This window comes from Xiphophorus maculatus, chromosome 21 (assembly GCF_002775205.1).
Source record: "Xiphophorus maculatus strain JP 163 A chromosome 21, X_maculatus-5.0-male, whole genome shotgun sequence".
Taxonomy (NCBI): Eukaryota; Metazoa; Chordata; class Actinopteri; order Cyprinodontiformes; family Poeciliidae; genus Xiphophorus; species Xiphophorus maculatus.
In genome coordinates, this window is record NC_036463.1 from 22,509,126 (window position 1) to 22,581,214 (window position 72,089).

General features: G+C 40.3%; 1 protein-coding gene and 1 pseudogene across 1 annotated transcript; both read right to left on the reverse strand.

The window, feature by feature from the left end:
• Positions 1-9,043: 9,043 nt before the first annotated feature.
• LOC111606286 lies at positions 9,044-16,077 on the reverse strand (annotated as a pseudogene).
• An 18,843-nt stretch (positions 16,078-34,920) lies between these two features.
• Positions 34,921-39,080, reverse strand: LOC102232661 (serine/threonine-protein kinase pim-1-like). Its single transcript, XM_014473774.1, has 9 exons — positions 39,026-39,080; positions 38,350-38,613; positions 37,170-37,265; positions 36,939-37,033; positions 36,084-36,131; positions 35,768-35,986; positions 35,382-35,559; positions 35,113-35,283; positions 34,921-35,012 (listed from the first exon to the last, which is right to left on the reverse strand). Exons 1-9 carry the CDS (start codon positions 39,078-39,080, stop codon positions 34,921-34,923), a joined length of 1,218 nt encoding a protein of 405 aa, XP_014329260.1.
• Positions 39,081-72,089: the final 33,009 nt, after the last annotated feature.

Sequence of the window (72,089 nt, forward strand, 5' to 3'; positions counted from 1 at the left end):
AGGGATATGGGGAACCATATTATCACTATTCATTGGATGTGCCTAACAGGCCTCCACACAACATTGCACAGACTCTTCTGGCGGAGGGGCGTAAAGCCATCTCTGCCCCGCAGGATCAAAGATCTCCTGAGAGTCTTCACATCAGTCTTTGGGTTAAAACAACTCCGGGGCCTGATAAGAACTATGAAGCCAGGCTCAACAAGGTCACCCCAGCCAAGATAACAGTGACCTATCTGTACACTGACACACAACACACCTCGGTGGCAGCAGTGAGCCTCCCAGAGGATCTAAAATTTTTGAACAGAACATGGACACCTCCACATGTGTCCCTGTTTAAACATAAAAGTGAGCAGTGGGATAAATTGGGCAGGGTCGTTGAGGAAGGAGAAGCTGCTACTGATTGGGTGGCAACCTCCGCAAATGTGGCAACTAATGCGTCTACTGGGTTAACTAGAAAAGCACTTTTTTGGACAGCATGGGTTCAAAAGGGGCAGCGTTTGCACTCTAGACAACACTGACATCCGTTGCTTACAGAAGAAGAGGAAGTTCTCTTAAAGGACATTCCTGATAAATTATGGTCCAAGGGACCCACGGATGTTGGCCTCGTGAAGGGAGCCTTGCCAGTGCAAGTCCGACCTAAAACTGAATATAGGCCAAAGGTGAAACAGTACCCTTTAAAAAAAGATGCACAGGAGGGTATAAAACCAGTAATAGAAGACCTTATTGAGGCAGGAGTCGTAGTACGGTGTGACAATTCTCCGTGCAACACTCCTATTTTTCCTGTCAAAAAACAGCCCCCTTCTGTCGGATGGCGGATGGTTCAGGATTTACAAGCAGTAAACAATGCTGTAATCCAGAGGGCACCGTGTGTACCTGACCCACACACATTGTTGAATTCCCTTAGATCAGATGCAAAGGTATTCACTGTTGTAGACATCAGTAATGCCTTTTTCTCAGTACCTGTTGATAAGGAGAGTCAATTCTGGTTTGCCTTTATTTTCGAAGGGAACAGGTACACATATACCAGACTGCCCCAGGGCTACTGTGAGAGCCCTACAATCTACTCTCAAGTGATGAGTGCCAGTATGTCAACATTTCGACCCCCAGGAGGGAGCCAAATTTTGTTATATGTAGATGATGTTTTATTAGCCTTTCCAAACATGGAAACCTGTAAGCAAGACACCTTAGCGCTTTTAAAACATTTAGCTGAAGAAGGTCATAAGGTCAATAAAAATAAACTCCAGCTATGTAAAGAAAAAGTAAAATATTTGGGTCATGATTTGAGTGCAGGGGGACGAACCATATTGGAGGATAGAAAAAAAAAAAAAACAATTCTCCAAGCCCCCAAACCACAAACAAAAAACAGATGATGTCCTTTTTAGGACTAACTAACAATTGTCGAACTTGGGTGCCCAATTATGCAGAACTTGTGGCTCCTTTAAGCAAATTGATGTATGAAAAAGATTTTAAAATGTCCTCTCCGCTGAGTTGGACAGATGAAGCAGAAGAGGCCCTTTGCAGAATAAAACAGGCCCTTGTGTCAAGCACCGCACTGGCTCTACCAAACTATAAAAAACCTTTTGTTCAAATGGTAGACTGTAGAGGTCATTTTATGACTTCTGTACTGGTTCAACAACATGGTGATAAAATGAGACCAGTAGCATATTTCTCTTCTAAACTAGATAGTGTGGCGTGTGTTTGTGGATCTTGAATAAGTCCTGTTTACCACCCTCGGGCTTCAACTTGAAGTGTTTCTGTTATATAATTGTTTAGTTTTTGTTTTGTTTTGTTTTTTCCATTCTGTCTCATCCTGATGTAATGATTATTGTTTAAGGTATTTTAGGCTGCACCTACCAGCTATCGCAGATGTTCCTACATCTGTACATAAACACCTGGTTCAGCTCAGCTAAAGCTTTTTGTAGGATGGGAGAAGGAGTTTTTATGAATGTTTACAAATGACTACTAGAAGTGGCTTTTTTGAGGTTTTCTTTGTGTTTTTAGACAGTTTCCTAACTTATCTCAGAAACAATCAAGTATACAAACAGTCAAAACTTTTGTATGCTCTTTTCTAAGCTGAAACTAAAGTTTAAAGTGCTTTCCTCTGCCTTTTGAGTTGTGATCATGTACTTAGTCCATCTGTGCATTTATCTGTAGTTTTGTTGCACATTGTTTTTGTTTTTCTCATTTCTTGATGTTTCGCAGATATGAAGGGCTACAAACTCATTACAAGAATTTTTAAGGGTTATTTATGAGGCATATGTAGTGATAAGTGAAGTACTGCCGTGGAATGAAGGCACACCTACCTCACAATATGTAACGTAGTGTGAGAAACACTGATCATCACTATTTACTTGATACATTTCATTGTATTGTAAAGGACCTAATAATGTGTGTATTCGTGAAATGGCCATATTCAGACTTGTTATGTTGTCAGAGGGGTTGGGTTGTTTAAAATTTAATTACAGAAATACTCGACGAGGTTTTTTTTTTTTTTGTTGATACTGATTTGTTTTTCTCCTTAAGTTCTGATCTTTTGGTTCAAGAAAACGTGCTAAAGGTTAATTGACAGGATTAAAACCTTCCACTCACCTTTCTGTAATATGCTTGCATACAGCTCTCAATGAAGAGCCAGATTATTTTGCTGTGGTACATTTCTATTCAAAATCCTTTTTCTTTGGTCTTTAATGTTTTAATTTTCTGAGAAGCTAAAATTTGGGTCTTTAGTAGCTGTAAAGAATCATTAAAACTGCCAGAAATAAGCACTTTTACTGTTTTAAATCTTAGAAGTTTCACTTTTCCGTTAAATTTCTTAAATAACATTTTGATAATTTAGGTTTGATGCACTTTTGATGAAATGGCGAGTAAATATGTTGTTTTTGTTTTTATTTTGTGTTTTCATCAGGGAACGACTGTTGTATTGTGTAGTATGTATGGAACCAAGGCCTCTACTTCGTGTGACTCCAGCAACCATTACAAAACAATGTCTATTAGAAGTAATGACTAAGACTAATCCTAATAGCACCTGTGTGATTTATGATTCAATATTTCCCCTTACAGCTGCAGATGAAAAGAAACCATTTTTTTTTCTAAAGATAGCTCCGAGTAACTTCTCATGTGTAAATATAACAGGGTCTGGGAAAAGATTGGGAAATCTTTCAGACACCATGTGTACTGCTGTAATCAATGTAAACAATGACTTTAACCCTGTTTCTCGTGCAGATGTTGGTGGTGGTGCGGTGACAACAGACTTTTTGATAAATTACCTCGGAAGGTGACAGGGTTTTGTGCATTAGTTTCCTTATTGTTACCTGTGTCTGTCTATCCTATGTCCGCAAAAGATCTAATTCACACCTTATCTAGCATTTTGCCACAGCAGTGGCATCATTTAGAGAAACGCGATCTAACATGGAAAAATTATGATGATCCCACGTACATCGACGCCATCGGCGTCCCTCGCGGTGTACCTGATGAATATAAATTAGTCGACCAAATTTCAGCTGGTTTTGAATCTTCGATTTGTTGGTGGTGTACGATAAACAAAAACGTAGACAGAATCAATTACATCCATTACAAACGTGCAAAAACTGGGCAACTGGACACAGGCTGGTTTCGAGGCGGTGCACGAGCAGCTGGCCGCTACCTCACTGATGGCTTTCCAAAGCCGCATTGCTCTTGACAGGCTGCTAGCTGAAAAAGGGGGGTGTGTGCTATCTTTGGAGGAAGGTGCTGCACATTTCTGCCAAACACAGCAGCTAACGGGAGCCTGACGAAGGCCATTGCGGGTCTCCGTACCTTTAATGGCAAAATGACAGAACTCTCTGGTGTGAATACTTCCATGTGGGATGCATGGATGGATGTTTTTGGGAGAGTACCGAACCCTTGTGTCCTCTGTCTTAGTATCAATTGCAGTCTTTGCTGTAATTTTAACCTTGTGTGGATGTTGTTGTATTCCTTGCCTGCGTTCCTTGTTTAACCGTCTCATTACCACAGCAATCTCTCCCATGGACGACCAGAAGGCCCAGATGTATCCTTTGTTAGCAAAACATCCTGAGCCTGACGAAGAATACTCTGATGACGACTCTCTTAACCTGTATCCAGACCCTAACCTGTGGGCTGAATATGATCCCTGAGTGTACGCATGTTTGCGTTCCTAAAAATGAACTCCCGGCTGAAAATCGTTTGAAGTGGCTGCCTTTGGAGGGATATGAGAATTGGAACAAATATGTGATAAAAAGGGGGGGAATGTTAGGTGAAATGTATATATTATCATATATTTGTTGTTTCCTTTATAACAATAGTGTTTCATATTTGATGTTCCATGATTGTTTTCTTTTCTCTAAACATAAAGACTGTTTCTGTATGTTTTGATCTACTTTATCTCCGTCTTCACAAGAGGGCCTCCCTGAAGAGAAGCAGTGATAACCGTGCTCACGGGGTTCATTGCTCACCAGGACTACTTCTTCCTTTGAGCTGTTAGATCGCTGACGAATCGTCGCCTTGAAGATATACGACCTGTTCTGTTTTTACTCTGTGTTCTAATGCAAGATAACATGTGTTTAGTTAGTGATTGCCATTTAGCACTGCAACTAAAATGCTTTGACCACACCCTTTAGAGTTGCAGTGCTCTCTGTGATAGGGACTCTGAAGATAATAAAAAGAGAGGAGCGGACAAATGTGTTTCAGAGCGGTCGGAGATTTGTAACTGTAAACACATCTCTGTCCGTTCTCCTCGCGAGTACAAAAGAATCTAACTCTCTTGTCTTTTCTGTGTTGTTCAACTTGTCTTTAATAGGTGTCAAACCTGACACTCATCAAATAGCATATTATCTTTTCCTGAATATGATGTTTAGTCTATTCTAAACTAATGAGTGTTAAATGAGCTTCATTATCATTAATATCCTTTGGAATCATATTTCCCTCCACCACTACAATGTAGGACAGATGTGCAACAGTATGACAGGAGTATTACATAATGCTCTGTGCACATTGGAAAAGAGCTCTCATGAACTTTCACGTTCTGTTGTAGAAACTCAAGTAGAGCAATGAATAAGACTATAATCAGTCAGGTCACAGTGAGTACTAAAAGGTTTTTGACTTTCTAAATGACTTTTGAACATGTAGAAAATCAGCTAGTTTAATAGGTGGTGATAAAGGGCATTGAATGTTTTTGCTACGCATGCTTACTGTGATGTGGGAAGATCCATATTATGGAATTATGTGAAATATTTCAAATGCTAATGCAACATCTTCTTACAAACAGTGTGATGAGCTCCCGTTGGGAAACTATGATCTCTGTGGTCAGACTTGTAACCTGGAGAAGAACAGAGAAAACACTCTGATCTGACTCCCTCCTACACGCCCCATCGTTCTGTCTGTAGAAAGGAAGAAACTGTTCTCCATGGTTGTTCCTGGCTCCTGTCCCAACAGCCTCAGCTGGATGTTCTGCCTAATCACCATCGTCCAGAGCGCCACACACAGAACAAAAGACTTTATCAAAGCTGAATGTTGTTCCAAGACTTTCTGCAAGCAAATCATGAGTCCGGGAGGGGGAAGCTAGCATTAAGCTTCCAGAACAACTATACCTTTATATATTTTTATTGGTCTTTTTCACTTTCAAAATAAGAGCCTGAGGGGGATATGTCCAACCCTACTTTCTTACGAAAAACAAGCGCATTCTTTTGTCATGGTTACTTACAGCAGTTAATAAGTGGATACTACATTGTACATTTTAAAAGATTGCTCCTGCTGACTTGAGCCAAACAATTATGTCTCCTGTCTTTGTCTGTGGGGTAACACAGAAATATATTAGATGTCCTTTCTGTGTGCAGTGGGAGCATCTCCATGCAGCAGAGCCAACCACAGAGGAGACACCAAGGACAGCACACAGCAAAGGACAGAAACTGATCTCCATCATTCATCAAGTTTATTATGTTTCACAAAGTAGGCATTGAAAAGAACCGTTTTGATGTAGAAGTGATTAGAGCGAAGATGAATGACATACAGCATGTTTACAGCACCCTCTAAGCTTATTGGCTCCCTATTAAACTCAGTTTTTGTTGCAGAAGCATTCACACACACTGACAAAAATTTTTAAATTCAATGTCTAATTTCAACTTATTTATTCACAGCTGAAACAAAACAAATATAAATAAATAACAGCAGTGGTACAAAAAGGCTTTGACCTTAATAGAATTCTACAATTTTTGTTTTTTTGTCACTCTTAAAATGTTTCATCCAATATCAATATCAATCCATTCTCTATAGTTTACTTTTTAATATGCTATTTTAAAGTAGTTCACCAGTATATCTGTCCACACAGGTGACTCTCCTGCCACCATGTTTAATTCGTAACTGGAAGTTGTGGTTGTTTTAAAGCAATCTGATTAGCTAACAAGTTTTAACTTTGTTCTACACTACCCCCTATTGCTGTGTTTCCCAACCATAGTCCACAAGGCACACTGCCCTGCATGTTTAGATGTTTCCCTGCTTACATGCTCCTCATTCAACACCTGTCAGTTGAAATCACCAGTGACTCCAGTGAGCGGCCACCTGTACAGAGATACCACCACAGTTTGGCGCAACATGAGCCATCCCGTCCTTCCAAACAAACTCCAGGACCAGTCATGGATGGTGGCTCATGGGATCCTCCTGGTCAGAGCAGTTATACACTCCTGCGGCATGTCGGCGACGTCCACCTGCCCTCAACCTGGTTGTGGTGCGCCGGAGTTGGTGAGGCACCTGCTGTGGGAGTGCAGCGCTGCTGTGGACCTGTGGGCAAAGGCCGGCTCCTTAAAATTCCTATACTTGCCAGCAAGGGAGGTCCTCGACGCACAGCTAGTGCTGTACGGGGTGAGCCACCAGAAAATAGCGAAAAAGGACTTTGCGGAGATGTGGCTCACCCTAGCCACCATCAAAGACACCATATGGACCTCCAGAAACTTGCTGGTAAGCAGGCGCAGGCAGTTGCCCCCCATGGCTGTGATCCAAATGGCAGCATCGAGAAGAGAAACATCCAGAGCTGAGAGAAGAAGAATCGCCTGTGCTTCCTTGGACGAAGGAGCCGGCGCTCCACGGACAGAGGTCCCAGCAGCGGCAGCCTGGCTCTCCGGGTGAGGTAGGTGGGAAGGAGCTTCAGGGTGGAGTTCCCCTCTGAGCACCAGTGCTGCTTGGGAGAATGGGACTGCTCCGAACTTTGCAAGGAGTCACACCGGTCCTGCTAAACTTTTAAACATACAGAGATTTTGTTTTAATATCCTTGCTCTTATCTTCTTTTAGTTTAATTTAATTGACAAATTGTATTTATTAAAAGAAAAGTAAAAAAAAAAGAATTCTGTACAACTGTGCAATACTATGTTTTAAAATATCCCAAATAACAATAAAATATTTTGAAAGAAAAAAAAAGTCAGTTGAAATCACCTGGGCTGAAGCAAGGAAACACCTAATTCAATCTGGAGAGACTCAGACAGAGAAAGGGAAACAATTAGAAAAGTTTATTAACAACATGAGTTAAGTCTTTGGCGCTCGGGCCCCGGCTGAGGTCATCTATTATCGCAAACTTTGCGATGGGCTCGGATGAACATTCTGGACGCTGAACGGAACGTCATCCCCCAAAACGAGGTAGAGGCCGGAGAATAGGAGATGGACAGTGTTCAACCAAGGGAGTTACACTGGCTTAAATTGCGAGGTTAGAACCAGAACTGGAGGAGGTGACATGACAGAGATAGGCTTGTGTGAAAGTACCGGTTGCGCTAAGAACGTTATCCCCCAAAATAAGGCCGATGCCAGGCTGAGGCCGGAGGAAAGGAGGCGGGAAAGTGAAAGGAGAGAGGAGTTGCGCTGACTGGGATTGCGAGATTGGGACCGAGCCTAGAAGAGGTGATGTGACGGTGAAAGGGGAGGAGAGAAGACGGAAGGAAGGTGGGGCGCAGAGGGGCGAAGGATAATAAGCTGCTCGGGGCATGGGATGCAGAGAACGCAGGGCTTGGGGTGCAGAAAACGCAGGGCTTGGGAAGCACAGAGCACAGTGCTCGGGATGAACAGAGCGCGGGGCTTGGGATACAAAAACACAAGGCATAGAAAACTGGCGATGGAGCAGAAAATTCGGCGGGGAGGGGGATTGGGAGATGCGAGCTGAAGCCAGCGGAGCAATGGATGGTGAGCTGTACTGAGCGAAGGATAGGGATGCTGAAGGATTGGGATCAACAAGGGATATTGCGGGTCGAGGAAAAAGGCTACTGATTAAAGATCAGCTAGGAACGTGGCAGGGCTTGGGAAGATGGGATGCCAAAAACAGGATCAGCATGGGATGCTGCGGGGCGGAGATGTGGAGCAGCTAGATAAAAAGGCCAATGGAGAGGGGCATGGTGGTGAAATGCTCTGAAACGGGATATCTGGCGGCCAATAAATAGGGACCAACAAGGGATCCTGCGGGAAGAGGGGTTCGGGCCAGCTGGAGATGGGGCAGGGCAGGATAAGGAGAGGGCTAGCGGAAGGAGAAACAGGTGGTAAAGCGGTGAAAGAGAGAGAAGTCAGTTGGACGTTGTTAGATAAAATGAGATTGGAGAGAGGAGACTAGAAAGGAGAGGTACGAACTACATCTTGCTGAAACGGGATGCTGGAGTAGGAATTAGACTCACGATGAAGAGGTCGAAAAGCGGGTGTCAGGTGAGAATACTCCTGAAATAGATCTGAAAATAAGGACTTAAAAGCGGGGGAAAAATAAGGTCACGGCATGGGGTAGGAACGCTAGCTCGTATGACGTAAATCAACCACCACCAGTGAGTTGAGCAGTGCTTACCTAGGCACTGAGGGAGCGTTGTGCTGACAGCACCGAGGAGAGGTCTGGGCGAATGTAAGATGAATAGGCTGATGATGACCAACGACCAAGTTGCTGGAGAGACGTGGAGGGAACTCCCTGAACAGCTGCGGATGTAGCTGCCCCTATTCTAAAGGAGTGGCCGGAGAAATGACTGGGATGGCGATTGATGGCGGTGAGAAGTAGTCTGAGATGTTTAAGGAACCAGGTAGCGGACATAGGATTGCCTTAGGGAGTGAGGAAGAGGGATTCCGAGGAGAAGCTAACCTTGCGCCTAAGGAGAGCAAATTTGAACAAGGCTAAAAAGGGGCAGAAAGGACTGCTGATGCGTGCCACGATGATAGAACACGCGCCTTTAGCTTTGGAGTGCTTCAGAGCTAAGCTGTAATAGTCGGGGTGGAACTTGAGGTCAGAGACGGCTAGCTCTCTGGGGGGAACGTAACGATTATTGGGAGTAGTGAACTCCCCCAGACAAAGGACTCCATAAAAGGCTAGAAGGAACGAGCTGGAGAGAAAGGACTTGAGATATTCAGAGTAGGAGCTGGAGCGAAGTGTGACGAGCAAGTCCTTTAAAATAGAGAGAGTAATGGGTTTGTGGTCGTCAGGGAGTGCTGGACACTGATTAGCAAAACCTTTCAGTAAGAGCTTAATTACATGATTAGAAAAGAGGCTAATAGAAGGGGTAGGCTGATAGAGTTGATTAAAGAAATTAATCCCGGCTAGGAGACTGCGAATGTAAGAGTGCTTAGAACCGAAATGAACGAAACGGTGGGTCAGGAAGGCAACGACGGTGTTTATAAGGACCGGAAAGATGGGTATCCCAAGAGATAAGCAAAATTTATTGAAGTTGCGCCAGGCAAAGGAGTAGGATTTGAGCATGGAAGGAGCTAGACCGCTTTTGATATACACTTTAGCAGATCGGAGCAGCGATTGCAGTGAAGGAGAAATTATTTCAGGACTAGGTCCTCAAAGGAGGGAACAGGTGTCGGGAGGAGATCGGCTGATGGACAGAGGCAACGGAAGATCACAAATGAAGACGAGAAAGAGCATCGGTGATGGTATTAGAGTGGCCTGGAACGTGGCACACTGATAAGATGAAATTGTCAATAACAGATTGCCAGGTAATGCAGCGTAGGGAAGGCATAACGAAAGTAGAGGAGGAGCGACCTTTATTGATGGCTTCCACGACCGCTGCGTTATCACAGAGCGCCACTATGTGCTTGCGTTCCCACAAGCTCCCCCAAAGCCGACAGGCCGCTGCGATGGAGATGATTTTGTAATAGGCAGACGACTCGTGCTGAGGAGTTGAGAGGGGCCATTTCTCAGCGAACCACTTGCCCTGAAAGAATCCCCTGAAACCGGCGGATAGGGCTGCATCTGTATAGAATTGGATGGAGTCAGCGGAGAGAATAACGTCGTCATAGAAAAACGAAATACTGTTCCAGCTGTTGATCAGTCTGGACCAAAAGGAGAGGTCAGAGCGACACCCGTTATCCAGCGAGACTTGATCGAGCAACGAAGGAACTGAGTTAGCTAGGTCCAGGAGCCTGGAAATGAAAGAACGCCCTTGGGGAATTATCTGCATGGCGAAGTTGAGGTGCCCGAGCAAGGAGAGAAGCTCACGTTTAGAAAGGACGGAGGATGACAGGTGGGACTGGGAAATCTCACGGATGCGAACTAGTTTATCGGTCGGTAGTGAAGCCAGCATCTTCTCGGTGTCCAGGGAGATGCCGAGAAATTCTAACTGTTTTGACGGACCGGTAGTTTTCTCCTCGGAGATGTGGACACCAACGCGATCAAAAAGATCTTTGAGTTTCTGAAGGGAATAGGACGATTGAAGAGGGGGATCGATGAGAAGTAAGTCGTCGAGAAGGTGTAGCACAGGGGGGAGCTTAATAATGTTGAGAAGTATCCAACAAAGGGCCTCAGATAACATGTTAAAAAGACAGGGGCTACTCCTGCAACAGTGGGGCGAACAAAAAAATAGAATTTTGCGTCCCACTTAGCACCGAGAAGGTGCCACTGGGAGGGATGCACAGGCAAGATCATAAAGGCGTCGGTAATGTCAGCTTTGGCCAACCATGCGCCCTGCCCGGCAGATTTAATCAGCGAAATGGCGTGATCGACCATGGCATAGTAGAGAGAAAAGGGGTATTTAGGGATGAGACTATTGATGCTAGGGTGGGGACAGAAATGGGGCGCAGAGAGATCTAATATAAGGCGTTTTTTACCGGAGTATTTCCGGGTTGTGACACCAAGAGGATTAACACAAAAAAGTGGGAAAGGGGGGAATCGAAGTGGCCAATGACATAATGTTTAGCAACTTCCTTCAATAACAACTGTGACACTATACAAGGTTTGTGGAGAGCTGATTGGAGGTTAGGGATGACGAGGGGAGAAGCGAGAAATGGAGGGACGCCTATCAGGAAGCCCTGAGAGAGGCCGGTGATTAGAAAATTAACGAAGGTGCGATCAGGGTGGCATAGCAAAAGAGTAGCTAATTCGGAGACAAAAATAGGAGTAGAGAGGTGGCGAGAAACTGATTCCTGGAACCTCGACGGCTTCTGTTGGGAAATGGACGGCGAGGACAGACGGACTTTGGATGTACGTCTCTGTAGAGACTACATATATGAAGAAAAGCACAATTGGGGAATGAGCACACACTTTCGTTAAACTTATTGCAGACAGGCATGTTATTGGGTACCTGCATTTTTTTCCCATAACGATCAAGAGGGCCAAAATTCATGAGGGGCTGCAGGGGCGGAGCAGTGGAGAGATTATGTTTAAAGGGAAGAGAAGGACAAAAAGTGCTCTGATGGCCGGCAGCGCCGCACTGAAAACATAAAATGGATTGCGTGATCAAGATGAGGATTTCCATGTCGAAAACTGACCAACGAAGGCGCTGGCCGGAACGGGAAAGGACTGCTGCAGCTTTGGTAGCAAAAGCTTTGTGGTACTGGTTGAATAAAGACCGGCCGTATCGCATGTGGAGGTCGGCGATTAGGGCTAGGTAGGTGTTGTTAAGAAGGAAAGTTATTAAGTTAGCTTAAATTTTTGGAAAAAGCATGGCTCTCCTTCCTCCTGTTAGCCGGGTCGCGAGCGGATCTCGTCACAGCTGGCAAGGAAACGGCAAGGCACGATGACGTCACAAAAATACAGAGTTTAATTCAATAGAAAACACCGTATGAATTTAACAAGAAACTTCAGAGTACACAGAAGTACATTCTTTACCTGAGACAAAAGAATTAAAAGAATAAGAACAAAGGCACCTTTGGAGACAGCTGATGCTTAAAAGCAAAACAGGGCAGTTGTCTGAATTCTTATTACTGAGCATTCCCTTTTCTAGTGAAGGCGTTTCTCTTTGTTAATATATGCAAATAGGGCGTACCTCTGTTTTGACCAACCAAGAGCTACCTTGGCAAATACTTAGACCTTCCCCTGAGTTTTAATGACAAATATCAAGAGTCATTCTAGTTATTAAAGTTATAAGTTATTTTCACAAAACCTATCTTGCTCCTCTGCAGTCAGCCTCTCCAAAGATTTGAATCTTTACCTTATCGCAAACAATAATGAGATAGAAGTCTTTTTCAACCTGTAAAACATAACATTCAAACCATTCCCTTTTGGGTTCCAATATTGTCATAGTTAGTACATTTTCAAATACATTTCCCTTTACTAAATTGGTATTTGTAGCTTAGGTAATATACTTTAATCTAACACACTATTGCTATTAATATTAAGAGGTATATCAGAAATTAAACTAAGTGTTTTCCAAGATTCCTAAGTTGTGGTCAACTCCAGATGCAACTCTGAGCTCCTGAGAAACCCCCGACCTCTGACCTGCGAGCCGGGGAAGATATTCTTTATGGCCTCCTAATTTAAAACCTTTCAAGAGCTTTGTGTTTTATGGCTGGTCTAAATTACAGCCTTGCCAAAAGAATGTTTATCTGTGAACTCCTGCCTTGCATCTGCTTTTGTCCAAATGGAATGTTGGTCTACTTAAACGCACATGGCATTAGCTTAACTATATTAAACCATCAAAAATAGCCATGATTCCTTAACAGTGTCTAATTCAGCTCTGCGGTTGGGGTAAATGGAACAGATGACATCTCGGTAGACACTAAAAGCGGCTAGAAATTGACCGATTGAGAGATCCTTCGAGAGGCGGGGGTCTGAAGTTTTAAGGATGGCGGAGAAGTGTTCAGATGAGGCGACGCGCTGATCGACTTCTGGGGAGGGCAACAGAATGGACGCCAGATTAACGTATTGTCCTTGGAGAATCTTGGTACGGAGCTTGGACAAGATATGGGAGCACTGGGGCGTGTAGGGCGTGCCTGAAGACGAAAAATGGGGGAAATCAGGGTAGGAGGGGGAGTATATGAGCTAAAATAGAGAGAGGAAGAAAAGAAAAGGAATTGTAGACTGAGGAGCGGCGAGAGCGGAAGTGGAGGGAGTTGCAGGTGGGTAGGAGGCGTCCGGAGTGTTGCTGTGAAGAAGGGCTGAGAGGGAGGATATGGAGCGCTGAAGGGAGTCCATGGAGGCTACAAGTGCGGAAGCGAGGAAGTGCGTCTGATCGGCGGGAGGGGAGGACGAAGATCGGAGACGTGAAGAAGGGCCCGGTGCTTCTGGAGTTGGGTCCGGAGCGTGGATGGAAGGAACAGAAACTGAAAGAGGGTTTTCCGGGGACCTTGAAGCTGGCTGACAAGAGGGGGGCGCCCTCTGCGTCGCTTGGCGGGGGGAGCGGATGACTTGCAGGATCTTTTCCCGCTAACTGGAGGAGGCGGAGGGGAGGTAGGTGGAGGGGGGAAAGGAGAAGAGTCTCCGAGAGGCAGGAGAGCCGCGAGCGAAGTTACCTGAGGGGACCGGAGGCCAGGGGTAAGGGAAATGCCTCTTGAACAAAGGATCGAGTTGGGGGATGAAGAGTTTGAACGAGAGGCGATGCGAACGCTGCGGCGAGCTTGGGAAAAGGTGGAAGGGCTGGGGGCCTCAGAAGAGGTGACCGGAGAATTCGGTAGAGCGTCAGAAGTCAGACATGATTGCAAGCCATTGAGCTCTGCTGGAAAGCGAGAGATGCCATGGATGGAGATCCTTTTCAGCTGGAACTCGATCGGAGATGGTCGTGACTTGGATTTGGACCAGCGTTGGTTAATCAGCGGTGATGAGCTGGAAGCGCCGGTTGGATGATGCAGGTGGGGCTAAAGAGTCTTCCAGATTGAATTTACGCCTAGGCTTCATACACTGACTGGCCAAAAAAAGTTGCCACCTGGATTTAACTAAGCAAATGGGTACAAGCCTCCTATTGGATAAGTACTGCATAGGCGATTATCTTTCAGCTGGCAACAAGTTATTTAACCCCAGCTGATGCAATAAGTAACTCCTCATTTCTTAAACAACCATGGCAAAAGATTCACCCTGTTCCAGAGTGATGGGCGCATCAGGGTAAGAAGAGAGGCAGGTGAAGTGATGCACCCATCATGCCTAGTGCCTACTGTACAAGCCTGTGGGGGCTGTGCTATGATCTGGGGTTGCTGCAGTTGGTCAGGTCTAGGTTCAGCAACATTGTGTGCCCAAAGAATGACGTCAGCTGACTACCTGAATATACTGAATGACCAGGTTATTCCATCAATGGATTTTGTCTTCCCAAATGGAACGAGCATATTCCAAGATGACAATGCCAGGATTCATCGGGCTCACATTGTGAAAGAGTGGTTCAGGGAGCATGAGACATCTTTTTCACACATGGATTGGCCACCACAGAGTCCAGACCTTAACCCCATTGAGAATCTGTGGGATGTGCTGGAGAAGGCTTTGCGCAGTGGTCAGACTCTCCCATCATCAATACAAGATGTTGGTGAAAGATTAATGCAACACTGGATGGAAATATATCTTGTGACACTGCAGAAGCTTATTGAAACAATGCCACAGCGAATGTGGGCTGTAATCAAAGCTAAAGGCAGTCCAACAAAATATTAGAGAGTGTGACCATTTTTTGGTGGCGACCTTTTTTTTGGCCAGGCAGTGTATCATTCAGGGCAGTGTACCTTGAGGACCAGGGTTGGGAAATGCTGCCCTATAGGTCTGGCATGTGTGGGTTCATGTGGATGAACACATTTCTGAAACCGATCCCATGTGTATTAAATGTTTTTTATTAAACAATGTGGTGGAGATATTTAATTTTATAAAGAGATGTCTACAAGTAAGACAAGGAGACAGTAGTTTTTAACAATAGTTTTGCTACTATTGTTAAAACAGGGAGCATGTTAGCATGCAGTGCATACAAAAGTGTGTATACAAACCATGCATACACAACAGCAGTGTGTGTGTAGCATAGCTCGCTGGGCTGAAATGGAGTTAAAAGACAAAATAGTTATAGAATAATTAGGAATACAACACTTAAAGCAAGTTGTGAACAATTCAGCACAACATGAAAAAATCTAATTCAAACAAAAGTGCAGAAAGTTTTTAACAGATTTTTTTCATGTGAAAGATTTGAATGATTTAGCTCTGACATCTGATAATTTACTTAGTGTGGAGATTATAAAAAGGAATTTCAGAATTAACAGAATAAGTAGTGTTTTGATGAGCTGAAAGTGTACTTACAGCCTACATCTAGGCTATGACTTGCTGTAGGCTAACAGTATCAGAGGTAATTAAAATTCATACCTAAATCAACCTACAACAGTGTTTGGTTCCAGACACATCTGTACAGTTACTAGGGAACTACAGCTATCATGTAGTTTCAGTCAATAGTCCACAAATATCACATGCTAATAAATTGTGCTCATGCTAAACAGGAATATATGATTATCACCTGTTAGAGCTGAGGTCTGCTACCCACATATAACTTTGGTTTTCCTCCCTATTAAATGAAATAAATGCTTATTTTCAATCTTAGGCTGAGTAGAAAAAGGGGCGATTTGGATTTGAGCTATATATGTTTACAGGGTATTGGCAAAGATATTCAGGAGAAAAGTAGATTTTTCCCATGAAAGGGCAATCTAAGGTGTTTGTATACATTACAAAAAAAAAAAAAACAGGAAGATAATCCATAAACTTAATCCAGGTGTGAAACTCAAAGCAATTCTACAATTTCTGTCCAAAATGAATCAGGAGGTTAAGATAATAATGTAAGAAGAAATAAACTTTTCAGAATTAATCCCAGATAAAGAGCCATGACACTGAAATGACAAGGTTAACCCAGAAACAGAAAGAAAAAGATTGAGGAAAAAAACAAATGGACCATGACACTTTCTTACCTCCATTCTACCTCCTTCCTGTATCAAACCTGAAACAATTACAAGGAGCAAATGTAGAAAAATGAAGGGATGGTTCAGTGAGGAACAGATCTCGCTTCAGAACAGCTGACTGTGCAATAGGAGTAAAATGATAAAACAGACAGTAACCTGGCCAATGTGAATGAGTATAATACATCAATAAATGGAAGAATAATAAGGAAATGGGACACACAAAGGAAGAGCTTCCAGCCATGTCTCCTTCTTTGTGACACCATTGTGTATCTTAATAAGAACTTACACACAAGCAGAGTTTCCGACAGGGAGTGGAGAGAATGTAATGATGTAGAAAGACCTCTTGGCACACTGCTGGAAAGAAAATGATTCCTGCAATATTTTACGCCTTATACGTACCTGAGGTCATGATTTCTTCAACACTCACATTCCCATTGTCTCAAGTGGATCATGATGTGTCATCAAGGCTCTCTCAGACGGAAGCCTCCTCAAAGCATTTGCAAAAACAGTCTAATCAACTGGCATTTATAAAAACGGGAGCAAAAAAGGATATCTCTAAATCAGATCACATCTGAAAAGTGTGCCCTTCCCCTGACCCTGATACTCTCACATAACATAGTGTAACCTTCAGAAGTCCCCTAATTAGTCCTTTGTGTATGATTTAATTCAATCCATCTGCTTTGTGAAGGTCTCAGAGGTTTGTCAAGGAACACTGCATCATGACACAAAGGAACACAGCATATGAGTTAGAGACGAAACAATCAAGAAGCAGGTTTTAGTCAATCAGATCTTTAGTGAAGAGTGACAAACAGAAAGCCAGAAGTTCAGTTTGAAGTTTACAGCAAACCATCAAGGGGACGTTGCCAATGTGGAGGGAAGCAATCTGGTCAGACTAGACCAGGGGTGTCAAACTCCAGTCCTCAAGGGCCGGTGTCCTGCAACTTTTAGATGTGCCTCTGCTGCACCACACCTGAATAGAATAATTAGGTCATTAAGGCTCTGGAGAACTGATCTACACAAGGAGGAGGTAATTAAGCCATTTCATTCCAGCGGTTTGTACCTGTGGCACATCTAAAAACTGTAGGATACCGGCCCTTGAGGACTGGAGTTTGACACCTGTGGACTAGACCGAAACAGATTTTTTTTTTGTCTAGATGCAAAACATTATGTTTATTGGAAACAAAACTTTGAGCACAACTTTCCAACTGGAAAATACATCAGTAGCAACACCATGGAGTTTTGTTGATTTTTTCAGTAGGGACAATGAAGCTGGTAGGGGTTAATGGCTGAAGATGGGTGGAGCTAAAGACAGAATAATCCCACAGCAAAACCTTTCACAGCCTGCAAGAGACTCAAGACCGGGGCGAAGGATCACTTTCTAGCAGATCGACTCTACATATACTGGCAGAGGTAGAAAGGAATTGTTTGGGCCACTGCTTGCTCATGTGTCAGACAGAATATGTCAAGACTTGAAAAGTTACGTTTGCAGACTGTTTAGATTGTTCCTTATCACAACAAAGGTCTTAAAAGTTGTTCCTGTAATCTCCTTTTCCAGTTTGGGGCAGTCTAGACTTCTAACCATCCAGACAACAAGCAGTGAGCTTTCACTTCATCACAAAGAAATTTTACTAAGGAAGAAAGAAGAAAACTAGTCATAATGTGAACAATTCTCAGAAAGAACAGAAATTCTTACCATGACAGTTAAAAAAAAATGGCAGTCTAGGGTGTGCTGTGGTGTCGCAGGGGGTTAGCACGCCCCACGCTTGGAGGCCTTAGTGCTCAACGCGGAGGTCGCGGGTTCGACTCCCGGTCCCGACGACCTTTGCCGCATGTCTTCCTCACCCTCCTTCCTGTCTGCCTACTGTAGAAAAAAATAGGAGCCACTAGTGCTGCAAAAACTCTTTGGAGAAAAAAGGGAAAAAAATGGCAGTCTGATGATACCTCAGCTGGCATTTAACACTCCACTTATGATGATGAGTTACAACTGTGGTCACTGCAATCTGGGGGTGGAGCGCTCCCAAATGTTTTATTCATTAGACAAGCTTCTCTGTCTGCGTAGAGCAAAGGACAGGACCCTTTGATTAGGTTAGATTACATTTGCCTTGATATTTTTTATTTTATTTTGAAATGTTCAATTAAGTGTAGTTGAGGGTGACACACTAAAATTGTTATTTTATCTAACCTCCATGCAGTCCTAGATTGCGATGAACAGCATGTCAAAATTTGAAGCTAAAAAAGTCTAAAAAAGGATTTGAGAGCTCTGATGGATGGTGTCAGCTGGCCTGGGTAAATATAATACCAAAGGTATGCTGTACATGAAGAGAATAAAATTCACATTAAATGTGATGGAACATCAGGTTTTTTATCCAAATTCCACTAAAAATGACCTCTTTTAAATTTAAAACATGTCACTTTTGATAAAAGCTTGGCTGCTGACATTTATAGAAATCATAAATTTGGAAAATAACAACTGAAGCTTTAAAAGAAAGCCTCTAATGTTTTTACAGGTCAAACGACTGTATGAACATAATCTGGAGATGTGTTTGTGCAGATACATATGATAAAGGTACTCTGTAATTAGCAGGCAGGGAGACTGCTGTGGGCTGAACCAAGCTGTTGTGGTTTGCACTGGTGCCTCACAGCTGTGCTGCCTTTCCGAGACGATTTGAAATGTTCTCTTCATGTATCTGTGAGCTTTCTTTGGAAGAAAGATGAGAAAGATGAAACTGCAAGACAAAATCTGATACAGACACAAAGACTAGCAGAAGCTAAGACAGAAGTCATAGAATTTTTTTAAATATTGAAAGGTTTCTGTGGTTTTATGTGTTGAGCATTCAAAGATGGTGCTGTGCATATCTTGGTTAAGACATGAGATCATATGTGTCATGTTCCATGTTTTTCTGTGTGTTTATTTTGAGTTTCCTGTGTCTCTGAGTCTCTGTGTTGTCCTGTCTCCCTTTGATTACTTCCAGGTGTTTCTTGTTCCCTGATTACCCCCAGTGTATTTAGTGTCACCTGTGTGTCTGTTCTTTGTCGGGTCCTCGTCGCTTGCCGTCTAATGTGCATGCTGCCTGTTGTTTGGACTGTGAGTTTCTTCCATTAAAGTTCATTATTCATCTTACCTGGGTCCACTGCATCTGCCTCACCGCAACGATTCATGACAATATGACCTTCTATTGCCTTTGGTCAACCTAAACCAGTCTGCCCATTCTCCTTTGACCCATTTGCATGTTTGTGGTATGCAATTCAGACTCGGGTACTAGTTCAAGAAGCTTCATAAATAAATAATAAATACAAAGAAAAAGAAGCCCCATATTAAGAAATCAGCCATAAAGTTAAAGTTTCAGTAGAAATGACCAAAGCTCAGGGTGTGCTGTGGTGGTGCACGGGTTAATCACAAACCACATATGGAGGTCCTAGTCCTCGACGTGGCCGTCGCAGGTTCAATTCCCGGCTTGGTGACCTTTGCCACATGTCTTCTCTACTTTCCTGTCAATTCACTATCAAATAAAGGCCACTAGAGCCAATATGATCAAAATTATAACTAGACAATGACCCTTAAAATGTCACTGACATGATAAAATTGCCTACATGATTTAAAAATATGAATTACTGTGATTTCATTCTGTACACACAAAAGCTTTAATAATGCATAATTTTCACAGACTACTGTAACTTGAAAAGTGTCACAGTTTTCATCTGTAGTAATTGGGTCAAACACCAGTGCCATCTTGTGTCGGAATGAGGGTAAGTCAAGCCCTTTGACACCTGTCTTCCGTCACTCTCATTAACCACTTTCCTGTCTACACACTATCAAATAAAGGCTACTTGAGCCAATAAATCCTTTAAAAAAGAATGAAAGAACAGTAGTTTGTCTATCTAAGTGGTTTTATTGTGTCAGTGACACTTCAAGGCTCCAACATTCTTTGGTGTACTGCGTGTATCCTATGAGTCACATCTACCCTACGCACATTGTCCACAGACAGTTGGGATTTCATAATCGAGCATGCCCATTGCCCGTGCTGATGTCAAATTCCTTCATTTCCCACAATGTGAATAATAGTGGGAAGTAACACCCACTGAGCACCAAACTTGCAACATTGATGCTTGTCCTATTTCTTCCCTACCAGGGAAGCTGTCAGTTCTGAGCAGAGAGTGGCAGTCTAGCTGCTGTTCATCCACATGACTGGGCCAACTGTCAAGCTTATCAGCTTGGAGTCACATGTAAAACAGTTCAACGTGAGCACTGATTACTGTGCAACACCAAGTATGCTTACCAGGGTGTAAAAATTTACCTTTGAGTGGATGTTGGTATTGAGTCTGTCTTGAGTAGATGCAGGCTTCCAAGAAGTGAAGTACGCCTGAGTATGTGGAGCCTTTAGTAAATGACCAATTTTGTTAGGAAGTGGCTGAAGGACAATAATAGTAAAGTTTTTAAGAGACAATAACAACCCCTTGTCCTGGTAAGGAATAAGCCAAAATTACAACAAACTATTCTGAGAAGCTTGTATAGGCAACAATTCTGCAAACATTAAAAGGATATTTTTCTGACACATTGCCTTTCATTGTGTCAAGAAATGTGTCAGTTATTATAAAAACGCTACACGCATCAAATATGACTTAAAGACATCTGGCATCATAACTGGGCCTCTGTCTTTTGAAAAACTCCTGCTCCTTCTGAAACTCCACCTTCAGTAAGTCATCACTACAATATTGCTCCTCTATTAACCCTTTAAAAATGTTTTTACCAGCGATTCATTGAGAACTAGCTCTTAGAATGAACTCAGCAGATGTGCAGTTCCAACAGGTGTTTGCTAATTACAACTGGCTAGTCTAAAGGAGGTGTGTCAGAGTCATAGGGGAGGAGCTGTGTCTTGAAGGTGGGGCTAGATCCACCCAGGTGTTTTGCACAGCTGAAGGGTTGCCATGGGTGACTAAAGGATTTCTCAAACATGCGTGAAAGAATCAAGATGGCATGTATGCTTTTGATTATAACATGATGTAAAGCTCAAAAAGGTTGATTTTACATAATACTATCGCTTTAAGGAAATGTATATAAACTTCAAGAAACAAAAAAAGGAAACTTTAAATGTGTTGTGATCACATAAATTACTTGCACGTACAAGTAATTTATATGATCATAACAGGACTAATATATGAGAAAGATTAGTCTGATATGTCAGAGACTGGAAAAAAAGCAGACAGATTTGAAATACACTTACACCTTGGACAGTAAACAATCCAGCCACAGAGGCTTTGCAGCACTGGGTCCTCCCACCCAATCAGAGCGGCTCCTGCTGAAGCAGTCGATAATGAGGGGAGGGTTCTGCCTTTGCACCAATTCCTCTGTTGGCTTGTTGGTGCCACAACCTGATTAGCATAAATTTCTCAGCAAGCGAGATGAAACCCCTGCGCTCACAGCTGATGCAACTGTTGCCCTAAATACAAATGTCTACATCTGATTTTTTTTTTTTTTCTGAATCTTGGTTCAAGAGTCTCAAAACTTTTTTGTCAATGAAAAAACTGGCATGACAATCAAGTGGAAAGATGATACTGTAATTGTATACCAGATGTTAAAACAGCTGCTGTCTTATTCTGTCTCCACACCCTCAGTCAATTGTGTGGGGACAGTTTTTCTATCATAATCATAAACTGCAGATACATCTAATCAGTTTTCATACTTATGAGCCAGTTTCCACTTGTTAGTATTTATAGCAGTTTGCTGTGTTTAGTGAGCTGGCTTAATATGCGCTGATCGTTGCTGAATGTGTCGCTGTTTTGGATGTGATTTCATTTGTTTGTGCAATGAAGCCATCTGCTTTCTATTCTCCCCGTACAATTCCATTAATTAGTGGCATATTTGATAACAGAACCAGCTTTGAGAGGGAGAGCACTGCAGGGAAATCTGAGGAGGTAACGGAGGGGAATACAGGGGAAGTGAGAGGTAGAACCGGTACAGAAGAAAGAGTAGGAAGAAAAAAAGAGTGTGTGTGCCTGGCAGTGATTGCAAATGCAGATGGTTGTGGAGCAAAGGCAGATGGCATGTCAGATTGATTATTGTCGCCAGCCCTGCATGATAGATGCAAGGCAAACAGTGAGCTCTCCCCTCATTTCAGATGACTCGGAGTGATAGAGATGTGTCAGCTCACGAAGTTAATCTTAACGTCATTTGAACCGTTCTGAGCCATTTGTGGCCACCGCTGTGTGCCAGGCTGTTCATTTCCATCAAGGCGATTACACCTGTAAATAAATATGGCCCCCGCTCCTGTGATCACGCCGCGGACAGGTGGGAATTCGCAATGGATGTGCTCGGCCGTGGTGCTGTAGCACAATCTCTCCCTGGCAAGAGGGGAGGCTTTTCTGTGGCACCATCATGTCATCTGGTTGGCGTTTCACGCATGGCTGCCAAAGTTGCTGTCAAAGAACACAAACTAGTGTCCTATGTCTGTTACTGCAGCTTTACAAAGGTGCGCAAATCTTTGTCTATATTTTGCTGATGTTTAAAAAAGACAATTTCATAGGTGCAGTGTTTCCATTAAAAAAGAAATAAGAATCACACATGAATAAGCTTGTTCACGTGAAAAATCATTAAAAAACTATGTCAGTGTGTCATGATGGTAGTTTTTAACAAGCCCACATGCAGAACACAAGATAGGAGAGGTAGGATCAGTGTTAAATGATTTAATAATGATCACACAATTATCAGCGAGAATCAGGATGGTCTGGTCCAGGGGCAAAAACAGTGTCGGCAACAATGGTTCACTACGAGGAAAGAGCAGAGTGGTGAGTTCAGGGGTCGTGGGAAGGAAGGAAATCTTTCTGGGAAAAACAGGCTGATCTTACTTGTTGCAGATGAACAGAGTCTTGGAGGGGAAACAAAGTATGTCCGGGGTCTCGGTTCTTGGTGGGTCCAGGAACAACGGAGGAGTGCGGCGGGCAGCGGACAGGTAGGCACGGGTGCAGCGGGGAGACGGAGGAGTGGTACATAAACCAGGAATTCAACCGGGATCTCATCAAAGGATCACCTAAAAGGCAACGGAGTAAACAAAGATAATTACTAGAATGTTCAAGACAACTAGAAACACAGAGACGGGCTCAGGGGGCTCAGAGGTACCGTGACTGGCTAACACTCAGGCGACGCTGGACTGGCGGCCAACTCCTTAAGTCTGCGCCGCTGATGAAGATGATCACGAACAGCTGCGGATAATAATGCACCGCACTCCAGCCGGAACCTGTCGCCCTCTGGTGGTAAAAGGTAATAAGGGTGCACAGGAACTCCCACCATGCAGCCAGAACCCCGGAACATAACACAGTGTGGTGTATTCTGTCAGTGTCTTCAAGATGCTGGGTTTTGGTGGAACAGCAAAGACTTTATTACAAACAGCCTAAGTCAGCACAACCAAATCGGAGGAAATCTTGGCCCAATCATAGAGAAGTCCCCGATCCCTGGACAGCATCCCGGGTACAAGGGTCTGCCCAACACATATTCCCCAAAGTACATATTATCACATACCTATGTTGCAGATTCACATCTCATTTGAGTTTCTGGAATGGATTGTCTGCTATTGCATCTGTAGCCCATAGATTAAATAGAAATTTTCAAACTACATGTCTATTGACCTTTTGACCTGACCGTTTCTCCCGAACATTCCAAAATGTCTTCCTGTATGATCAGACTACAGCACCAACAGTCATATGTGACACAGTGACATGTTACAATATAAACATTTCCATGAGACTTTCATTAAGGAATTTTATTTTTTGTAATTTCAGTTTACACCATTTTATGGGTAATGGAAATGCAGCTAGTGACTTGGAAATATAACTTGTAAGACTTTTACAGATACAGGATACTCTCACAGATCATTGTAGTTAGTATATTGTTCTGTTGTTTCACAGCCGATCAATTCCTTAAGGAATCCAAATGTGGTAAAATCCCAATGCTTAATTTCTCAACCATTAGAAAAGCAAAGAAATTGGGGTTAGGGTTAGCCTCATTTAAGTGACTGTAAATGAGGCAAGGTTTGCAGTGCCATACTGGCTGGCCATCTACAGATGATTTCAACAATCATCTGTAGTGAACAGTGTCTGCTTTGTTGATGTCAGAGAGTGACAGAGAAAGTTGCTAAAATGTTGTAGCTAAGGTTTGCAGAATGTAATTTCTAAATGAAGGAAGGCCGCAGCAGAGAATAAAGGAGTTATGCAGAGTTAAGGACTCGAGTGTTCTTCACTCTGTGGAAGTCCCTGTGTACCCGAGGTGGACTCAAAGTGGACACGTCTGCTGGTCAAGGTCAGTTTTTACAACCACTTACCGTGTGTCGCACAGTAAACTGCTCGAGGGGAACCTGTGTTTACATCAAACTGTTTTGTGTGCAACACTGAGTCAATGAGCTGGACAGCTGTGAGATGTGACTGTGTACCACAGGAGCCGAGTCCGTAGGGGTTACAGAATACGTACAGTACACCAGGATATGTGGGAACCTTAAGGCTACCAATCTACAGGATCACCAAAACCAGACAAGAAGAGATTGAAAAAACATTTTCTGCTTTGATTAGTCTTTATTTCAGCTTCAAGATCATTCTATGTTAAAAAATGAACTTAAACCCAAACATTATTTTATGAGATCACTTGAATAGAACCTGTCTGGTAACATGAAATACGCTAAGGAGCTCAAAAATCTCAAAAAGGAGGCAAACAGTTTTTTAAAGCACTGTTGATGCTATCAGCAAATGGAAAAATAGAGTGTTGTAAATGTTTTGTAATAGTTTCAAACTGTCTGAGACATGCAAAGAAAGAAAAATCTTAGCTACCTCTTGGCAAATCTCTTGTTAGTCTTTGAAGTAAGTAAGAAGTGCAGATGACGGATATTAAACCAGTCTTCAGATATTAATGCTGTGTGGTTGTTCCTATTCATAAACTCAAAAGGAAAATAAAATAAAAGCAAACATACGGGCCCCCTACATAGTATTTGCCTGGTAATCTTCCCTTTGGCAGAAATCACACTCTGCAAACATGTTTTGTATCCAGCTCAAAGTTCTTTCAAATTATGATTTCAGAATTTTCTGCTAGTCTATCTGCAGATTAATAAACATTGTGAGATATTTTAGGCTGTCTCGCAGCACAGCCAGCTTCAGATCACCCGACAGATTTTCCTTGATGCTTCCCCAAGCTTAAGCAGAACACATGACTCTCCTTTGCACTAGTATAATAAACTTTAATTACCGACACTCAGTTCCGATGCTATTTGCAGACTGTTTTAACAAATTCCATCATCCTCTTTGCCGGGGCAGCCAGAGCATTGGCAGAGAGGTTGTTTTTGTTAGCTGATTCATTTGCTAACTCAAACTTTGACTTGTCCTTGAGAAAGATACACAACAACCAGACCTCACACAACCATCAGCCAGAAAACAACAGATCTCTATGAAAGGACAGATTCCAGGAAAGTATTTGTAATGAATCAAAGGAGAATAGAAAACTTCAGTATGGAAATTTGCATTAAAGACTTATAAACTCCCCAGGTATCAAGAAATCTTCTTTCTTCTCCACCGCAGGTTGAGACGTTTTTCCCTGCTCTAAAACCACCTGGGAATGTAATAGCATCCTGACCTTTGACACTGGTTTAGAACTTCCCAATGTTTGTTCTCAGCACATCATCAGATTAGAACTTTTCTTCTTGCACGCCTTCCTAAAGTTATTCTGTGATAGGTCAAAAAATGTAAGCATCCCGTGTTAATGAGGAAAAGCCCAACAATGTGTAGTGATATGGGAGTACTGCAGGGTTTTTTTTTTCTATTGACATATGAAATCTCCTGGTCAGAGTGAATTTTGTTTGTGTTCTTGCCACCTTGACATAAACACATTTCATACTCATTGTAGAGTACGAACAGGCCTTTAGGCTTAACACATAGCACATGGTGCACAGTCTTCACCAAAGCAATACACAGAGATTTGGGGACCCACATGTCAGAAACATCCAATCAGATTATCATCTGCCTTCAGTTGACTCAGTTCTTCTTCATCACAAACCCGTACTGGCAGCCTGATGGATGGTGGGCTTATGCTTAAGGCCAAAATGAATGACAGCCGCTGTAATGATATAGTATATTGCGAGTAAGCATTGTTCAGCATCTATGTATTAATAATGCATGCAAAGAATTTGGAACAGTGAATCCCTGAGGGTGGGACCACAAACACCCATTCAATAGCTAAAATCCTTGAATACTTCAAACCACCATTAAAAACTGATGTGAAGCGAGAAAAATTAACAAAGTCCAAACCTTGTTAAAGAGAGAGAACAAAACACAGCTTTATTTTACATCTGCACAGATGGAGAACTCAGAAGAGATCTAACTAGACAAAGGAATCACCTCTCTACATATACCGTATACTGTCCTTCTCCCGCAGAGTGTCGCCACCAACATTCCCAAGGAGCTAATCAGATTAATACACACACAGAGAAAAATGCAACTTTCAGTTAAAAATGGGTTTCAGACAGAATATTCTGTGTCTAATAATAATCACTCCGCCGTCGGTCTGGTCTTGTCCCTCCGCAAGGTATGACAACTATTTACTTATCGCCTGGTGCTAAGCTTCTGACACACTGAGACAAACTGTGAAGGCTAAAAAGAGAAACAATGACTCTGTAAGACTGAATGAGACATAATAAACTAATTAAACATTGTAAGATTAATATTAAATAAACTTCTAATAAAAGTAAACACACTGTAAATAATTATTTTATTCCACACTGAAAAACACACAAATTACAGTTTTCTTAGTTCAAACACGTAATTTACCTGAACATGCAATATTATGCACAATGGAAACCATGTTGGCACTACTTCAAAAGCTAATATGAATTGTCTTCCTTTCCTCCAATGTTTGGTGTACAACCAATCAGCAATAAGGAAAATGAATGGTGCTTTTGGATTGGCTGTTTTCTTGCTGTGTTGTGATAAAACACAGCAACAAACGTGTTTTTTTTTTTTTTTCAAATATTTTAGATATCCTCTAAAAACAAGACCATGGAAGAATGCCTCAACATTTAGTCTTACATTTTACTGTACAATTCAACTGGGAAAAAAAACACAAACTTGTTTAAAGGAGTGAAAAGAAGCTGTACTCACCTGGTTGCATCAGCATACATACCCTTAAACTAATTGTTTGTTTGTTGGATTTAATTTCAGCCTCCAGTGTTCTTTGGCAGGAGTATATTGCTTCACATATCTTCATTTGGCATTTCTAACCAATTTTGTTTCCAATCCAGTCAGATTGTGAGGACATCTGTCCACATTGCTTATCATTTGACCCACCAATTTTTTTCCATTAAATGTAGTTTGAGACTCTGACTAAAAGTCCAAATTCTAGGTGTTTATTTTGTTTCGATACAGAAAAACGTTAACGATTCAAACAAAATAGAAAATCCCAAATAAATCAAATCTTAAAGTAACAACCAATAAAGATTCATTTGGACAATCAGTCATTTTGAATTATTTGTTATATCTATTTATATTTTGTTTAAAGTCACATGTAGGTCATTTTTAAAAATCAACATGTAAAATCTTAGATGTTTAGATGTAAGAAAATAACTGTACTAAAAGGACTACCTTTATCTGACCAGAACAATAGAACAGTGACAGGCAGAGAAATTAAAATATATTAACCAAACATTCACAAAGCAGGTCAAAAATGAGGTGGAGATGTGGGACACATTCTTGCTCTACCCATCAGCAAGCCTCTGACACTCACAGTACTGTTGCTGTAAAAATTAAGCTGCCACCCTTTAAGGTGATCTCTGATGGTGAAGAGATAAAAATGGAACATATTCTTGTAAGTTGTCACAACATTGACAGCTGACGGGCAATGTGTTTGGTTAGAATATACTCAAAGTTTATTTTTTTAAAAGTGTCAGAAGTGACAGGGTTGTGAGCAAATTTATTTGTCCACACTCAACATCACATGTCAGCACAAGATCGAGAGCAGGACATTGAACTCCAGCCAGGGTCCGGCAACGTCTAGGTGTCTCTGCATCAACTTATGAGTCAGATAATCAGGTCATAATTCAGCCATTTGATTCAGGTCTATTAGAAACATCAAAAGTTACAGGAAATTGGTGCTTGAGGACTAGAGCTGAAAACTCCTGATTTGGAGAGAAAAGGTAAGAGTTGGTAGTTCTGTGGATGTTTTGAGCAAAGCCAGTTGAGACTTTGTATTCAAGGTTACATTTAGGCTCTTTGCTTTCAATTTCAGCACCCCGACCCTCAAACACACACACACACACACGCACGCCCACCCCCACAAACTATAACAACAATTTAGAACTTTACACTGAGTCAGTTAAATAATATTGAGAACTGATATAAAAATTGAGAGTAAAGGTCTGGTAGACAATACAAAAGAACAAACAAATTGATTTTAGTGGTTTGCAATTCAGAAAAGATATTTGAAACAGTTAGAGATTTTAATTGACTTAGGTTTGAATCAAAAATTCTGAAAACAACGTTGCTATCTCTTTTTTGCAAAAAGACAAATTCTGTCTAAAAGCTATTTTTCAAGATGGTGATGAAACATGTTAGCATATCTAGTAATGCTAGCTGCTGCAAGGTGTACCATCACCTAATGCTAGCTTCATTTGAGTCAGGTTCAGGAAAGACAACTGTGAATTCAAAACAATATACAAGGATGGAAAATGGGAGAAATCTTGGAATATATATAATATCAACTGTCCACCCAGAGTAATGCTCCGGTTCAGTACCGATATTTGAACCATGTAATGAGGAAAAAAATAAAAGTATAGTCTGATAATTATTTTACCTAATTATGATTTTGGCTGAAGAGGCCAACTGACTGATGAAACAACCATTTGTATTCTGTAGAGACTAATAGCAACAGAGTTGAAATGTATTAAAGCTCAGCAGAGGGTAAAATGGATTCATTGACCTCCAGCTATCACCATCACCTATTGCTGAATGGACCGCTGCAACATGTTAGGTTGATTTACATCATGGAGGATAAATGCCTTTTCGTATAATTTCTATTGCGTCCCGCAACTTAACGGACTTACCCGTAAAAAGCATATTATCCCAAGGTCAGCAGCAAATCACAACTATTAGAGCTTATTGCAAAGAAAAATTATCAGCTGGGAATTACGTTTGTGTGGAGTATCTGTCTTTGGAAGAACAAAACAAATTACTAAAATAGTTGTTTTTTAACAGTAAGTTACAGCGGTCCCCTGTAACGTAACTGTGGAAGTAGTCCAACTGTGGTTTAAATACTCCCATATACTATGCACAAGATTTTTTTATTTTTGCATGCATTTTTCCTTTATTTTTGATTAAAGTGTTTCAATAGCACAAACATTCAGTAGGTGTGGTTGTCTATGGGCTGAACCAGAGATTGAAAAGTAAGTAATTTACGTACATTCTTTCAGAGACAGGAGTAGAATATGACTTATTTTTTCCCAAAAACTCACCTCACTAATATTTCAATTTTTCAGTTTTTAGTGTACTGTAGTTGAATTTCTTTTGAAGGTGGAATTCTTTGACAGAAATTCAGTTCATGATCTATCATATTGGAGTTTTTATAAGATACAATTTATTGACAGTCTGGATTAGCCTCTGCCTCACAATGACTCTGGCATGGGCATTACATCTGCACAAAGCTATTCCACAATCTGCCTGTAAGTTGAAAGGTTTCTGGGTCGCCACCATAGGTTTCCTGATTTATTTGATAACTGCTGCTGAGGTTTGGAGAACAGACTGACACCCAGAACCTTTGAGCTGCAAGACAACAGTCCTAACAAATGCATACTTATCCAGCTCCTATGAAAATACTTAACCCTCTATGGCATGACTTTTTATTTTTGTGGGGAAGAAATATTTTCCTGCATTCTTTGGGAGCTTGGTGGTCCCTAATTACATGTCAATCATAAAATCGGACTCTGACACCTCCTGGAACCAGATTTGGGTTTGTTGCCTCAGGGTAACATTGGTCTAGAACACCAAGATTGTCTACACTGATTATGAGAAATGAAATACAAATCAAACAAAAACTATATTCATAAAAGAACTAATTTTTGGACAAAAATATGTCAAAAATCATGCCCCCCAAAAAATAAAATAAAGGAGCAATGTGAGGTACAGCTATGTGGTTTGTTGCCTGAGGGCAACGCCATGCCATAGAGCAGGGGTGGGCACTCCTGGTCCTCGAGGGCCGGTGTCCTGCAACTCTTAGATGTCTCCCTGGTCCAACACACCTGAATCCAACAGCTGAATCTCCTTCTAAGTGCAGTCAAGTTCTCCAGAGTCCTGTTAACGACCTCATTATTTGACTCAGGTGTGTTGAAGTAGAGATGCATCTAAAAGTTGCAGGACACCGGCCCTCGAGGACCAGGAGTGCCCACCCCTGCCATAGAGGGTTAAGTATTCAATATCTAAAATATTCAAAAGACAATGTAGCTTGGGAAGTTGAAATACTTCGGCACAATGCTACTTGTCATGCTATTGGATGGCATTTGGATAGCACCCAATCTAGGGATGCCTTTTATTTTCCTTGTCAGTGATTGGCTGCATCCCTCAGAACAGAAATAAGGATAGATATTAGCTTCTCAGGTAGGACTGATAGTTTCCACTTAATTCATATTAAGGTATATTTGGGGCTTGAGGTAATGTATAAGTCTTTTCAGCCAAAGTCTCCATTCATTCATGGAAAGATCCCAGTTAGGATCTGAAATCTTCTAATTACGAGTAAACAGTTTTAATCTCCTAAACTAAGACACAGCTCTGTCTGTTTCACATTAATAGTAACATTTTTGAAATGTTACAGTTACTGCCATATATTGTGGTTTGTGTGTTGAATGTGGAGCTTTTTTTTCTCTTTTTTAAGGCATTTTCATTTTATATTGGTCAACTGAAAATAGACAATAAAAAGCATATTTGCATGTATTATGTACTAACTTGCAAAGTTTACTGTTTACATCCAACACCTAAATCAGTGTTTCCCAAGACTGGTCCTCAAGGTACACTGTCTTACATGTTTTAGAGGTCTTCCTGCTTTAATGTTCCCAATTCAACTGATTACAGTTCAACAGACGCCTGTTAATCAGTCATCAATTTAAATGAGCTGGACTGAAGCAAGGAAATACCTAAGTCATGCAGGGCAGTGTGCCTTAAGGACCAGGGTTGGGAAACACTGACCTACTGACCTAAATAACTCATCGTCACAAATTTAGAAAAGAATGTTAGAGTTACTGAAGAGAGACTGGGTTACTTTGTCAGAGACTTTCATTTGCCCTTATTGTGAAATTGAGGTCTTTTCTCTGTTCTCTGTAAGATCAGGGGATGTTTTTATGAAGGTTTTATTGTTTGTGTGGGATTGTACTGACATATCTCCATCTAAGTAAGATGTCTGCATGTCATCTTTGTCAACAGTCTGCCTTTTAAAGCAAGTTGAAATCCCTGAGTGCCAGAACAAGTTCTTAAATATTTGCAATTTTCACAGCATGTATCCATTTGTGAACAATTATTCTCTGGCCTTTTATTCTCTGCCAGGTGAGCAAGAGACCAACTATAAGTTCCTGCCATAATAAGAGTAGATGGAGCCAAAATAACACCAGAGTAACTCTGCTAAAGAGTTGGGACGGTTAGATTTACAGCCTTAGTTTGGTATTTTATCTAAAATACCAAGTTGAAGTTGCTATAAAGGTAATAATTAGGAGTTTCAAAAGTATACATCTCAACAACAAAAAGAGGATAAAGGTTCAAATAACCAGCTCAATACTGCTGTGACTTATAATTAAATTGAAGATTTCTGGCAGAGGTGGTGGAATATTTTCACCACCACAAAACATTGGTGTATTTTAATGTGATTCAAGGCACAAAGTAGTACCCACTTGTGAAGTGGAGGAAAAATAATAGATGATATTTAACATTCATTGCAACAAAAAATCTGAAGCACATGGTGTCCGGTTAGCCTTTAAAATCCAGTGCAACCACCTACCTGCAGAGATCATCTCATTGGTAAATGGGTCAGTTTGTTGTATAATCTCATGATATATCCAGCTAATCTGAGTTTCAACAGATATGATTATGCTTACAAGGCACTGGTATTCTGTTTTTTTATTCCATAGCAATCCAATTTTCTTCCAAGCCGGATTCCTACATGACAGAACCTCCAGCTTATACTCTGCACCATTAACATTTGGTTTCAAGCTATTTTACTCAAACTGCTTTCAAATTTATGGGGATATTAATTTTCAAAGGCTATGTATTTTTATTCTCAAGTAGAAAATATTTTACCACATAGTGGAATTTTGTGAAACATCTACAATGTTCTGCAGCACAGAATGTTGAGGACAAATCAGCACATGTTGGTGGACAAAACGTAGTTGTAAGATTTATCTGAGGAACTCTTCTCAGGAACTTTCAAATTCCAAGACCAGAGCCTTGTGTCACTATTCATAGGCCAAAGATGAATACATTTTAATGGTAACTTGATTATGGAATGACAACCCTACATGAACAAATAGGGAAAGCATGATAAATGGTTTAATTTTAGAAACATGTTATGAGGGAGGGAACAAAATGATAAACCTATAACTGAAGACATATAAACAAAATATAAGAACCACACACAGTCCTGAGGTGTGGAGATGCATGGAGGTCGAGGTCTGAATACAGACGCATGCAAAATTTGTCCAATCTGAATTTGTAAAAAAAACAAAAATCCTGAAAAGGTCAAATTTTCTGTCAACTTCACCAATATAAAGTACCTTTTGTTAGTCTATGAAATAAAATTCCAATAAAATAAATGGAAAAATAAAACACTTTGATAAATGAAAGTAAAGTTGATAAGTTTAGAATGTGTGAATACTTTTGCAAGGCACTGTTTTTGCAAATCAGCAGGAATTTTCAAGTATAAAGGCTCAGTTTTCAGAAATTTGCTGCTGTAAAATAAAAAGTATATGCTTTTTAATAAAGAGAGAAATAACCTTTTGTATTTATGTCCCTAAATACGAATGATTACACTCGCATGGCATCTGTTGCATTCGTGTTAAGAGGAGTTAGTGATGCTTTGAGGTTATGGTGCCGAGGTCAACCAGCAGTTGCTTGCTAGAAGCTCTTTCCCTGCAGTTGATACCTGTCATTATTTATGGTCTTTCTGCATCAAAGTCTATGAATCGCTCTTGGTCTGACCCCTCCCTGAAGCCTTTATGCCATGTGAGATCCCACCAGAAACCAACAGACAGTTAAGACTTCAAGACCAGAGGGGTACTCAAACCCCTCCACCACGTTAAGGTGGCGATTCTGCGAAGGGGAGGAAACCAGCAGATTGCATCAAAGCTTCATATTAATGCAATCCCCCATCCTGAGCAAGCACGGGGCAACAGTGGAGAGAAAACACTCCCCTTTCAAAGGAAGAGACCTCCAGCAGAACCAGACTCAGGATGGACGGCCGTCTGCCTCGACCGGCTGGGGTGGGAGAGGACAGGAAAGTGGACAAGACAAATTAAGCATACACTGGAGCTCTGGCTCTGATGGAAGAACAGACCTAAAAACAACAAAGAACATGCTAATGGTTAGATGTTGTTGTCTGAGTGGAGTTATAAAAACGACTCATAAATTACTTCAGGATGACCTAGATGTGGAGGAAAACATAGTCAACAGAACACCGGAGAGACCTAATGACAGAACATTACAATAACATATCAGGTTTGTTGTGTCTGGTGCTCGTCAAATTTCTGGATTTGACCTAAAAAAAAGACAAAAAAGGACAATACTCCATATTGCATAATTAACTGTATCAATCTAAAGAAAAAAAACTGTCAGGTTCAGGTAGTGAAGTAGAGAGTGCACAACACTCATAAAGATATACAGAGACACAAGAGAGTGGACAGAAAGTAAGACAGGAAGGGGTGAACAATGAAAATGTGACTACTGACAAGCAAAACCAATATACGTTACACAAATATATATGTAAACCACAAATGCTAGGATACTTTGTTCCTCCTTTTCTCGGCTGCTCTGTACCTGTACGTGTGCATGTAACTATGTGGTAACGCCTGTGGTAATATCCTAGCTGATTTGCCTAATGTGAAATCTGCGTTTTAAATGTCAAACGGTTTCCATCAACATGAATGCTGGCCATCCCCATGCAACCCATGCCCAGTACTGACTTCAGAAGACAGGAACAACAACCAAAGGCCAACAACAAAACAGGTGATTCAAGTCAGCCAACAATACCCCATACTATCAAAAAATACTTACTCCCTAACCCAGTGGTTCCCAAAGATTTTCTCCTGCCCCACCCCCCGATATTTTTGTAGAATGGTGATGAAAACCAAAGCATCAGGGAAAACCCACACATCTCTATCTAAACTAATAGACTATTTTTAGACTATGGTAGGAAAAAAAGTATGGGAGGGAAAAGAATTCAAATCTTCAATTAAAGGATGAAACCAGAGCACCCAGAGAAAATTCTTGAATCCCAAATGAAGCTAATGAGAATTTTCTGTACAAATCTTTAACTGAAAATGGATGTTTCAATAACAGGAGGAAACCGGAGCACCCGGAGAAAATCCAAAATCATGCTTTAACCTAAAGGGATGTTTTTAGATTGCAGGAAGAAACTAAAGCACCTGGAGAATACCCGCAAAAATTTATTTAGCCTAATCTAGAGGAGAAAATCCAACATTTCTACATTGATATATGGGACATTATTCAGACTATGAGAAGAAACCGAAGCTCTAGGAGAAAACCGAACATACTAGCATGTTATTTAACCCTAAACCCAATTCTCATCCTAAATTAGACTAGACTAAATACTAAAAAGTTATAACTCTAATGTCTGTGTGTGTATGTTTAAGAAAACCATGGGTGACTGAGCAGTTCTTCCAGCGTGGGACGCTCCTTTGGGTGTTCCTTCAGGCACTTGGTCATAAGATTCTGGCAGTCTGGAGGGTCAGAGGTCAAAGTGCAACAACAGTTAGAGCAGCGGACAGAGAACATATTTATATATGCTGTGAAAAGATATAATACAAGTGTTTGTCTAACTCTTGGAAAGCCTCTTGTTGATCTTCAGCTTGTTTGTGAGGAAACTGATGGTTTTGAACATCTTGTTGTGAAGAATTTCAAACAAGAGCACTCCCAGCTGCCACACTGTTGTGGGTCCCGCAGTATATTTCTTGAGTCTGTAAAATTCTGGTGGGACGTGATCACGTGTACCTAAAAGATGGGTGAGAATAAGAGAGTCAAAAAGTTGAAGAAGGCTAAAAAGAAGTTCTGTTTTCACAGCGGAGACAGAAAAAAGAGGGATATCATACCACGGAGAAGTGCAAATTTCCTTCCGCGGTCAAAGCAGCTTAGACCAAAGTCTATGAGATAGGCTTGTGGGCCTTCTGAGCTGCTCTTAATCAGGACATTTTCTACTTTAATATCTCTGTGGAAGATGTTTGCATTCTGAAGCTGAATCGTTGCTTCCACCAGCTGTTTTAATATGATCTAAAAGAGAAAAATGATTTGAATCTCAAAATTCTGCATAGTTCGATGTTGGACATTGGTAACTTGTAAAGGTATTTCTAATAATATGGATTTTTTTTCCACATTCTGTCACAGTACAACCACATAAATTAATGTATTTCTTAGAGATATTATGTGATTAACATAAAGTATTGCAAAATTTCTAAGTGGAGAAAATATTGGACTCTACCTTGGCCTCCTCCTCATTTAAACAACCTTCATGCTCATCAAGGTAGACGAAGAGGTCCTCTGAAGGCATGGGCCTCTCCATCACTAAAAGCAGCTCTTCCTCCAGTTCATACCAGTCCAGCAGGGACACCATGGCCAACTGCCCTGATGAACTGGTAGTTAGATTACTCAGCTTCAACATGATGGCCACCTCCATTGCCATCTTCCTGCCGTTCTCATCCTGAAACATCAAAGCAAACAGGAGATTTGTGTTTCCACAATGCATCTGGAATCCAGCAAAGTCTTAAAGTCAGTCTTAAATGATGTTGCTCACTTACCTTATGTTTGAGAAACACATTTTCTTTTGGGATGTGTTTGATAGCCACCTATAACATAGAAACAAAGCATTGCTCAGCAATGGGAATATATTTAAAGGGAATGTTCAGACTTCCTAAGGTCAGTATGTATGGAATTATTAGTAATACTGTAAGGTGCATTGCCACAAAAACCATAGCCAAGTGATCTCATTGGTCAATTTCGGTTTTACATCTTCATAGTTTTACTTGAACAAAGAATTAAAAATAAATTGAGAGAAAAATTGAGATAGGATCACTTTTCGTCTTATCAGATCATAGTTCTGCAACCTGCAGAACCCTTAGTGGCTCTTTAGCTCACTCAATACAGTGTTTCCCCACCCTGGTCCTTAAGGGACATTGTCATGTATGTTTTATGTGTTTCTCTGCCTCAGTACAGCTGATTTGAATGGATGAGGTTTGCTGAACTGCAGTCATTTGAATCAAGTGGGTTAAGGTTGAAGCAGGGAAGCACATACAGGACAGTGTGCCTTGATATTACCCATCTACACATTTACATTTAAAATCTTATTGGTTAATGAAGTAATTTCACTGATGTAGAGTTTTATCTTACAGACATGGACATTTTTGGTTTGAGTCTTCATTGGCTAAAATCAGCTGAAACAGAGGGTCAATCTGACTAGCTGTTAAACTTCCACCTTTATGAGGATTTTAACTCTTTTTTTTTTTTTTTTTTACAGACTTTGACCCCTACTGACCATTAGAAGAACTATTACTGAACTATTACTGATAACTTTATAGTTATCAGTAATAACTGATCAATATTACTGATAACGTTATAGTTATCAGTAATATTTTAAATATTCCAAAGGCACCTACAGGCAATTTATCCTTCTGTCGATATCCAGCAAACACAGATCCAAAGCCTCCTTCTCCCAGTAAATGCAGCTCAGTATATTTTTTCTGGAATTTGGCTAAACACATGAACACATGTTTGAGTTTCACAAAGCATGAGAATAAAACCCTGTTCACTAATGTTACCTCAGAATTAATTGTAGAAGCTCTGACTTCTACATTTTTTTTTTCAAAACTGTCAACTTAAATTCTGACCTCTTTGGGAAGTGACTTGTTCTTTTTTTGTCTTCTTCTTCGTTGGTGGTTCCTCAAAGTCATCTGCCTTCCTCGTCAGATTCCGCTTTCTTATATCTCCAGTAATGTAAAGTACCGGACTGATGTTGCTGGATCCTAACATTGAGAATAATCAATAGAAACAACATGAGTGTTTCAGCCTTTAGTTACCATAAGGCAAAAATGGCTGAACAGAAAAAAAAGACGCTTGTGCCTGCATTCCGCTGCATTTGTTACGGTCTATTAAACTATCTCCCTCTCTATTTACACTGTAATAAGTAGATTAACACAACTTTACATCATGCATTGTTTTTGGCTTTGTCTGTGCTGTATGTATTGTAGGCTTGTTGAATGTGCCACAGAAGCCACATCTGACCTGGCCATCAAGCAAATAATTCTGAATATCGGGTTGGGCTTGGGCCATAAATCTAAACTCTAATTTGATTGGCAAGCTAAATATTTAGTTTGCCAATAATTTAGCTTGAAAATAAATATTTATGTAATATGGTAATTTACTTTCTGATAACCACAAGTGGGCTACCAAAATAAATTTCAGGTCTTGCAAACACCTTTTTAAACTCCTGCTGGTGAGACTGAATTGCTTCCTGTCGCCTTTTACTTTTACTTTTTTCTTGTACAACAGTTTAGCTCAAAGCAAAGGATTAACCATTTTAAAGGCAACATACACATTTCCCAAAGGAGCAACAGTGGCTGCACCAGCATTTGACCACCAGGAGTTTAAATAGAGGTTAGCAAGACCCAGCTGTGATATTGATTCTCTAGTGAATTTGCATATTACCTATTATGTTTTCATGAATGTTAATGACTGTTGTCATGAAGTGTCATTGGGTAAATAATGACACGTTTAATGCAAAGTTTACATTTTTAATGGCATGTTTTAATGCAACATGTAGCGATCAGATTGCTACGCAACTGATCATTTCAAATGTGACCTGTGTCAAGTGGACTTTGTTTGCTTCGTCTGTGCTGTGCTTCAGAGAAAATGAATTTCTGTGAAGGCACTGGGTGCATTTTCATAGAGTTTCCCATAGTAAAAGAGGCTGGATACAAGGGAATACCGAAATGTTTTGATTTTTCAGACGGAAACCATGCTTTTGTATCACTTTGTTCTGTCAATATAAAGTAGAGCAAAGCAGCCAACCTGAGCTGATGTCCATTGAGGAGGAAGTCTCTTTGGTTTGGACCTGCTGCAGGAGTTCTTTCTTCTTCTTGGTCGGTGTTGAACATCCCTCTACTTCTTCTGTCATTTTCCTCTTGATGTGGTCCTGGCAGGTTGTGGCGACTCTGATTGTCGCAGAGACCTTGATCCTTTTTCTGGGGGTCTTATCTTGAACTCTTTTCCTTTTCTTTGGTCTGCACTCCTGAACAGACTCGATAATTGGTGGAGTCATCCAGCTGTTGTTGTCTAAAATGAGAAATATTGGGAAAAATATGCAATGGTTTTGTCATATATTTAGTATTTCTGAATCACCTCACATATATCTGATCTAGTACTTTATTACACAAAATGTTCAATATTTAACTGATTTTTACCAAGATGTGAGAGAAGCCAACAGATTCACACATTTCAATGTTCCCAACCAAATAATAACCTAATAAAGTCATGAGTAGTAATAATATATTTTATTTATAGGCTGAATGGTAAAAAAAACAACTAAAAACCACTTAATTATGTATTATGAGCACAACTATAGGCTGACCTTCAATGATCAATGTGTAAAATTTACTTATAAATCCAAACTAATCTATCTTTCTCTAAAAACTGAAACAGGAACTATTTCTTGATAGTCTTAAGTGAAACTCATTAACTCAGTTACCTCGTTGTCTCCTGAGGGCCGGTGTTTTTCCTTTCCTTTTACGTTCTTTGACCATCTTTGTCTTTTTCTAGACTTCAGTGTCAATTACTTCAAATACAAGTGTTGGCAGTTTTGCCTCTCCTAGATACGTCTCGCTCTATCAGAGATTTCTGACGAACTGAACTCAAATAGAATGTTGGGTTCTGACACCAACCAGTGTGACATCAAAAATAACATTCCAAAATTTGGTCATAAATGTCAGAATGGAGGTGATGTTGCTTAGCAGCCCTCTTACTTAACCCTAACCTCCAACCTACAGAACACAGAAAAATCCCCACAATCAAATATAAACATTTTATTCAGTGTCAGTTTTCCAGGAAAGAGTAGAGGAATGAATCCTAAATATTGGAGCAGCACAGACATCACTTTATATTTGCTGAAAAAACATGTTAAAATTAAAAGAACTTCAGCTGATATTTTTATCATTATGTATAATCCAAAAAGGATATTTTAGATTTGCCTGTCTTTCAAAAGAAAAACTGTTCCATACATTTTTCAGGTTTATTGTCTTTGTGTAGATTTGATTTTTTTCTTTCCAGCAACAAGAACAGGATATAACTCACTCTTGGGTGTGGTTTTTTTTCATAATTATTATGTGAATATGGCCCATTCCGCTCTTTAGGAATAGTCACATTTTGTTTGTGGTTCCATTTACTATAAAATATAATTTAAAGCAAAAACATGGCTGATAATAAATGAATACTGTGTTGCACCTTATCTTTTCAATTTCTAAGAAGGTTTTTACTTGTTTGCATGTTTTTAAATTAGTGTTTAAAATGTGTCCATTCTTTAATTGTAATCAAGGGTTCGCCGGGCTTGTTCTACAATTTGGATGCCCTGGGTTTACACAATGAACTAATAGAGAATAAGTTGACAGACATTATACAGTTAATTATGGACAGTTAATTATAAATAGAAACTATTGTTTAATCCTTAGTTAAATCAGTATCTTGAATGCATTGTTCAACCATATTAATACTCTTTCACAAAAAGTTTCTTATTATTCACCAAAGCGATTATGGCAGAGTCTCAGTAACAACATAATCCTCATTAATCCACCATGGTTGTTGTTTTTCTTGCCGATTGCACCCATCAGGACTCAGAATATTGATGCTAGTCGAGTATCGATGACGCTCAGGTCAGATGAGTGTGACCTGACCACTCAAACTCAGATCATAGTTGAAAAGATTAGATACATATCGGATATCCCAGTGGTCTGGGTTGCATTTGAAAAAATCCAACCTGTGTTCAGACTGTCGTGAAATGATGAGATACAGGTCGCATTAGGGGCAGAAAAATTGGAAGGGAGTCATGTCAGGCTGCAGTGTGGACGTAGCCTTTGAATCATCAACCAGCAGAATCACCAATTCTGCCATACTGTCTTGCAAGAAATTGTTAACCCTCTATGGCATGGCGTTGCCCTCAGGCAACAAACCACATAGCTGTACCTCACATTGCTCCTTTATTTTATTTTTTGGGGGGCATGATTTTTGACATATTTTTGTCCAAAAAATAGTTCTTTTATGAATATAGTTTTTGTTTGATTTGTATTTCATTTCTCATAATCAGTGTAGACAATCTTGGTGTTCTAGACCAATGTTACCCTGAGGCAACAAACCCAAATCTGGTTCCAGGAGGTGTCAGAGTCCGATTTTATGATTGACATGTAATTAGGGACCACCAAGCTCCCAAAGAATGCAGGAAAATATTTCTTCCCCACAAAAATAAAAAGTCATGCCATAGAGGGTTAAGGGTTTTTCTTTTTATCATCCCACCCACTAGTTTTCTGAAATACTCTAAGATATTTATTAGTAAGGCTTCTACTTCTGTGCTTACTCTTTAGTTTTTACCTGATTTTTTGTGTGGGGGTGTGTAGGTGTGCGGGTGCGTGTGTGTCTGTGAAAAAAAAGTTGTATCTGCTTGAGCTAAACCATGGTGTCATGAATTTTACTCTGTGCCTGGAGAAATGTAAAAGATTTGAAATGTTGAAAGAATTTGTAGACTCTGAGTTCTGATTCCTCAACAGCCCCGAGCTCTTCTAGCTCCACAATCCAGCATTTGTGAAAGCTCTGGATCATCAATTTTCTCTCACTTTAGCTGGAAATGTGTTGATAAATAATTGAACCAAGAGAGAGGGATGAATAATATAGGACTCCAAATATTATAGCATTTATGATGAGGTCCAGTGGACCGTGTGGGGGGTTGAAGACATTTGCTGCACTCTATGGTCTTTCTTACCATCTTCACAGCATCTCATATGCACCATGAGATGCAGCTCACCTCTGGGCCAAGCATTAGTGTTTTTCAGCCAGCCTGTAGTGCAGGGCCTCCATCTCCATCACTCTGAGTGCCTCTCCTCCAGGCACCACTGCAGGCTTTGACCAGCCCCACCTCCTTTATACCACTTTCCAATTAAATCTCTTCCATTTGTCGACTTGGAGATGCCACCTTTAAGTGAATTATGCTGGAAAATGGAGACTGATAAAAGGTGAGTGTTGGGGAGGAAGCCTCTTTGTGCCATGTGCGAACTTAAGACAATGTATACCCTTAGCCCTGAAAGCTCTAGAATTGATAGATGGATAAGGGAAGAAACAATACAGGGGACAGAGGGAGAAGAGAGGCAGAGTGATGCATGACCCCCAATTTTTCAAGGCTTTGTAATAAAAGGCTGCAGTGTGGTGTTCTCTGTCTCTGTCACATTAAAAGTAAATAAGACTAATGGCATGGTGCCAAAAACTCCACACGGCTACACTGTCCCCAAAGGGAAATCTGGAAGTGTGCTTCACTCGGTTGTGTTGCTGCACAAAGCATCCCGGTCTAACAGCACAGGTCCTTATAATGCATTCATGTTCTTCACGATGTCCTCCACACGATGAGCAGTGAAGTTTGGGACATTTAGGTTTCCAAGGGAATTGCCCGAACTGTGGTGCAGCTCCGTCAGAGATTTAGTGTTGCTAATTTATTCAGCATAACCATGAGGGGAACATTGAAGCTTGGCCTGAATTGTCTTCTTAAAAATCAATCTAAATAAATCAAAAATCAAAGGGAGGGATTTTTTGTGTTGCTTAAATTAGTTGGAAAAGGGTCTACATCGCATATGTTTAGAGTAAAAAGTATAAAAAAGTATAAATTGTTAAATTTATAGCTAAAAGGGAGACGCTTTCTAAGCCTGAGAACATCATTCCAACTGTGAAGTATTGGGTTAACACAGTGGTTCCCAAAGTGTGGGGTGTGCCCCCTAAGGGGGGCGCCATGCCATTGCAGGGGGGGGACAAAGAGGTATGGATGGATGAATGGAAAAAAAGATAAACAGTTACACCAGAAACTGTTTGCAAAAATATATAAAATATATCAACAGCTGCCTGTTATGGCTGACTCGGAGATCAGGTCCCGTTTTAAGAGCTTCAATCTTTTCATAAACTTGATGCAACAGTTTGGTTCATCTGATCTTAACCAGATGGCAGTGGGAAGTTGGGGGTGAAAAAAAGTTTCCTCTGATTTTCATTTTCTATCATTGTGCTGTTTGTAACCCTAAGCCTTCAAGATTGGCTTTCTTATTAAGAGTGAGGCGAGTGGCAACGTAATTACCCTGCAACTTTTGAAAATGGTGCAGCTAATTGGACCAGGGGGGATTTGAAGATCTGGGTTGCTTTGGAGAGTGGATATGAATGATATGAAAAGTTTGGGTTTTTCATTCTGCTGTTCTTGTCAGGATCAGGCTCTGCTGCTGAGCTGCATTTTAAAGTCTTGCTGCCTTAAATTAAGAAGACCTTTGACACTATCAGGTTGCCAATTGTTTTTAAAGTGGATTTATTTAATTTTTGGTACAACACTGCACTTTAAAAACTTTGCAATACCACTTTCTAAGAACATCATCAGTGCCAGATAATAAAGTGAAGAATTTAGTCTGGAATTACCTGGTTTAGTGTAAAATATCTCAGGTCTCATGAGCTCAGCATCAAGTCAAGCTTCAGTAATCAATGTTGTGCTTTGGATGTTTCTCTGGAACACCTTTGGGATTAGAGAAGTTATGTCAGGCAGCTGTTTATGCAACACATCATCTTCTGCTTGTTGGGAAAGGGACATTCATGCTCTCAATGTTTAGGTGAAATTTTCTGGCTCATAACAATTTGGAGGATTTGTCAGATATACAAATCTGTTCCACAGCCTGCTGGAAAATCTTCTTGAAATATGAGCAACTCATTCAGCTTATGGTGTTTTTAGTAGAAGAAGAAGAATTACTTTATTCATCCCAGCAGGGAAATTATTTCGCAGTTACAGCAAGAATTTTTTATACACAGATTAACACACACACACGACAGGAGCTGCGTCTGCAGGCAGCCAGCTGAGCCGGAACCATTTTTAAAGGAGGACATGTTTCGTCGGGACCGGGAGTCGAACCCACAACGTCTGTGGGTCTAAGTCCTCCAAATGTGGGGCGTGCTAACCCCCTGCGCCACCACAGCGCGCCTTTACCCTATGTCTTTATGGTAGCTTCTGCCATCCATTGTTAGTGCTATCTAGAGAGGGCAACTGTGATATTCTGGGGTTGGAAAGAACAAGCAGAGGAAATGTGGAGACGAAGTCTTTTCAATGGTGGAACGCAGGAACAGAACAGCTACTACAGTACAGGTTTTCTGACTAACCCCACCTAATAAGTTGGCCTACTAAGAACTATACCTAGAACAGGTATATCTGTATTTCTACCACTAGGGGCAAACAAACCACTCTATTACATTCCTCCCCTTTTAGATTTCTACTGCAACTAATATGTAGGAAAAAATGCATAATAACAGCAAATAAATTCCCTATGGCCTTCACTAAGAATTTAACAATTTAGGCTGCACTTAATGCTTTATTACCTCAAAAATCAACTAGCAGTAACTAAATCATAATTTATACATTTTCAAAGATTCAGTCTCTTTGGAGGAACTCTGTGCCTCACAGGGTATCTGCGCTCCGCTGATGGGCTTTGGGTTGTTTTAGGGGTTGATACTGAGGGCTCTTCTGTTGTCTGCCCAGGTGATTCAGCAGGCAAAGGTGATGCTGTCAGGGTTCCTCCCGAACTTCCTGGAACAACACAGTCTCTGATCTCTTCGGGTTCCTCCACAAGCACTTGGGAAGACATAACTGGAGATTTCTCCACATCTTGTTTCCATGGTAACATGTGGTCGACATGTATGGTGCGCGTTCTCTGTCCGTCTTGTATCCGATAAGTAACGCTTCCCAACTTCTTCAGAACTGTTCCACAGGTCCACTTCACAAACCCTCCTCTGAAATTTCGGACACGAACAGTCTCTCCTTCCGAAAAAACGCGCAAAAATGGAGCTCTGTGATCATGATGTCGCTTTTGCTTGAACTGCCCCTGTTTAATGTGTTGGGCAAGTTCAGGTTTGAGAAGACTGAAACGGGTTCGGATCTGACGTTTCAGGAATAGCTCTGCTGGTGTGCAACCTGTCACGGTGTGCGGTGTACTGCGATACATGATAAGGAAGTTTGCCAATCGATTACTGAGTGGCAATGTGGCCTTCCAATCTGTCTCCAGTACATTTTTCATCAAAGATCGTTTCAGGATTTGTACTGACCTCTCTGCTGCTCCATTTGATGCAGGGTGATATGCAGGAACAGCTGTGTGACGGATCCCGTTTAACTCCAAAAACTGGCGGAATTCTTGTGACACCAGCTGAGGTCCATTGTCTGAAACAAGTTCTTTTGGAAGTCCATATGAAGAGAATAACCTTCTCAAGATTTCAATGGTATTGTGTGACGTGATGGATGTCATCGGGAATACTTCCAACCATTTTGAATGACTGTCAATGACCACTAAGAAATAGTGTTTGTCCTTTTCAGCGAAGTCAATGTGAATCCGTTGCCACGCTCTTTCAGGCCATTTCCACGGGTGGAGTGGTGCGACCGCTGGCAACTTCTGCACAGCTTGACAGATTTGACAGCTTTGGACCAGTTCTTGTATGTCACCGTCACACCCTGGCCACCACAGGTAACTGCGGGCGAGAGCTTTCATACGACATATGCCTGGATGTTCATGATGCAGGTCTTTCAGCACTTTCTGTCGGTAACTTGGTGGGATGATAACACGTTGTCCCCTGTTAAGATGGCCCTTAGCGGGAGGCTGAAATAGGAGTCTGGAGGCAGGGGTAGTGCAACCAACCAGGTGTTTTAATCTCCAACATTTAACAAAGATGACATTCCTGCTTACATGGTCATGAGGTGTCGCAGCACCCGCACCTATTACTCCTATCATGTGGCCAACATGCAGGCTTTGTAATCCTGGGCGGCACCAATTAACACACTTCCCAAAAGACAGGGTAGAACAAACCACATATACACCAAACAACTTAACAAAACAACCAATCTTCAACACATAAATAAACATTCTTCATGGTTACATACTCATTTGCTATCTAAAACTACCCTCATATAAATATTAATTTATTCATCACTTCTAAAATGCCTCAGGCTTTGTTCCCCCTCTTCCATCTGCACTTGGTCTCTTCCGGAATCTTTATCAGGTGTTCAGGCCCCCGGGGACTCTTTTCGCCTGAGCACCCTACAGAGGAACAGACAGAGGTAAGCCATAATCTACAAACATTTGTAATACATTTCATAATTACCATACCTACTTCATTTATATTATTCCCCCCAGGACACCCTCAATACCCACTGAGATGCCCTGCATAAAACACCCAATAAAATACTTCAATCTATTTGTACCCGTCTCATTATCATTTACCATACCATACCATACCAACTTTATTTATAAAGCACTTTAAAACAACCACAGCTGATACAAAGTGCTGTACATCAAAACACAACATAACAATAAAAAAAACATAAAATAAAAACTTACAGTTTAAAAACAAAAACATACAATTTAAAACTAGATCCCGCTAGAGTTGAAAGCCAAATAAAATAGATGGGTTTTACCCATAATTAAGGTGTTATCCTGACCAGTAACGAAGACCTTCATTACATCCCCAAAGAACACATCCTTGTTCTGCTGACAGTTCCTGTCTGCGAATGAAATAAGGTTTAAGTGTTTCATCCTGCACATAATTTGGCCACCCATTCATGGTGTAGCTCCACACTCTGCTGAGAAGCGGATCTTTCATAGTCGCTTTCTCAATGTCTTTTGCTAATACTGGTAGTTCTTCCACATGAGAGAAGTAGAAGATGCTTCCTTCTTCTGCAGTGTTGTCTGGTGAGTTCCGCGGTAAACGTGACAACACATCCGCATTTGCATGGTCAGCTGATCTTCTGTACTCAATGTCATAGTTATATGCCATCAGAATAAGAGCCCAGCGTTGCATCCTCAAAGCAGCAAGTGTTGGCACCGCTGACTTTGGTCCCAGTTTAGTCAACAATGGCTTGTGATCTGTTACAAGTGTGAATTTCCTTCCGTACAGATATTTGTGGAATTTCTTGACTCCAAAAATGATGGCAAGAGCCTCTTTCTCTATTTGGGCATACTTCCGCTCAGCATCGGTTAGTTTTCTTGATGCAAATGCCACCGGCCTTTCCTCTCCATTTTCCAAGACATGAGAAATGACTGTACCAACCCCATAAGGTGATGCATCACAGGCTAATTTCAATGGCAGGCGTGTGCTATAATGCACTAACACTTTGTTCTGCAGCAGTAGTCTTTTTGCATCTTCAAATGCTTGTGTACATGCTGTTGTCCAAATCCATGTTTCATCTTTTCTCAACAGGTTGTAGAGAGGCTGAAGGATGGTAGATGGATTGTTGAGAAATCGACTGTAGTAATTCAGAAGACCCAAAAAAGACTTCAGTTCAGTGACATTGGTTGGTTCTGGTGCCTTTGTTATGGCTGCAACCTTTTCCTCCATGGGGTGCAGTCCATCTTTGTCGATCCTGTGTCCCAAATATTCCACGCTGCTCTGAAGGAAACGACACTTTGCAAGCTTAACTCTCAGACCATGCTTCTCCAGGCGTGTGAGAACTTCTTCCAACCTCTGTAGATGTTCCTTCTCCGATGACGCAGTGATGAGAATATCATCCAGAAAACAGGTCACATGATCCATCCCTTGTAAAATCTGATCCATCACAGACTGAAAAAGAGCAGGAGCACTGGAAACGCCATAGCTGAGGCGACTGTACTTGTACAGACCTTTGTGGGTGTTGATAACCAGATACTTCTCTGACTCTTCATCTAACTCCAGCTGCTGGTAGGCATGAGAAAGATCCAGTTTACTGAATGATGTTCCTCCCTCCAAAGTAGCAAAAAGGTCTTCAGCATTAGGAAGTGGATAATGTTTCTCTTCAATGCACTGATTTATGCTGACCTTGTAGTCACCACAGATCCTAATGGTTTTGTCAGTTTTGGGCACTGTAACAATGGGTGACGCCCACTCACTTTTCTCGACCTTTGAAATCACCTTCACCTTTTCCAACCTGTCCAACTCTTTTTCTACAGCTTCCTTTAGTGCATAAGGAACTGGGCGAGCTTTACAGAAAACTGGTGCAGTGTTTGGCTTAATGCGAATCCTGGCCTTAAATCCCTTGATGCAGCCTTGGTCATCAGAAAACACTGCCTGATGGCGTAGGATCACTTTCTGTAATCCTGGTTTTGCATCTTTTTGCACTAGTACCTTGTGTACTGTGAAAATCTGTTTCCAGTTTAGCTGTAGTTTCTTTAACCAGTTTCGTCCAATCAGGGATGGCCTGTTTCCCTGAACAATGATCAGTGGTAAAATACTCTTTTGTGTTTCATACTGTACTGGTACAACTATGCATCCACGAACAGCAATGCTTTGGCCTGAGTAAGACTTCAACTTTAACCCAACTGGTTTTATAGGGAACTGGGTGAGATGTGACTGGTAATACTTGTCACTTATCACTGATACTGCGGATCCTGTGTCCAGCAACATGGTGGTGTTTTTGTCTCCCAGTAAAACGTCCACTGTGTAACCCTTTTCACTGGAAGCGACAGAGTACACCGAATAAACTCCAAACAGTTCGGCTTCATCATTTCTGTTTGATGCCTCGATGTCTGTTTCCACATACTGAGTTTGTTGTCTGCTTTTTTTATTCCTGCAAGCATGAGCAATGTGTCCTATTTTTGCACAAACATGACATTGTTCATTTCTAAATCTGCAGTCGCGTGCCGAATGTTTTCCACCACATTGATAGCATGGTTGCCTTGTTGCTGTATCTTTTTTAGACCCCATCCAGCTCTTAATTTGATGTTTTTCCTCTTTTGAGTTCTGTCCCTCTTTTGAGTGCTGTCCCTTCCATCCTCTCTTAGAAAAAATTGGAACATTTGTCAGGCCATTGACTTGGTGAGGGTCATGGTGTCCAGAAAACTCCATAGTATTCTTTGAAGCAAGTTCCATGTTCACGGCAATCTCACAAGCATGTGAAAAGGTAAGATCTTTTTCTGCCAGCAGCTTACGCTGTGCAGCATCCGAGCGCAGCCCACTGACAAAACGATCTCTCAGCGCCTCATCCAAGTATTGTCCGAAATTACATGTGGCTGACAACTGCCTCAGGGCAACCACGTAGTCTGATACTGGCTCCCCCTCCTTTTGGTTACGTTTTTGGAATCGAAAACGCTCAGCTATCACCACTGGTGTCGGCTTATAGTGTGGCTGCCATCGGCAGCAGTTTGTGCAGTTTGGGTTGATTTCATGGTTCTGATTTTGGTGTAGATAAGTTAAGGTGTGCGGATGGTTCCGAAGCGGAACCAATGTTGAATGTGTTGTTTCGTTCCGGCACATTTTATGGTGACACGCAGCACTCTGTGTAAGGCAGCATGCTTCTTTTTTGCTGTTAGTTGATGGAGAGGTTTCGGTGAGGCATTAAGGCTCGTGTAGCTGATTGCAAGAAGACGTTACACGGAGTTTTTTGTATTAACCCTTCCAGGTTGAAGCGGCCAATGAGGTACGCATTTTTTTGTATTTTAATTTGTATCTAATAGTTGTCTATTCTCTAAGTGAATGTGTTTCTGTAAATATGTATTTTGTGTTTGTACAGTTCTCACGGCATAGTTATTAAACGCCAGTAACAAAGAAGAACGCCTTGTGTCCGTTTTCTGCTTGGAGGGAGTTACATAGTGTGCTTGTAACGCTGCAGTGAGCGCTGCATACTGCGTCGTGCTCGGTACTTTCGGAGACACAAGATTCTTTAGCAGCCCATAAGTATCTGCTCCGATCACAGAGAGAAAAGTGCAAACAACCTTCTCATCCGGAACATCATTAGCCAACATCCACTGTTCCAAACGCTCCAAATATGACTCAAAATCTTCCTTCGATTCATCATATTCAACCACACGACCCACGTGCATAGCCATATTAGCTTCTCGGTGCTAAATCTTGTAGCTTCGGAGAAAAAAAAAACATACGGTTGTTTCCCTTACTTCCGTACAAAGTCTGTCGACAGGCTCATCTCTGTCACGCTGTGGAAATCTTTTAAAATCCTCGTCGCCAGTTGTGATATTCTGGGGTTGGAAAGAACAAGCAGAGAAAATGTGGAGACAAAGTCTTTTTAATGGTGGAACGCAGGAACAGAACAGCTACTACAGTACAGGTTTTCTGACTAACCCCACCTAATAAGTTGGCCTACTAAGAACTATACCTAGAACAGGTATATCTGTATTTCTACCACTAGGGGCAAACAAACCACTCTATTACAGCAACACAGAGGCTCCTGGGTAAACAAGCACACACACGCCCCCACACGCAGACACACACAACCAAAAAATAAGTGGAAGACAGTGGATGAAAGAATGCCAAACTTTTTTATATAAATAAGTTTTATAAACCACTCACCATTTGTCTATCACCTAACATGTCTGCACTACGTTGCTATTATATAAAATAAAGTCCAGTTAAAAACATTATGGTTTGTGGTTGTGATGTAAAAAGTACAATAAGGAGGAATGGATGATTGTTTCACTATGGTCTGTTTTATTCCATATAAAGCAGATATGAGCTATTTGTAATGAACCGTTGAAACATTTTATGTACATTAAAACTATTTCCCTTATGCAGTAATGGTGGGTGGTTAATGTGCTTTAATGACGGCTTCTCCTCAGAGATACTCCACTGACAACAGCCTGAGTCAGCTGTCCAGCAGCAGAAAGTAAACGTAACATATCACCACTTAAATATGTTTTATCAGCAAATAAGAAGCCACTATACACAATTTTGCCAATATTCAGAGGGCTGACAGATACTCAGTGCAACAATTTGTTGTCACAGAAAGAAAAAAAAACAAAAAAACAAAACGAGCCACTCAAAATGAATTCCCCAGTTCATTTAAATTGACTGATTTGACACGGATTTGAAATGTATGAAACATAACACCCATAGGTATGTCAGGATGTTAGGATGTACAGTGGGGAATTTGTAAGCTCTGCTGCATCCTGGCTGCATTCCGTCTGCTGGAGTTTGTATTCTCAACATGTCAAAAAGCATGCATGCTAGATTAATTGGCCATTCTAAAAAACCCTTATTTGTGAGATGTAATGTTAAAATAATAATAAAAAAATTGGGGGTAGATGTTAATCTGGGCCATAATCTTTGGGGGACCTGATGTTAATGTTAGGAAACTGGGGTCTGGGTTTCCAGTCTCTTCCACTTCTCACAGTTTCCCACCAGAGGGAGCCAGGGTGAACCAGCTGAGTGATCAGACACACCTGCAATCCATCAAGGTTGGTCAGCCAGAGGTTAACTTACATCAGTACTCTAGTCCTCTGAGCTCCAGGTGTGTTTTCTAGAGGTTTTTTGACACGTTACAACTTACGCACATCATGCTAACTCGCTGTCTACCATTGCAGTATATATGCACCATTTTTTTCTCATTAAATGCTAAAATTGGAAACAAGTCTTCTGTAACAGGGACTGTCTGAAAGTTAAGCTTAACCCTATGTCTTTATGGTAGCTTTTAGGTAGTGATGGGTAAATGAGGTGTCATGTATCGTTTCTACCATAGCAAAACTGTATTGATACTGTCAATGCTGCGTCACTGAATACTGACACCTGCTAGACATTAAAAATCTCTACAGGTAACATAGTTGACAGACAGATTTGATGACCTAGTCTATACAATAAGATTTAAGTCATTGTATTTTATTGTATATTATATATTGTATTATTTCATGTCTTCAGTTAAATTCAAAATATATTTTAGATTCTTCGATACAATCAATAAATAATGTGAACATGTACCAAGTAATGAAAATGAAAGTGAACATGTTTGCAATGAGGATGCTTGTGGACTTTTTTTTTGTTTTTTTTCCCCTCAAATTTTAATTTAAAAAAAATATGTTTTTCCAACATTTTGTAATTTAGTCTGTTCTGTTTTTTTTTGACACAACTTCTCCTGCTGTAGAAAAAAATTAAGTAAACAATACATTTATATGAAATAATTTATAAAAAGCAACTGAGTAATTTGTAGAATTGCTGTATACCTGAATTTATCCTTTTTGTATCTGGGACTTCATTCTCATGCTTTGCCCTATAATGCCTCAGCATTGAGGAGGTGAATTTATTTAAATAAGACATTTCTGTCAAACATGTGTGACACTTAACCTGTAGAACATAATATGAAAGTAAAGTAAGACTCAATTTCAGCTGAATTTGGATTTAGATAGATCAAGTACAAACTGAAAAGAACCGGATGAAACAACGAAATGAAAACAAATTGTTTTCCGATGTAAGATCAAAATGGTCCCACACTGCGGAAAACTTTCGTTTGCCTTGAGGCTCCATGCATAGTTGACGCCGTACAATAAAAGATAAAGAATCTTTTTGGCAAATGCATCCTGTTGACAGATTCGCTTCCTTATAAACACAGTTTGGCGCGTCAGCGTCATTTCAAAACAGTTTCTGTATCGATCACGTGTCTTGCTGAAATCAATACATGCACCAAAAAGGGTTTTGGTTTATGGGCTTGACACATGTGCCGACGCATCGGTGTTGCCGGACCCATCACTACTTTTAGGCACATTTAGGACAAAAACTGCACCTAAATGCCCAAAAACTGCCCTAAATGTACAGTAACCGCACAGTAACCTGCATTACAGGCAGTAGAAGAGCAGAACACACCAGCTTTAAAAAGTGGGAGCTAATGACCACCAAACTGGAGTTTTTGTGTGAATCAATGTATTTTTTTTTCTTTTCTTTTTTTTGGACTGGGCTGATCCTTACAATCAAAGGTTTGGATCATGGTAAAAACCAAGTTAAACCAAGCTATTAAACAAAACTGCAAAATGAGTGCAATGAGTCAGAGTAGTAGACATAATGGGATGATTCAAACAAGCTCACCATACAGTAAGATGTTTTGGAATTAACTTAGTTTATATTTTCACAACTATTTATGATTTCAGATGTAAGAAAGTTCCTCAGCACAGAGAAACTAAACTGCCTGGCCTGAAAGATCATTTCTTCTGTTGCATCAGCTTCCAGCTCCAAATAAAAATGGCTGCTTTTGCTAGGGATAACATCTTTCACATTTTATCAGCTGAGAAAACTGGTTGAATAATTAAAAATTATTAATATTTATACTAAGATACCACATAAGTATATTTCAAAATTTTGTTTTATTTCTTGTATTTCAGCCTTAGTGCTGTGCTGCTATTACTGCTACTATTTTTTTTTTCCTTTTCGGTGTGAGGAGACATGTTGTTACTGTGGTTCTTGATTTTTATTATTAAAACATGAATAAACTTGTAAAACTATAATGAGCACTTTACATCACCACGGAACCATCAAAACATTAAACACATGCTCATTATAGTCGATGAGAGCGTTTACACTGCCTCCACATGGCAGCGCAGTGCACAGCCATGTCTGTCCAAAATAGGACCATTCCTTAACTATCCCAGTTTGTTAGTTAATTTATTTATTTTCAGAAATCTGATCACTATGACCTTTTACAACATTTTTAGGGCTAAATTAGCTAACTTAGTGGTAAGAAAGGGAATAAAAAGAAATAGAGGCAAGCTCCCCTTACTGGACTGTTAAAACATTTATTGGAATGTCTACTTGAGTTTAGTCACCAATAGGGGTGGCTGATATTATAAAAAACAAAAATGATATCACAATATATATTTTTAAATACCTCAATAACAATACCAAAGACAATATTCAATTTTTTCTGCTTTTTATGTTTTTGTTTTTTTTGGAGGAGACGGAGTTGTTGGAGTTTGCCAATCAAATATATAACATCAAAACACAATTTTTTGTATGTTCTTTATAAACTGTCCATAGAATAAAATATATAATATATACAAAATCACAGAATACATTTAATGTGCCAAAAACAAAAGATAAATACATATAAATGCAAACTAATTTTGGCCAACAAAACACAATCCGAAATTATCTATTATGTACAAATAAAACAAAAATACACAATTGAAACACACTGCTGTAGTTCACCAAGTAGCTCTATGAGATGTTAGTGTTTCACCCACATGTTTTTTTTAAGAACTCAAACATTTTGTGCAAAACAAATAATTTTGTTTTCATAGAAAAGGGAATCTTCCTTTTAAAAATGCTCAACATGAAAATATTTTGGATAAACGGTAAAAGCTTGAGCACATTTCCTAATGATCTGGAACTTTGTTCATGTTCATTTCTTAAGTCATGGATATCTCCACTGAAGTAAAGACTGATTATTAGCTTTCATATTCCCTCCAGACTTGGACTGTCTTCTGTGGAGATGTTGTCATTGCTCTACCAACAATGAGTATTTTTTATTTTTATTTTATTTTATTTTTTAAGAAAATCTGATTCAGGACACAGAATCATAACCATCTTTAACTCTGGCTTCCACTGATTTATTAAAATATCCAAGCTCTGGTAGATGTGACTGGCAGCAGCTAGCTAACTACTAGTTTCTGAATAGTCGTATCTTGGCGCCTGCAGAAAAGATTTCTCTTATTTCATATATAGCGACCCTGAACCTTGTGCTAATCTTTGGTGTTTCATTGGTGTTTCATAAAGTTTTTTTATTGCCATGGCCGACCAGTTTATTCTGTCTATGTGGAGAGGAGAGGCGAGCTGAAGCTGCAGCTGCCAAAACACTTCATGAGCTACTGCTTCCCTTACCACAGGTAGCAGCTAATTCTGGGAAATTCAGTCCAGTCCAGACTGTGGACCAGCTGGCCAATGTAATGGTGGTTATCAAACAACAAGGAAGCATTACTGCATAGTGCTTCATGATGTACAGGTCAGGCTCAGTTAAATGACATCACAATGTTAATTTTTTCACCAGTGTTAAAAAAAATCCAGTGAGACGATATGGCACACCCCTAGTCGCCACCATGGGCAGCACAACTCTAGAATTATTAGGTCCAGTACCAGAAACGGGTTGGTACGGCATTTTGCTAGTATGATGATGTTTATAAAGAAAAACACCTTGGTTTCCAGATATTACAGAATTACCAAAATAAATGAAAACAATTTATTGAAATTCTAAAATATTTGAATGTTACTTTCCTTTAGCTGAATTTTAGCATGAAGGTACCTTTTTTAAAGAGAACAGAATGTGTCACTCAAGTTGTCTTTATAAAACCATGTAAAGTTCCATGGCTTCAACATTTAAGGTCAAAGGTCATCTATCCCCTGTGCTCCACATCACTGAGGACCAAAAGGAACTCCAGGCATGTTCTGACCCATGGGCTTGTTGTTTTGTCAACATAAATAAATAAAATACAGAATCTCAGTTCAGCAAAGGAATCCAAATGCTACTACTAAACTCTGATTGTGTCTTCAGGCAATGTGAAAAGTCAGCTTTAATCTGAAAACCCTGCAGTCATCGCCTGCTCTCTGAATCCTGATCTGATCTTATCTCACATGACTGCCTGAAAGCAGCTCCATCTCACTCTTCTTCACACATGGAGAGGTTTTTCTGTTGCATGCAATGGACCGATTATTAGTTAGCATTTTCCTGGTTAATCATATGCTGTCTGACTCCTTCTCTCCGATAATCTTAGACTGATTAGATTTATTTTAAATTATAATCCAACATGTATGTTGTGTAGTATTGTTGACCAAACCTGTGCAGCTGATCTTTTATACCAAGCTCAAGAGGCACAAGGCAAGTTTATTAAATTTACTGTATCAGAGATTAACTGGGATAAAACTAGCCAATGGTAGAACTGGACATATACTTTATGAGACCAACAATAATTAAATGTGGAATTATTATTCTAAGTTTAGGTAAGACGTAATATGACACATGACTTCCACTAAAGATCTGCTTTTATCTCAGTAGTTCAAGGAATATTTTTCCAAATGCCTTGAGGATCATCGAAATGTTTTTCAGCACATCTCAGCTAGGCCTTTGTGTTCTTTTTGGCAGGTAATGGTTGTCACCTTGAAATTCCCTCATGGATGCCATCTTGCAACCTTTTTCTTGTTGTTAAAAACCAAAAACTGACATTAATTGGGACCTGCGGGGCTTCAGATGTTGTTTGGGGTTTCACCTCCTGGATGAATCTTCAGTGTGCTATCTGTCATGTCAAGACAGTCATGAGACTGTCTTGAGACTACTACCAAGAATCCTTCTTGTCCACAGCATCACTATCTACAATGATTCTTTGAAGAAACTTGGATGAGTTATGATTACATTTCATTTTCCTTTGGAAAAATAGTATTTTTGAATTGAATCTCTGATGTATGATGGAGCATATTTGTCCTCACTCACAATCAGTCAACAATGAATCCAAATGAGTCAGGGGACAGAAAAGCCTATTCTGTCACACACTGCATCTTATTTTAAAAGACTTCAGGGATTATATATTTATTTTATCAGTTGCTTGGCTTTAAGTTCTAGTAGCCAGTAGCAACATTTTCCTGCCTATGAGTCCTCATTTTTATCATAAGCCTTAGCTACTGTGCCAACCCTTCTTTGAGTAGTTTAGCTGAAGTGACTTTATTCACTCCTAAAATAAATTCTCTGCTCCATTTCTTACTGTACCTGGTAACTCAGACAGAGATTTATTAGTGTCACTTTTTTTAGCTATTTTTAGTACAGTAGTCATTGTATAATTGCTAATACTTCACAAAAGCCTCATGTGGTTTATTTTTAGTTCTTCCACATGTCTCTTATCAACTTACTAAGGCAAAAAAAAATCCTGTCATAAAATAGAAGATCTGGAGCATTTAAAGAGGAAACAGTGAAATAGAAGAGACTTAGTACTCACTGTCCCAGGTATGGTTAGACTGACATCATGGACACCATATCTAGAAAAGCTGATGTGTGATGCAAATGAGTGAAGGATCAAGAGCAGTCAGTCCAGTTGCTAATCAGCAAAACACAATAGAAACATTCTGGGTTTTCCGGGTCTGAAAAACAACCACTCCAGGATTCTGGTTTGGCTTGATGTGACAACGATCTGGTGATGGGCTGTAACTGGGTCAGACAGTTGAATGCATCATGTACAACTGAAGAAAAAAGAAGTAGAACTAGACAAAAAGAAGTTGGCACTCCACCGAGTTTAGGTAAGCATGGCATGCTCCTAGTTCACCAGTAAAACTGAAGTACACAACAAAAACCGGTGGTTTGATTGTCCTGCTGCTTTTTGTTTTATTTAACCTTTATTTTACCAGACTAAAAAAAACATTGAGATTATAAAATCTCTTGTACAAGGGAGTCCTGGCCAAGAAGCAGCAAGACCCCACCTGATGACCATTTATTCCCACAGAGGTGTTCAGGAGAGCACACCTGCACAAAGGCATTGTGCATCAGGCAGTGGTCCCCAGCAGGCAGACCACCAAGCTGTGTTTTATAAGTGAAGCATGTTTTTTTAATGATCTATATTTGGCTTAAGGGTGTAAATCAGGGATCTCAAACTCCAGTCCTCGAGGGCCGCAGTCCTACAACTTTTAGATGTGCCTCTGCTTCACCACACCTGAATAGAATAATTATGTCATTAGCAAGACTCTGGAGAACTGATCTACACAAGGAGGAGGTGATTAAGCCGTTTCATTCCAGCGTTTTGCACCTGTGGCACATCTAAAAACTGTAGGTCTGCGGCCCTCGAGGACTGGAGTTTGAGACCCCTGGTGTAAATGGTTCTTCATCAAGGCAGATCATCTTAACTGTTTTTGATAAAACAGTTAGGCTACAGTTTTCATTGTTGGATAAAAGTTCAACAGTAACTGAACAGACCATGAATGCCCTCAGCTGAATTAATTAGAAAATACGTTTATAGCGCTCTGCTGTTGGAGCACTTGCTGTGTAAATTCCATCACATATTTTTGTCAAATTTAGATTTTTACTTTATTTGGATATTCCCTGACAGAATTACAAAACAGCAGTACATAACTGTGAAGTGGAAGGAAAACGATAAAAGGTTTTTATTTGTTTATTTGTTATCAGTCCGCCTGAGTCAATACTTATAGATCCACCTTCCACTGCAATTACAGCTGCAAGCTGTTTAAGGGTTTGTCTCTACCAGCTTTGTACATCTAAAGATGGAAATTCCTGCTCAACTTGCAACTTTTGCAAAATAACTCAAGTTCAAAGTCAAACTTCAAGTCTTTTAAGCCACCGATTTTCAATTAAGGTCATAACTTTGATGAAGCATTGTAAAGCATGAGTATTTTATTATCTAAACCAGTTTTTTTAAATGGTGGCTTATTTTTTAAGGCCAAAAACATAAATAATGTCTTACATTTGCTCTTTAATGGCCATAATCTGAGTTAGAGTCAAATTTTCCTTTTTTTTTTCTGTAATCCATTGTCTTGCATCACTGATGTGATTCCTGACTGTGAAACACTGCATTCTCTCTCTTGACAACAAATGTGTTTCCTCTCTATGGGATTTTTCTGATTCTCTGTTAGTTTGATGACCGTACCAATCATCTAAAGTAGCCAATGGGCTCCTGAGAAACTGCCCTGCATTATTTGCAATGTCTAGCCAAAAGTACTTTTTTTTTTACTCCTATTTTGTCAGATAAAATGTAAAAATACCATTGTCACAAAAAACATTTTTATTAGTGACAATGACTATTCTGGGCATGCCGTGGTGGCGTAGGGGTTAGCGCGACCCATATTTAGAGGCCTTCAGTCCTCGACCTCGCTGTCGCGGGTTCGACTCCCAGACCCAACAATATTTGCCGCATGTCTTCCCCCCTCTCCTTCCCTGTTTCCTGTCAGCCTACTGTCATATAAGGCAGTGGTCCCCAACCACCGGTACCGGGTACCGGGCCGCGCAAGAAATAATGAACTACTTCCGGATCTTTTATTTTGAAAATCCTAAACCGGATATTACCGGTTACGTCTTGCACGTCAAAATTGAGCCAACTTGCAGCAGAATGAGTAACAAAACAGCATCGGAGTACTGAGCGCGCGCGAAGGGCTGACAGGTCCGCGCGACTAAAAAGGTTGGGGACCACTGATATAAGGGACACTAGAGCCCACAAAAGACCCCCTGGAGGGGTACAAAAAAAAGACAATGACTATTCTGAGATGAAAGTTTTGAAAAACAAAAAATAGAAATTCCACCTGTATGGTGACAAACTGTTCCAAAATGTCTAATTTGGAAAGTTCAACTGGGTTTTTGTCAACTAAATTCTATGCTTAATTTTATTTTCTGTGTTTTAGTACAGAAAGGTGTATGATATGTGGTTATTTCAATAAACCTTTAAGTTCCTCAGTCATATTAAATTCACTTTGGCCATGTCTTTTTCAAGCAGATCTCTTAGAAAGAGGTGGAGGCTTCAGGAGGTTAAACACATTTTAGTTTATGTAAACTTCCGACTTTGAAAAAAAGTCATAAAACCATCTTGATTTTGTTTCATTGAGCAAAGAGGAATAATTTTGATAATCATAATTGACCTAAGATAGGAAACATTTAGTGTAATTTCATGTCAGACGATGTGAACAAAAATAAAAGGTCATGTCTCTTTCTGTGCAGTGTATGTAAATATCTGGTTACGACTACAAGTGGCTAACCAGCTATTGCTTCCTGGATAGAGAAATGGTGATAGAGAAACTGTGAGCCGAAATGAAGTGAACATGTAAGGATGTATCTGAGCACGCCATCAAAGTGGCCATCCCCGATAACACATCTCTGTGTCCGTGATTGCCTGTCTAGAAGTCAAGGAGATTAGAAGGAAATCCGGCTTCCAGGATCCAGCAACCATCACTCTCAAAATAGAAATGCTACACTGACTCTGCTCCAGCCAACAAACACTCAAGTTCACCCTCAAAGGGCAGAATGTGTCCCAACAATCTATCTGGACAGATTGTGGAGGCGATAGTGTCTGGGTTTGTCTTCACATTGTAATTGTTATCACATCCACCTTTTAACACTGCTGCTTCTTATGAACAGATTTTAAAGAGCAGGCATTTAAAACAGTTCAGCTGAACCAGGTCACCCCTGCTGTCTTAGGATTTTGATACCAGGCTCAATATCTGAAGCTGGAGCAGCTAATTTTTCACATTTATAACTTCAAAATGACACCCTGAGATCAGTGTTTGAGAAATATGACCATTGTAACCTGACAACCCTGAAAGGCGATGTAAGTGCACTGCCATAGCCTTGACAGTTGTGTGATTGCTTTATACCAAAAGGGTGCCTTTGGGGATGAAGGAGGGAAACGGCTGGATGGTGGTTGATTGTGGTTTTCTCAGAATGAAGAGCTGCCATGCTGCTTGTGTTAAGGGAAACTGTTGAATCATACTTTCTGACTCACTTCTTTCTTTACGAACAAAAACCAAAGCAAGGCATTGGCTTTAAATAAACCAACAAAAAAAACAAGTTAACTCTCCTGTAGTTGAAGTAATGCTGCTGAGGAAAAGGTTTAGTGTTTTCTGTGCATTTTGTTTGAAAAGAAGTCAGAGGAGCTAACTGGATGAGGAAAAGCTTGGAAACAGCTTCCAGAACAATACAAATGTATAGAAAGAATAGAAACACAAAAAAATCATGCAAATCTGGCTCTGTGTTTTATATTTAGTTTACAATCAAATTTAATTTTAGTATTTAATAATGTTGCATTAAGTTGCCTTACAGCCGGTGGGTGCTGGGTTTGAATTCATGGCTGGAGTCTTTCTGGGTGGAGTTTGCATGTTTTCCCTCTGCAAACGTGGGTTCTCTCTGGGTTCTCCGCCTTCCTTACACAGAACTGATAGGGTAATTGATCTCTCTGATGTGTTTTTATTAATGATCTGAGCTTAATGGGGCTCAAATAAACTAGTATTGGTTAGGAAAAATATCTGGTGTCTTAAATGAATGGAAGTCAATATAAAGTCCTGATATGGGTGGAAATACATCCATATCTGTGTTTTGCATACGATACGTTGTAAGAACCGTTTTCCTAACATACTACATTGTGCATACCTAAGTTCTTCTACCTAAAACTTAGGTATGCCATGGCTTAGTGTATGGGTCAGGGTAAGGCAGTAGAAATGAATGAAAAATGGATAGAATCTAATGTAAAGTCCTTGTAAAAATAGAAAGGTACACTGTGTGTGTGTGGCTGCCGGAAGAAGGTTCCAACAGACAGTAGATGAATGATTATTTCTAGATATTTATGGCATGCAATACAAATAGAATGACAAAAACAGAAAGATTAAAGATGCAATGTAGTGCTGGAAAGCTGTAAAAAGTCTGATGCTCATGAAAATAGTTTCCTGCCCCTACAGGCCTCCCCATGGTCTTGCTCTTGCCTTAGTTTTAGCTTTAGGGATTCTCACTACAACACTGTTATCCACGTCAGCAGCAAGCTACTGGCCATAACCTCTTAACTGTCTGCTTCATTTTATTTTAAGCCTGCCTGCAAAAGAAGGACTCAGTCAGTTTTGAGTAGTCGTAGTTTATTGAACAGCGCTTATTTTTGCACAGGCAAACACCACAGTGAGCTTACAGAGGGAAATTACTGGTGTAAATATTTCAGAAATGTCTGTTGCTCCTCATTTGGACATGTGCAGTCATGATTCTTCCTGGCTGTAGAAAGAAAGAGATGACTGGAAAGCACCAGCGAAATAACGTCAAGATGTCTCTGAAACTGGTGGTGACATTTTGTGCTGCTGATGTCATTTGCAATCAGGCTGTGTACAGTACTGACTAAAGGGCTGAGACACAGCATTAAGGTTCAATCAATAACCAGCACACTACTGTTTCTACCAGCTCCGGAGGGAACCAACATGGATTTTAGCTTCAGATGATCTAGAAAACACTTCAATGAGAAAGTATCGCCACAGCTCCATGAATGTGGATGACGTTTTGACAAGCAGCTGGAAGAGAAATGAATGAGTCACTTGGCCATGCTTAGTTCTGCTTTCTTAGCTGTGAAAATAAGAAACCTGAAATAATGTTATTATCGATGGAGCTGCTGCTGCTACATTCTCATTTCATTTGATCAACTTAAGCAAAAAATATGCAGTTAAAAATAAGTTTTTAAATAAGTTAGATATTACTTAAAAAAGCACCCCATCAATTAATTTCATTCATACTGAATTAACAAATTATCTCTCTTTCCATACTCTGTGAATATATGCAAACTACAAAACTCTCAACAAAAATATTAAGTACAACATGCAAAACCTGCAAGAAGAGAATAACAAACAGAGAGGGAACAAATTCCATCTTTGTCTGATTTTTGAAGTTGTTTAAGGAACCTTTGGTGGTACTTTTCTTATGTCATAATCAGGAACTGACCAGTTAATTTTGTGTTCTCAGGTCTATGTTGATGATGCAGTTTGGCTTTGACATGTATGGTGTAAATCCAGCCCTCCAAGCTCATGAGAGTAGCGTGCGGTTTGTTTGCTCCAGACAAACAAATCGGATGGTGAGCGGGGTCCATTTCACAGAGCGGTTCCTCTCCGTCTTAACTCTAAAACAGGTCCAGTTCCATCAGATGATGGGTCACATAATTGCCATCTCTCTATGCCACTGGATCATATATTTGAAGACATCTGCATCGGAAAATTATCTTAAGATGAAGATTGTTTACTGCAGCTGGTGCATTCTTCAATAGGTCTGCTGTTTTTTTTGTGGTTATAACTCTTCGGCCCCAGAGGCCACATGTTGCCGAGAACTCATTCTCAGTGGGATAGTTTTTCTAAAAAAACAAAAAATCAAATTATTTAGCTGCATTTCAAAAACTCCTATACAAAAGAAAATTGTAAAATAATAGGGGACCAGAACGCAGCACTTGGTGCAGTCGTAAATTCTCGATGCAGCACATTTTTTAGTTTCTTGGGTAGTGATTCTGGAAAACTTGCAACATTTTTCATCAAGACTCAAATGTGAACATGTGCAGCTGAACTTAAATTGTGGCTTTTAGAAAAAATACAAAACTCTCTTCAGTTTAACTGATTTAAAACAAGAGACGTTTAGTCTGACTGAACTTCAAACAATGAGAAAAAAACGTGTATGTCTTTTTATTCGGTGTATCTAAAAATCTGGTTTCAACCATATAGGTTGTTTTTAGGGTCCAATGGCCTGTACAGTACAGTTATTAAACATGAACTACTGAGAAAGAGAAGGCCACTGCAGTAAGAAGCAACTCCTAATGAGCTCAGGAGATGTGCAGTTCAATCTGGAGAGACTCAGACGGAAAAAACAGCGATTAAAAAGGTTTATTGACATGCATGAATTTAAAGTTCTTTGGCGCTCGGGCCCCGGCTGAGGACATCGATCTGTGAATTACAATAAGCTCAGATGAGCATTCCCGATGTAGGTTAGGAATGTCCACCACCAGTGTCGGGACCCGACACTGGTGGTGGAGGTCTGTGAAGGATGCCTGAAGAGCTGGAAGAGTGGAGGTGGAGAAGGGGTGGAGGAGGGTTGAGCGCAGCTGGAAAGTGGAAGATGCCATGGATGGAGGTCCTCATCAACTGGGCCTTGGTTGGTGATTGGACGTGACGTGGTTTGGTCCAGCATTGATAGGTCGGCGGCGATGAGCGGGACGCGCCCATTGGATGATGCAGGTGGGGCTAAAGCGTCTTCCAGTTTGAATTTGCGCCTAGGCTTCATTTCCACGGGGTGTTTGTTAATTGCTGCTGCTAGTCTGAAGGAACTTAGTGGTGGAAGACAGCTCTGTCAGACGAAAGCTCTGAAGCTGGGAAACTCCACTTCTGAGGAGGAAGGCAGTGATCGGTCCAACCAGGCATTCTGCTTTGTTGACATAGAGACTAAAGAATTTCTCAAACATAGATGAAAGAAACAAGGCAACTCTACGGGTGTGTTTTTGATGAAGGAATAACATTATAACATCATGTAAAGCTCAAAAAAGTCAATTTTACATTACTCTGCCCCTTTAGAGCCTCAATTTTTGCACAGATGGAGCAGAAAGTGTGAGATCTGAAATAACCACATTGAAAATGGGATTTGGCAAAAATGGTTTCCTGTAATGTACTTCACGCTGAAATCAGAGGCGCACACTGTGGCAACATGAAGACAGGAAGCTTAGGTTTGTGTCGGCGCTCACGGATCCTGAGCCTCAGATGTGGTGGTGTATGGGAGAGAGCAGAAGGAAGCCAGTCCGAAGGGCGGGCAGCCTAGCCAGACGACGAGGGCAGGTGGATATATGATGGCACCTTGAGCTAACCTGTGTGTGGGTGATAAGCTGCTGCTTACACATGCAAAAGAAGAAGGTTTACTTAGAGAGCTTGTAGGTTTTTATTTATGGATCACAATACAGGTAGCTGATGCCTCCCTTCACCCTATTTATTTCTAACCTCTCAGTTATGGTGTCATGGACTATCTCATGCTTTTATAAAATACATCAGAGTAGAGTGTGAGTGCAGGATATAGTAAATATAGTTTAACAAAAGCAAAGAAGCTAATTATTGTGCACAAAGCTATAACCCATCTACAGGTAAGGCTCTTAAATTTCCAACCTGGAATATTGTAATTATCTCTTATTTCCTGTGTTTTACAGTGTGTTTGTTGTAATGGTGGAGGCAGTCGATCCTGCAGAAAAAAAAGGCTGTGTTCTGGAGAACAATGGCTGCCCAGGATCTTCAGTTCAAAGTCAAATCAGTTATTGTACACTAAATGATACAGAACAAAATGATCTGATGCTTCTGCCATGACCAACCTGGGGTTTGAGAAGACATTGCATAGTACACACAAAAAAGAAACAGAAAAACTGATGTAGGAGTTCTATCTATCTTCTCCTAAACCAGTTTACTTACTTTAGTAGGTCCTTAGTTTTTGCAACACGTCTCTTGAAGATTTAACATATAATTTATCAAAGCTGGCTTGATATTTGTTCTTTATTGATATATATATATGTATTTATGTATTTATGTTTTTACGCATAATTTGTTCATACATTCAGTATGTTGTACCTTTGTGACATCTGATGTCACACTGCTGTAGCAGGTAGTCTGTATTCCACAGAGGAACCCATGTCATGTCAAAAGGTTGCCACTATGCCAAAAAAAAAAAACATACATAACTGACCCAATGGTGGCTCGGATGTTGCTAAGATTACTATTTCCACCATGGCTCTTTGTAGGAAAGAAAATACTTTTCCACTTTTATTTATGTAATAGAAAACAAAGTAAATCAAAATTCTAAACTATCCGTCTTATTCCCTTGACAGGTGAAAAAAAAAAATAGCAGGGATAACGGCTCGGGTTGGGATAGTGCTGGTCCCTGAATTAAGCTGTGCTTGCTTCTGCAACATATGAAAGACAAACATAGTGCACACCGTGCAGAAATTGAAAGTCAATGTGAGGCGTTAGATGAGATAGTCTTGACAAACAAGCACACGGTGTCTGGGGAATAAAACCCTGAAGTGAGAACCTGAGCAGCACATTTTATTTATTGTGGGTTTGTTTAAATTGCATCCAATGCACTCTGATAATCTAAAAAGGTTCTGACAGGGCAGATACCACCAATAGTTCTTTTGATAGTTTTTTTTATTATTACTTTTTGAAATAATATTTCAAGTTTCTAAAGTCCCTGACTAATCATTCTAGGTGGAAACTGTAAAAAAAAAAAAAATCTTTTAATTTATGCATACTATGTGCAGGCACATTGTCACATACAGTAAAGCCTAAAACTAGAATCATCTCGGAGTCAGAGTTAGGGTTGATGCAGAGCCACAGTCAGATGAAACATCAGTAACAGGAATAACATGCTAACAATAATTATTAATTCAGTGTTGGGTCCACAGTGAGTTAGGAATTTGCTTAGCACCTGTATCGTCTGTCTCAGGATACAGACAGACAATTCACAGATCAGTGTGCTTTGGTTTGTAAAATAGTGTTTGGTATGAAGCTGGAGATCTGTTTTGGAATTTATTGTTTTAGCACTTGCCCTTAAAATGTAATGACATGGCATCAGATTTATATAGCACTTTTCATGACATTCATGCACTTCATAATGAAATCAGTCATTCACATTCACATGTGAATCATCAGATGATAATTGCTGACAAACTTTTATTAGAATGTCACTTCAGCAATCTTGATCTATTCCTGCAAAGCTCTAAAGGATTTCATGAACTCAAAATTAACAGTAATGTTGACATCTCCAGTCCACAATAATTACATTTCAGTGGCTTCATTTAGCAGTTTTACATGAAAGCATACCAGTAGATTAAACTAGTAGATAGGCTGAACTTATGTGTGATTATGAGTACAAGGTTTAGATTTACGCAGAAACACAGAAAGTATACTGACATGTAGAAAAGGCTGAAGCAAGAATTGAACACAACCAGCCAAATGGATAACCAGTCTGTTTGTTTTGCTTGATGTGTCATCAAGCAAAATATAAGTCCCAATGTAATCCACTTCATTACAAGTGGAGGGAGTCTTTAGCTGCATCCAACTAGCGTATTTAGCTCATTTTCTCATGTAATTCCTCATCTCCAACTGTAAAATTCAGCCTCCAATGTTGAAGAGCAGCTTCGTACCTTTAGTTAGGTTTTTACTCAGAACCTTGAAGCTCGCATCTTTATGCTAAACGGTGAACCACAGACTACTGGTGAGTCATTATTAGCCAATTTTGCTGTGGAACCAAATTATTCACACAAAACTATCAGCGGTTTTCTTTATAGAGCATTTTTAAAACATTTGGAAGAAACTGCAGCTTGGGACCTTAGCTAATCAACACACTATTAGATGTTGATTGCAATCATTTGTCATTCAAGGCAGCTGTGGTCCCTAACCTCCATGAATACCAGCGCTCCACCTTATTGGTGTTGTGTGCTTTACCTCAGATCCAGTTATTTAACAAAAGGAAAAAAAAAACTACTGTGCCCAGACAGCTCACAGTAAACGTTTTCATTTTTCCTCAGTTTTTTATATCACTGAGCTTCTCACTTATCAAATCCCACAGAGGAGGAACTAAGGGTGGAGGGTGAGACAGAGAGGTGAGAAAGGCAGAGGCGGTCGTTCCTGATCAATTCGGGCCTTCATAACAAATCAGACATTAGCGTTTTCATACAGAGAGGAGGCCAAAACTGGAAAACATTTTCTGAGCTTCTCTGGATTCTATTTGTGTTACAAAGATTACAGAAAAGATCAGGGCTGTTGCTAATTCTGGTGCATCAGAAGCATTAAAAGAAAAGGCAACATGCTGCAGTGCTGGCAGTAGCAGCACTGCAGCATGCAGGGATTTTGCATGCTGGGATTTTCATACAACGCTTCTCAAACAGAACTCTCAAAAGTTTGAACAGTGAGTGTTCGGCTAGCTGACGGCAGGCAATACATAAAGAGCCAATCAATAGCAAGCTAACCATTACACTGATAGATACGGGGCTGAAATTAAAAGAGCCCTTAACGCAAATGAGCGAGATAGTCAGAGACTGCCCTCCCCATTGATTAGCCACATCCAGGGTTCTCAGCGTGTCTCCATGTGGACAAACTAAATCAGAGGAAGCCGTGGAGAGGCGAGTTAAGGGAAGGGATGCAGCGCTTAAAGATTTATTTTATAAATACATGGGATCTGATGTGGCAGACAGGGATGGCTGGGCTTTAATAAAACTGTCAGGCCGTGCAGAAACCTGATGAGGTTCCCCAAACGCTACATTAATGCCTCCCCTAAATCCCTAAACCCCGTCCCGCCCCTGGCCACCTTCTCATGCCAAATATAATTACAGCATCATTACCATCATCGGCCTGGTCCCTGCTGGACACACCGCCCCCCTCACACTCCTTCTATAATCACAGTCCTTCTCTGCATTGCAGCAAGAATGAAAAAAAGGAAAAAAGAACAGTAATTGATAGTTTCATTAGCTTTACCTTGTCCTTCCTGTAGAGCGATGCACATGGAATGAAAAGACAGAGACAACAAACAAAGTGCTGCATAAGGAAGAGGAAAAGTTGTGTGTGGGCGGGTGGGGGTGTGTGTGTGTTAGGTGGACAGGGTGGTTGTGGAAATGATACCGAACTGATGTTGAGAGATTCTGTTTGTTGATTTATTAGGTTTGTTCTGGAGTCTTCCTGTGAAATACAGAAAGGCAGGAATGCATTTTAAAGCAACGCTAGGCTTGTCATCACATCTTACTGCAGACTGAAGCCAACAAAGAGACACAGACTCTACCGTTAGAACTTATCTAAAGCCAATGATGGTCTATTCCAACCAACCTGGCCTCATTTGGAAAAGTGATAACAATAACAACCCAAAATATTTTTATCCCAGGGAGATTTTGATTTAAAATAATTTTTAATCCAACCAAAAAGCTTGTTCCTGATTGGAATGAAAAATGTCTCCTAAAAGAATGTATAATACATTGAACATTGCTAATAAAAAGTATTCTGCTTTTCCATTAGTGCAATCGTTACAGTGTCCAGGCCACCAAAAAGTCAAAGATAATTTTTTATGCTATTGTCCAAAAATTAGCTCTATCTTTCATCAAAACGTAACCAGATGTATAAACATTCATCATTCATATTTTATGATGCAACTCAAGATAAATCTGGAGCTAAATATGTCATAGATGGAAGCATAAATAAAATTTGCTTCTGCTGCAGCTGGAGTGTTTGTGAAGATCTCTGTGATGGCAGCTCTAAGTGGTGCCAGAGTGAGTAAGACAGACAGCAGAGATGAGGGCAATAAAGATAACAGCTGTTCCACCAGCCACCAAAAGAAAATGAAATACATTTAAAATCACATTTGAAAGTTACTAAAGTCAGTTGTCTCAGATAAAATACTTTAAAACAGTAGCTGGAATATATATGTCCTTTTTTCCTGCAAAGAGTCTTCTTTATGCTTTATCTCAACATAGTGAGGGATGGGAAAAATCCTAACATTCACATCAGAACTAAAAAGCAAGTTATCTTAAAAATAGTCAGTTCCAATATTACTGGTAAACTACATATAATTAATATTTGAGAGTGTCTAACACAGACATTATGATCAGGACTCCACTGGGTGTAATAAATAAAGCTGATATCTTCTAAGGAATGTTTGGTGAATGAAAAATAACAATGTGTGATATAAAAATAGGATATGAATAGTTTTGAATTAATTTAATATTCTACCCAAATCCCATAAATTGTAACTGGTCTGTACAATGCTGTTTAACTTCTAGTGTTGACTGGTGCTCCATCAATGTTATTGAACATCTGTTGTGCTTTATTAAACCAAGTAAATTCACTTCAAACCGGTTTCATTTAAGTCACTAAATGTACTGTACCCATGCTTATCCAATTCAAATCATTTTCAGAAAATTTACTTTTTTTTCACAATTTCACATTTTTACAGCTACAGGACTGAAGAATAGATGTGGGATTTATGAATGATTTATAACCAGTTTTTCTACAACTTTGTATTTAATTTGTTTGCTGTGTTAAACAGATGTACAACCAACTTTTTTTCTGATACACTGGGTGAGACAGAGAACAGGCACAAGGGATAGTTCCCAAAATGGCACATATACAGTACTTCTCTGATTACAAAAGTGGCAAAATGTTATATCAATTGTCAATGTTGCCTTTACATAGAAAGCAGCAGTCTAAGGAGAACAGCAGAGAGTGACAGTATAAAGAGTATAAAGAGAGTGACAGGCAACTCATAAGAATCAATGACTGGTCTGAGCCAATGAAATACAGAGACATCTGGATGCACTGAAAAAAAATTAAGCAAAATTTATCAACGTTTACACAATATATCATACAAGGCAATAAATCACTAATACAATACCTGGCAAAAAAAAACCAAACACCTGAATTTAGCAAAACAAATGTGTGCGAGCCTCATATTAGATAATTACTGCATATGGGTTTATTGTAGAATTACAAACATCATAAATAAGTTGTAGAATTGCACCTGACAGAGTGGAAGCATGTTGGAGTATCTCAATATTTCTGAATTTCAATTTGAAGATTTCAGCTTGCAACATGTTAATTAGGCCCAACTGATGCAATGAGTAGCTTATTAGTTCTTACACAACCATGTGGAAAGACACATCCTGCAGTCATGAAAAAGATGTTTGGCTGCAGAGCCAAATCATTGGCAGAAAGCAGAGAAAATATCCAAAGAGAGACAGAAACAATTGGAGTAAATTGGATTAAAAACTGTCCATCGCATTATGAAAACCCAGAAGGAAAATGGATAACCATCGTCTTCTAAGAAAATTATGGTTAGAAACAAAAATCCTGAAAAAACATGATTTGTGATCAAATCAAAGAAAATCACCAGCAGAACTGAAGGCTACGCTTAATGGTGAATACAAGAAAATTTCCACACACACAATGCAAAGGGAACTCAATGGATTTGGCCTGACCAGCTGCATAGCTAAAAGAAACCATTAGTCAGTAAGGCTAACAGCAGAAAGATTGGACTCTGGAGTGATGGAAGAAGATCATGTGACCTGATGGGTTCAGATTTACCCTTTGCATAGCGCTCAGAAAAGAAGCAGATGAAGTGATGCAACCGTCATGCCTATTTCATTGTTGTGATCTGGGGTTGCTGCAGTTGGTCAGGTCCAGGTTGAAAGAATGGGATCAGAATACTACCAGAATCAGGAGCGGAGCTTTAGGGGGGGACCATCGGGCCCCCGGCTTGGGCCTAGAGGGGGCCCGGATGGGAGACAGACTATGACTTCAGGGATCCAAGCCTTTATCAAGTCTGATGAGAGCTGGAGAAAGTGGGCCCTCTCCTGTTGAGTATGGTGTATGTGGGATTATATAATATTGTGCCCCAGTATATTTTATAGTAGGCTGCACCATTCATTGTTGACTCATGGTTGCTAAAAACTTAAAGACCGACTAATTTTAGTAACGTAGTGAGTGTAAAATATTGAATAAAATGTTGTACTACATGACTGGCTTTATTTTCACTCTTACATTTAACTTTATGACACACAAAATTACAAGTGGATCGTCCATATTGTCTCCAAGTGTATTCTTGGTAAAGCTTGTCACCAGCCGTCTACAAACGTCATCATCAGTCACTTGGCAACAGATGGCAAACTAGCTAGAGCAGTTCTACAGACTAAGTTAACATGAGTGGAGCTCCATGGAGCGGCAAAGTGAAAAGGATGGGGAAAAAAAGAGCAAGGACAAGTCAAAAACTGGACACATATTTTGTTCCTTGTCTTGGAGATGAACCAGACTTTTTTGTTGGCAGTGATTCAGACCTGTCAAAACTGCCAGCCCAGCGAAGGAGCCAGACTAGTTACAGGTAGCAACTCTGACATTATTCACAAAGTGTGAGTTAACTGTAGACTGATTGTAAATTGTATTAGCCCAGCCACCTAGCTAACATCCCCTTTCTTCTCTGTCGGTGGTACAGCAGTGATGTCAGGGACAGAAGGCTGAGTTATAGTAGCTTTCAACAGTTCAGATTGAGCGTGTTTTTGAGCCAAGACAGCAGTATGGTGTTTATAGTTAAGGTTTACATTGGAGCTGCCTGGAAGAGCACCTTCAAGATCGTCCAATTTGTGAGAACAGCGGCGTGCGTGATCCATGCTGAGTTACAAACATTCAGAGGTGCAAGAGATGCTGCGACATGTTGCACATGCGGCGCATGCCTCTGCGTACCCGCTTGAATGCGCGCCGCTGCGTGCTCAGTTCAACTTGTCAACCAGACTTCAGGGACCTGAAGCCTGGTTGACTCTGAGTTGAAATTGATAAAGTGTCAAAATGATCCAATCGCTACCAGCGGTTCTGAACTGATTTGAATTTGTGTTGTTTCATCATTAGTGATCTGCCTGATGTTTCTGTTGTTCTTTTGGTTTGTTTTACTTCATGTCAGATGGATTTCAGAATGACATAGTCGCTATTTGTGGTGGTGAAACTTGTAAGCTCCGCTGTTGTGGGCATGTCTATGTTGTAAAGTTAAATTATCATGAGCTTTATTATTTGTGATAGGTATTTTGTTTACCTAAATACAAAGAAAGAACCACAGACAATGTTTATGAGTTTTCAACCAAGCTTCTGCAGAAGGAGAAAACATAGCAAACCACTTCTCCAAGGTGTTTACCATGCGTTCTGACTCCCTGCAGCAGAGCCTGTCTTTTCATTAAGCAGGAGAAAGAAGGGAGTCAAGAGTGAAATGTGGGAGAGTGATAAATCAAAGAATGGCTATTCTGAAACAAGGAAGAACTACATTCTACACACAAGCAGTTTAAGGAGTATCCCAAGATAAGAAGCAGCTGCACCTTCAAGGTTTAGGGAAAAAACAATTTTAGTCTTTCACATGGTTTAACAAATTCCTCTTCTCTGGGGTGTGAATACTAAACCTTTAAATGAAAAACAAACTGGTAACTACTTATGTAAGAATGATAATAAAACATAATTATTCTAACAATTTGGGTATAAAGGGCCCGGTCATTAACCCCGTGCCCCTCGGTCCGACTCTGACTTGTTCTGCTAGTTACCAGAATATACTGGATACCCAGGTTATTCCATCGGTGGCCACAAGAGTCCAGACCTTAACCCCAGTCGGAGTCGTTGGAGAAAGCTTTGCACAGCTAATTAATAAGTTAATAAGTTGGCCACCACGTTTCCTTTCCACAGGAGCTGTTAGAATGTTTTGTTATCATTCCTACATAAGTAGTTACCAGTTTGCTTTTCATTTAAAGGTTTGGTATTAATACCCAAGAGAGGAGGAATTTGTTAAAGTG

What these genes read in the sequence shown, in the direction of transcription:
- LOC102232661 (XM_014473774.1), bottom strand. Translation starts at nt 39,080, where the DNA reads ATGGTCAAAGAACGTAAAAGGAAAGGAAAAACACCGGCCCTCAGGAGA. An exon ending in CTCAATGGACATCAGCTCAG is followed by an intron (nt 37,266 to 38,349) that starts GTTGGCTGCTTT and finishes ACATTACTGGAG; the next exon opens with ATATAAGAAAGCGGAATCTG. An exon ending in GAAATTTGCACTTCTCCGTG is followed by an intron (nt 35,284 to 35,381) that starts GTATGATATCCC and finishes CCCATCTTTTAG; the next exon opens with GTACACGTGATCACGTCCCA.